Source organism: Schistocerca gregaria, chromosome X (genome assembly GCF_023897955.1).
Source record: "Schistocerca gregaria isolate iqSchGreg1 chromosome X, iqSchGreg1.2, whole genome shotgun sequence".
NCBI classification, from domain to species: domain Eukaryota; kingdom Metazoa; phylum Arthropoda; class Insecta; order Orthoptera; family Acrididae; genus Schistocerca; species Schistocerca gregaria.
The window spans coordinates 206,825,293-206,897,381 of NC_064931.1; the positions used below are offsets into that span (position 1 = coordinate 206,825,293).

The 72,089-nt window shown below is 44.6% G+C and overlaps 1 long non-coding RNA gene across 1 annotated transcript; it reads right to left on the reverse strand.

The window, feature by feature from the left end:
• Positions 1-11,882: 11,882 nt before the first annotated feature.
• LOC126298808 (uncharacterized) lies at positions 11,883-55,240 on the reverse strand. The gene is made up of 3 exons (XR_007552684.1): positions 55,159-55,240; positions 33,400-33,961; positions 11,883-12,336 (listed from the first exon to the last, which is right to left on the reverse strand). It is a non-coding gene; the product is annotated as an uncharacterized LOC126298808 (long non-coding RNA).
• Between the last annotated feature and the right edge of the window lie 16,849 nt (positions 55,241-72,089).

The window sequence follows — 72,089 nt, forward strand, 5'->3', positions numbered from 1 at the left end:
GAACGTACATCCCTTTCTCTCCAGAACAAAACGGCAGCTTCTTTATTTTCACCCACAGGTTTGTTAATATATTGTGATTTAAACCAGAGTTTGTGTGTGTGATTATGAGGGAGAGGATTATCTTCCAATAAGCAGTCATGTGGTGACTTCTGTAAAGCACGCGCCAATTATAACGTTTATTAGCAGTGGTGTGTTGGATATCAACACTTCAATACTTAAGAATTTACGACCACGATGTCGCAGCACCAATATGTTGGTCTTAAAACATGCGGTCATTATAAGCGGAACTACAAGGAACAAAGATATTGGATTAGACCACTATTTGATCCTTTGGTCTACTAGAGTGATGAGCTCCTCAGTATCGGCGGTTGTCGAAGACATCACCCGGCTGCATTCCTGTAATTTATTTAAATAATAACACCCATCTACAAAAGAAAAATTCTAATCTGAAGATTGAAGAAAATCAATAATTACGTTTTTGTATGTTACGCTTTATCTGCCATTGTACTGGTAGCAGCACAAGTCATAGATCTATGTAAATTTAAGCTACAAAACTTAGGTAGACAAAGATTGGAATTTAAAATTTCTTTACTTTCTGTTAATATGAGTGCATGAAAGTGTTGAATCTTAGCCACATTATTGAAGTAAATATTTTAAGCATTTATATTGGGTTTACGTTACCAAAGCTGCCCCACTGAGATATGTTGCTAACACACAAAAAAGTACTTTCTTGCGTGTGAATTCGTAATGGACCAAACTGCTGAGGACAACGCTCCTTAGACTTACATACTACTTGCGCTGATTTAAACTAATTTATGCTAAGAGCAACACACACACCCACGCAAAATACTGAAACAATCATTCACAAGACAGATTTTAACACTCCAAATGTCACACATACCAGATGTCACAAAGAAAAAGAAACCCTTGGAAAGAGTAACATGGGGCATTTGACGGACTTAACAATCCTCCATCAAAACATGTAATCGATAAAAAATTAAATACAACTACTAGAAGTTGAGCGCCAGTCTTTGAACTGCACAGTAGTTTGTGTTACTGAGTACTGGTGCAGAGACTCAGAAACCCTTCATGTAGTATTATCATTGTATGAAATTGCAAACTCTTACTGCAGAGCTGCTTCAAGGGGTGGACGATCATGCATTTCTGACAGAAAAGGAACAAATTTCAAATCAAGACATGACCTCAATACAGTGTAGACAAACACTTTTAAACATCAGCTAGTGAATTAACAAGGCTTGATATCGCCATATAATTCATCATTTTATGTGTGTATAGATATCCCAGTGGCAATGTTTGTTGTCTTTTTCAATAAATTAACAGAAGTTCTAGATAAAGTCAAGTACAAAGGTCAACATAATGCTTTGTGGGGACATTAACAGCAACACTAATATCATAAATGAATCCAGCAGCACCCTCCAAAGTTTTGGCACGTCCCTATTGGTTATTAGTGCAACGAGGGTGACTACAATGACTGCATCAGTAATTGACCATGAGGCCACAAAATGGGCAGGGAAAAATGTGATGTAGCTGTAGAAGATCTCGGACTATCAGATCATCTCTGTCAAATAACAGTAAAATCAGGCATCGAATGATTCCCTAAACTACAGCCCTACAAACGACGTCCATCAAAAAACAAAATAAAAGATTTTTCAAAAAGGACTAGCAAAACAAAGCTAGGATGAAGCATTAAGGAAACCAATGTGAATATTAAATTTTCTAAATTCACCGCATTATTTAAATTGAACTTTGAAAAGACGTTTCGAAAATTATTCATGTCTGTATCATCATCTCGCAAAAACAGATGGATAACAGCAAGCATTAAGAAGTCCTCCCAACACTTAAATACCTCAGTTCCGTGACAAACAACAGTCGCATTTATCTAGAATTCTTAAATTTCTATTATAGATAGAGAAATATCTATGGGAAGGTGCTGATTGCTGCAAAAATGTGATTTGATAACAATATATAATGCAGAGAACGAAAGTAAAGCAGTCTCAGACGTTATATAAAAGGAAACTGGGACAGGCAAACAAACGCGGAATAAAATACTCCTAAGGGGGGATAAGGTAATAAAGGATCCGCAACACTTATCGAACTATGTAGACAAGCATTTTTTTCAAGTATTTCACAGAAGTTACAGAAAAAAAACCGAAAACAAATATATCACCTGTAAATAATGTTGCTCTAAATTCAATGATGTTACCTCTAGCCACAGAGAATGAATCAGTAATACTGTTCAAAAACTAAAAAAATTAAAAGTCAGTAGGCTTAGATGAACTACCAATGTGTGTACTGAAACAATGCATATAAATTATACGAAGCCCCTTAACAAATATAATCAATGGATCCTTCACATCAGGGACATTTCCAGAGCAGTTAAAACCGACAAGAGTTGTACCTTTGCTTAACAAAAGTAATACAGAAGACAGAAAATTACAAATCGGTATAAAGAGTAGTAAAACACTTATCGGAACCAAATATATCAATACAGAGGTTCCGCAAGGTAGAATATTAGGAACTATTCAAGATATAAATCAATGACTTTCACAATAGTGTTACTCATGGTGCAAAAATTATCTTCGCCACTGACAGCAGTCTTACAGTCACTAAGAAAACAAGAGGACTCCTTGCAGAGAATGGAAATGAAACTCTGGATGAAGTTTCAATTGGTCAATAAGCAATCAAGTGACATCGAACACAAAGAAAACTAATGCCTTGAATTTCAGTATGAAGATGGAAAATGGCAATGTTAAATTGAATGTAGCATGCATCTCTGCACTCTGTAACAAAAGCCAAATTTCTAGGAATGAATATTGACTCTCAGTTGGAGTGGTGTGAACACACGAAGGTACCTGCAAACAAAATGTCATCAGCACGTTATGCCCTAAAAATCCTATCATCAGTGTGTAACATGCAGTGTCTTTAAGTTACATGCTATTCATATGTACACTAAATTCTTAGCTATTGCATTGGGGATGCGGGGGATAAATACACAAAACATGAACACAGTTTTCAAACACCAGGAAGGAGCCAAACCATAATAACCAAAAATAGTTGTCAAGGCCACTGTAAAGATCTGTTCAAAACACTGGGGATTTTAACTACTCTGTGTGGATACATTACCAGTCAGTTGTACACATCAATAACAACATTGGTAATTATTGTACAAACAGCTCTGTCCATGTCCATGGAACAAGAGCTAGACTCAACTTACATATACCAAGAAGAAAATAAATATAAATCTAAAAAACAGCATTTTCTGCCAAAGAATAAAACTGTACAATAAGTTACCGAAAGAGATTAAAGAAGCTGCAGAAATACACTTATTTAAAACGGCAGCTAAAAAGTACCTGTTATGCAATACATTTTACACACTGAAGGATTACGTAGATAAAACAGTAGGGGTTTGTAAAAATGTTATACAAGTAATTAACAATAATAATAATAATAATAATAATAATAATAATAATAATAATAATAATATTTTCTAAATATTGAGAAAATATTTAATCAATCTAAACTATTAACTTCTATAGTTTTAAACACATTAAAAATATTGTTGTGTCATTGGATGTGCCTGACTTTTCTGTATCACAGATGTATTCAGATTTGCTATTTGCTTTACTAGGTAAAAGTGGTTTATTCTCGAAGTTTTAAGAGCTGTAACGTAGCTTTTTTTCAGATTGGCTCCGTGCTTTCCGCATTCTGCAAAGCGAGCAGCTACTGTCCAGTCCCCCTTCTGAGATTTTTCTCTTTTTGCTGGCCACGTTGTATGTCTTCATACCCTGCTGGCTGGTTACAGTCTTCTAACTGGACCGGCTGCGGAATACCCCCGGGATTGGTGCTGTATAGCTTCACAAAGAAATTCACCTCATCTTACAATGATTCTAGTTGGCCAATTATCTCGCGTATGTACGTGTAACACAGGCAGGTATTAAAATGTCGGAATAATGGTTTTTTGATATCTGTAGTGTATTCCGTAGTACAAATTGCAACATTCGATTACAAAAACGAACGCGGTGGCTTTCAAGGTACACTGAGTAAGCGGGACACTTCATATTTAGCAGAGACCGTACTGCTATGTTGGATGTCCGAAGTTACTTTAAGAACATCTTTTGAGTGGTGACCAGTTGCTCGAAGTGTGTTAACGTTTAATAATCAGAATGATCTGATTGCTAATATATAATCACCTGCCTCACAATGAAACCAGAAACAGTCCTTTCTGCTAATCCACCCACTACAATCAACTCTGATAAATATATTAAATTTCCATAAAAATCACGAAATCAAATGCAACTTAGAAAAACCTGTTGATTCTCTTCTGAGGAAGGCAGGATACATAGTTAACAACGATGATGCTCGAAGTAAAGGAAAAATGTACAGAAATATTCGAAATTCTTTAGTAGACGTACTAATCACTGCTGACTGAAAATCAAATATTTGACATCATTTGCTGTATGTTGAATTCTGAGTTAAAGCATTAGGAATTTGGCTCTGATTTAATACATTAACTGTCTCACCATACAGTTACTTTTTGTTGTGAATAAGAAGTCACACTGGCAACAGTGTTAACAAATTTAATGCTATGGAACACAATAACTGCCACCCTACGACACAGAAAACGAAATTATGATGTGTTATTTTGTATCACGATGTAAAGTTCTGTAAGGTGTCAGGCAAATCCAACACCTTCCATGAAAACCCTGACATAATAAGCAAATCCAGTAGTATGTCACATAGCTCCGAATAAATCGTGACATTATAATAACCAAAGTAATGCGAGTAACGAGTGAGCAAAATGGAATACCACAGACTAACACAAGAATGCCTAAATGCATGTCGTACCTTCCCACCGTGAGGCAGACTCAGTTCCGAGGGGAGAAACGAGGACAGAAGCCGAGAGCAGAACCGTGTTAAGCTAGAAGGCCCTACGATATGGGAGGGGCTGGGCACCCACGCCGCGAGCCTACCTGTACGACTATACAACCCGCACGTTTTAGTGTGAGACTGTTTCGCGTCTCAGGTACGTCAAGGACAACCCCCAGCCCATGTTAAAAGCTAGAGCCCTCCAGAAAAGCAGTATAGATCTTACGATAACACAAAAAGGGCCACTACCACCCGCAAGTTTTAGTGTGAGACTTTTTCGCGTGTCTGTTACATTAGGACAATCCTCCAGCCCATGTTAAAAGATGGAGACCTCCAGAAGAACAGTATAGATCTCACGATAACGCTAAAAGGACCACACCAGCTGCAGGTTTTAGCGTGAGACTTTTTAGCGTCTCTGTTACGTTGCAAACTTTAAAAACATTGCCCCACCACGAAAAGTATAACGTTTCTCATTGGATAGACAGAATTTGTGTAGGCGGAGCTTAAGGTTAACATTGAGACCCTGATTGGTCAGATGAAAACATAGCCAGATAGTTTTTTTAAACTATCTTCGGTAAATTGTAGTAAGGAGAAGTTAGAGGAGAATGAGTTCCGAGACGGCGGGCTGGATGGCTGCTGCGCCGGCCGCTGCCGCCCTGACGCTGCTTAAACACCGACAAGGTAATGAACGCACGCGATGCCGCATTTTTGAGCGCATAAGGCTTCACTCAGAACTGCAGAAGTCTCATCTGTTACACCCCCTTTTTTGCGTAATACTAGTGTCGATCGTTAATTAAAACTCATGGTGTTCACATTTGCCACTTGAAGTAAAGATCTGAAACACGATGATTTTTCTATTTTATAGTTATTGAGAAGCCACATCAGCCACTGTAATTTACGACAAGTTAGATAAGTAATTAAAGATAACTGAGGGTCACTGTAGACCATTTTGATAGTTTTTTCTTTTGTGAAACTTAAATTTAACCTAGATTATAGATGTGATATGGCATAGGTCATCCTTCGATCGATTATAGAACTTGGAAACCCATTCAGGGAATATTCGTTCACATTTTTGTTGAACACAGTTGGTTTTTACCATCCTGTATTAAAACATTTCCTTTTATCAATAGTGCAATTTATAAACGATGTTTTGTGAGTAGAATAAAATTTCCAATGGTAAACTTAACTACTTTTTCGACGTTATTTTACCAGCTAACTAAAAATAGGAAAGCCTTGAACCCTTTCCACTAAATTTAGTTAGTATTAAGATTCTTTTACAGGGAGTGCAGTGGAGCTGACGCTGAGATCATTTAGTATATGGTTATATCATCGCTAGTCTCACTGATCTCTTCTGAATTCTACATGTCATGTGTGGTCTGGCGTCTCCTTACCAGCAACAGGTCCCAGGTTCAAACTAGTCAATTCCCTAAAAAACACGCTCAGAGCGTCGTTGCGCGAAAGTGGTAGGGAGACACGATATAGTACAATCAGACACCACCATGAATGTTTAGAGTTCCTTTGGACATGCGTGCATATTTGTAATTTCAAACTGTAGACAATATTTACGACACTGCTGCTCCGACTTTATGATTTAAGAGTTAAGTAAGAGACTGAGGACATCAGGAATGGCTAAGCACAATTTGAAAACTTCCAGGAAACTTTCCAGTATATCTGCAGGGCTGCTTGTGGTTCTTCGTTTTAAAGAAAAATGCTTACCCATCTAGGAGGAAGATTACAGTTTATTCCCGTCAGCGAAGAGGTTATTGGACGGTGTACAAGCCTGGGCAGGATAGGAAACAAGGGATTCACCTCCATCGATTTAGGGGAACCATGAAAATTACTAATATGTGTGGTAGGACACAAGAATTCATAAAAATTGCTAGGTAAAACCGCCTTTTACGACTACCTTATCAAGATGAAATTAAACACTTATTTTTCGTTAGGTGAGACAGTGATTGAACTGATGTACGTTTACAGAGCCAACGAAGGTGCGGCACAAAGATGCGGCTACATATTCAAGAGAAAAACCTAAGAATTTCCACTCGCTCCCTAAGCTGTATCCAAGATATGCAATGGAGGTAGCTTAATTCTTGCATAGCTCATCTCAGTTATCTGTTCTCCAAATTCAGACATGATCTGGGAGACCAGTCTCTTCTACCAAATACACTGATGTCCACCGTGATTCTGCGTTGCACAATCGTATGGTCTGTACAGACCTTCAGGATCGTAATTGCATATATGTGAACTCTTTCTACGTCTTTTGAAAGACTCCAAACAATGGAACGAAGATTTCCGGTCGGATTCTCTTGCTGATTCCATGTGCTCTTTCCGTTTCCAAAGCGTAATACTTATCAGCGCAGTAAGATGTACCAACATTTAGAGACAGAATGGTAGAAATATATTTGGACATTTCCATGACCACGCCGCACAGTAAGTTGCCCGGCTTATTGTTTTTCTCACTCCACTTGCGAGTAGAATAGGAAAGAAAATAACTAGTAGTGTTACCGGAGTCCGCTGTTACACCTCGTCAGTAACCATTTTTTCAAATCAGACAGGAAATTCTAATGTCAGTCGATGCAGGCCCATCGCAACCAGTAATCAAGCAAATGTTCCTGGTTGAAGTGCATTCCATGAGCATAACCTCTCTAGTTTCTCGGCGTGTTTCAGTGATGGTGTGTCCATGGGCCAAAAAATGACAAATATCTCTAAGGAGTCCCGCCGGCCGCTGCGGTAGAGCTGTTCTATTCGCTTCAGTGACCGAGCGGTGCTAGGCGCTCCAGTATGGAACTGCGGTGCTGTTACGGTCGCAGGTTCGAATCCTGCCTCGGGGATGGATATGTGTGACGTCCTTAGGTTAGTTAGGTTTCAGTAGTTTTAAGTCTAGGGGACTGATGACCTCAGATGTTAAATCCCATAGTGCTTGGAGCCATTTGAATTTTTTCATCAGTCCCTACACTTATAACTAATTAAACCTAACTAACCTAAGAGCCTCACACACATCCATACCCGAGGCAGGATTCGAACCTGCGACCGTAGCAGCAGCGCGGTTCTGGACTGAAGCGCCTAGAATCGCTCGGCCACACCTGTCCAGGTGTCCAGCCGAGTTATTTCCATTTTAATCGTTTGTAGTATCGACAGAGCCTTTTTCAGGTGCTGCGAGTTGTGCTGTTAGGGTTACTAGCCACCTGGACTTCAACCGAACTAAACTATTGTTGGTCTCTGGACGCAAGAAGAAATCGGGCTTTCTTGTGGTGGAGCTGAGTCATCTCGGCTGAACAACCAGCACATTGTAAATCAGTCGAACTGAGTAAAATGAACTTTGTACTACAAATTAAGTGCGTTATAACGCAAGTACTTTTGCACTACTATGTACGATACCAGCTTTCGAGAAATTGTTTTGCATAGAGACCTCACACGCAGCACTAGCCTCAAAATGGGGAATGTAGAGCCTGAGAGGCCTTGGCATGTTCCTAGGCATTCCCTTTCGTTTCTACGTGAATGTGAAATGCAGCAACCCATTTTCTGTATGACCTATCGACCAAGTTACCGAAATTCCATTTCGCAGACATGTCCAGTTGACATTTTAGGTGTTCATGCAGCCCTTGGAAGCTATGGCAGACGTCCATTTTTTGGAAAAGCTTTCCACAACAAGCGAAACATGTGGCCAGACACTGTGCCAAATATGGTAACAAATTGCCGAAGGGTATATGGCCTCAGTTGGGGGGACGAAAAAAATACAAATATTTTAAATTCTCTTCGAAAACTTTGAGAAACGGGAGTTGCTCCCAGGCTTGTGAAACGCTTAGGAGTCGTCCAGTAGTCAGCATCGGTAGGGAATTATTTAGCACTGAAGGTTTACTCTTGAATTTGGCTACACTGCAAGACATTTATCAACCAATTTTTCACCAATTGAATTTTTTTCTTTGAGAGTAGATGTAGGTTTTTAATACTGAAGTACGGATTTAAGTCACTGGTAGTGTTTGAGTAAAAGTTCACCGTAAACTGAAATGTGCGTTTCATTGTAGAAATAATAGACCACATGATGTATTTGCCAGCGCCCCCGAGTGCGTAGGTAATTAGGTTTAGGGCGGGTTTGTTTTGGGGCGCAAAAAGAACTAGGGTCAAAACCTTAGAACACAGACAAAAACGAGTTAAAATCGACTACACGTAAAGCTCAATTGGCAGAAGGGAAGAGCTAGAAACAGGGACTTCACGAAGTCCATAAAGTACACCATATAGAAACAGAGGTCCTGAACTAGAGATTGAACGTTCTTCACCATGGACACAAGAAACGCGATCGACAGCCCGCCCATCATTCTTTGAAACAGCCAATAATTCAGACGGCAAACAAATGAGAACGTAAGTGGTTAAAAAAAAAGGGCATTCCGTCAGGAAATAGCGAACCGTCAAAGGTTGAGGCCAATGAGCACGAAGTAGCGGGGAGCACCACATAAATGGCGGTAGCTAAAAAGACAGTCCCTAATAAGCAACGTAGGTAAAATTATCTGCTCACGGCGAGAGCGCCGAGGAGGAGGTCGTTCAAGCCACAGGGACAGGCATAATTCATCGCAGCTCGTTCCCATGAATATTGGACCAGTGGTAATGTCGAAGTGATACCACTTGCTGACAGATGGCAACAAATATCAGAGGGAATTCAGTATCTACTGGGCCGAGGAACGAGGACTGCAGCCTTGGCAGCAGCATCAGCGGCCTCATTTCGTGTCAGACCGAGGTGACCAGAAACCCACAAACACTGAGTACTTTGAGCATCTAGATGTCTGAAATTTCCATTGGTCTCCGGTTTCTGTATGTATGTCGCATTTTACATGAATGTCATGGATTCGTTTCAGCTTATCAGACATGCTTGGTCCATTCCTATTCGAGGCTCATTAAGCTGGTGTGCAGTAGAAATGTAGTTGTTGGGACCTTGCCTGTGCCTGTATATGACTAAGCTTTTCTACACTCTTAATTCTACATTGCTTCGCCATTCTTAAACATCGGACTGTTCAAATGGCTCTGAGCACTATGGGACTTAACATCTATGGTCATCAGTCCCCTAGAACCACTTAAACCTAACACCACCCAGTCATCACGAAACATCGGACTGTTATATTACTCTGTGTTCCTGCAGTTTCATGAAGTGCTCATTAAGTGATGAGCATTTGTCCCATTGTGTCCACATATAGTGGGACCATACCCCATATTTTATGTGTTTTGGTAAATAACTTGAATAAAACTCTCGTGCTTAGTGAATATGCCAGTAGTTTATCGTATCTTAGTAACACAACCTGTCTCCCACATCCATACGACGTGAGTGAAGTACCAGCAGTAAGATAGCTTATTGATGTGTCTTGATGAAAGTTTTTTTAAAGGTGACTCGAAAGCTCGCACCTGCTCTTAACGTCAGCTTCCTGCCCCTCCTCACCTACTGCATATCTAGTATTTGGGGAATGCTCATCCTAGATGTCCATTACGAGTATCTTACTGGACCAGTTCCATTGATTTAACAGCCGATCGGCATGCAGCGCTGTGAATATGATGGATATGAGCGAAATCTTCCAGCAAGCAGCTCTGGACGGCGATATACAATTTCCATTGAGCAAGGAAATTATACACCGCCTCTCCACACTGCAGTCTCCCGTTGAATTATTTTTATTGACGTCTGAGTGCATTGCACCAGAAGTTATGTTTTAGATGAAGTGTGTTTGCTCAAGCAATTTCTGAAAGCTTTAAAAATATGGGCACTGGGTATGTAGTAACAAATCCTTTCGAGAAGTGCTTATCTGGAAATGGGTGATTTGTTTGACTAAAAGCAATGTGTCCATGAAGTTCTATGTATTTTTTTGTTAATTCTGAATTTTCAGCCTGCCGGAGTGGCCGAGCGGTTCTAGGCGCTTTAGTCTGGAATCGCGCAACCGCTACAGTCGCAGGTTCGTATCCTGCCTCGGGCATGGATGTGTGGATGTCCTTAGGTTAGTTCTAAGTTCTAGGGGATTGACCTCAGATAAGTCCCAAAGTGCTCAGAGCTATTTGAACCAAGCCTGAATTTTCAGTCTACTGTAGGAACAGTCGCAGTCTCCATATTATGTGAATTTTACTGCACTGTCGAGGGAGTATAAAGTGATTTGTAACCTAAAAAGTTCCAGATACCTAGGTATATGCTGACCTACATTTAGCGCACGTGGTATCTTAGAGGTAAGAAAATAATTACATTAGGCTACTAAAAATAAAGCTAGTTCAATGCAAACCACTATGACAAAATTTGGTTCCGACGTAGATACAAAATATCGTTACTCACTTGCAGGGGAAAGTCATTTGTTTTTCCTCAAGTAGAAAGTGATGAATTACTGCTGCTACTTGGTGCTTTGAATTCCTCGCCCGTCTTCGAATGGCTGATGCCATTGCATTTCAGGTTTCTTAAGTGTTTCACGGTGAACAAATCCAATATTGCATCTTATTTTACAGACCTCGGTGATATGTTCACGCGACTTTCTCCTGTTCGCCTTTTATTTATTGGAAGTTTTGTTCAGTACAACTCTTCGATTCATGCTAAATTAATTATACAAATAAATGATGGAAGTGTTTTGATGCATTTTAGACCTACCAGACTACACATGTGCATCCTATGAATATAATGGTATACGCATTTGCTGAACAGCCTACTGCCAAGCCGTAACAGTCCCAGCCTCCCACTGTCATCAGACTGTGGGAACATGTTTTACCTGTGGGCTAGGAAAGATTCTCGGTAGGCATGGCCTCCCATCTGAATTTGCTGACTCGTCGTTAGTCGACGAACTTCTGAGTTTAACAGGTGATGAATGTATGGTTGGTCTAATAGAAGTAGCACTAAGTAGTAAGGATATTTAACCCCCGCCCATAATGCCAGCACTGAAAACAGGACGCAGTCACAGCTACAGAGCAGTTATTGTTTCCCTGTTATAAGACTACGCTTCTTTTGCGGTAGGGAATATATTTGAAGAAATTAACATCGAAGAAAAAGTGTACAAAGAAGCTTTATTAGACTAAAAATTCATGTTACAATAAAAACATTGCCTGCAATGAATTGTTTTAGGCTTAAATCACAATATGAAAGTAAGATATGAAAATAAATTACAGAATCAGTCTCATTTATTTTAAAAGTTACTTATTTCCTGGCAAATTATCGAAACTATAAATGAATCGCTGTTAAACGTTTTCCACTGACGTTTCCTGCATCTGTACTACTAATACGAGAAAATCATGAAACTATATGAAATCATTTAATATTTAATTTTGCTACTACTCTACATTGGGTAGATGTTCTAGGAAGCTGGTGGGAAATCCATCTAGTTCCTTGGCGTTGATTGATGTCCAAGTAGTGGCAGCTCGACTACCCCAAGAGGGTTACGAGCCCCATACTGCAGAGCGCTGTCCACACGTGGAGCTGCAGGGCCTGTGGTGTTGCCAATGCTGCGAACAAGATGTACGCCCAGTCAGTGTTCAACCAAACAGTCGTCTGCATATACACCACTATGACTAACAACGAACTTTCCGAAAGATTGTTAGATTAGATTTACTTTCATTTCATTTGATCCGTAGCGAGGAGGCCCTCCAAGATGTAGAACGTGTCAGAAAAACAAGAATACATGACAAATATGTCAACTAAAACAATTAAGCTAATGTACCATTCCACAGGCCCCAAGTGGAATGGTAGTCATTTTTTAATGAACAATATGAAAGTCATTTTACAAATACTAATGCGCTGAACTTATCATATAGAGTGTTTATTAGGTAATAAACATGTAATACAACTACTATAATACTTATTTACAATCAACTCATTACTGCACTGAAATTGTGCGAACGGAAGAACAGGGGCAACATCTAAAGACGGTGCAAGGAAGCACTTGCGTCGCCAGAAATTCAACGGTTTTGTCTGCGGAAAAACTGAAGCTTTTCTCAATGCTCCCTAAGTGAAGACGATCGAGACATCGCTAAATACACCGCGCAATGAGGCAAGTCCATGGATAACAACAGACGGCAAAAACGTAAGCGAAATTGGAACTGTAGATGCCTAGTGGGAGACAAGCCATTATAGGATTAATGGCAATAGCGAAGAGGAGGTTCAGGACGGAACCCTGAAGCACGCCTTTTCGTGGATAAAGGTGTCCAAGGCAGAACACGTACCTTGAAACCTGTCTTTCAAAAATCCATGGAGGAAACGGGGAATGAGGTCATAGAAGCCCCACATATGTAGTACAGAGGACACCAGTCCTCCAGCAGGTGTCTTACGCTTTCTACAAATCTAAATATAGGGCCACGAACTGCGATTTCCGCAGAAAACCATTCATGACTGTGGGTTGACCAAGTGACAAGAGGGTCAAATGCAGAACAGCGTGCTCTAAATCCACACTGAACTGGTTAATAAAGTGAGAGACTCTAGCTACTATACCAACCAGGCATGAATCATTTCAATTACCTTGCAAAAAAACTGCCATTAAGACAAATTGGGCAACAGCTAAAAGGCAGGGGTTTATACTTACCGGACTTAGGTATGGGTACTTCAGTGGCTTCATGCCAGCATGAAGGAAACTTACCTCTGTCCAGACGATGCGCATATGAAGCAAGAAGTGGGTTTGCACCAGATGAAGGTGATGCAACATCTGAATGTTATTATCTGGCCCTGGTGCAGAGGATCTGAATGAATTGACATTATCTAGCTCCCTCACAGTAATGGCAGAATTGTGGCACGATTATGATAAGCGAAAGGTATCGCCTGAGGCGCCTCTGGGCGTTGCCAATGGAGGAAGGCAGCATGACAGTGGGAGGCGCTCGAAATCGCCAAATAGCGACCCAAGATGGATATAGCAATAGGATCTACGATAACATCACCTGCTACTATTAGGCCAGAAACTGAAGAATGGATCTTTGTCCCAGAGAACTGTCAGGTTGGCCCATATGATGTGGACATGTCTGTAGAGTGCTAGACAGCAACGTTTTTAGCGCCCACTCGGAAACAGATTGAGACTAATGTCAGTAAAATACACCACAGGAAAATGAAAGAGCACTTAAAATATATAAAATTTGAGTAACTATGTGCATACGCGCACAGAACCACAGAACGAAGTATTGCGTCATAAGTGAAGTATCAATGACACAAGGTAGTGTAAAGGGCTGAAACAATATAGCAGATGGACGAGGCAGGTTGACCACAACAATGAAACAAAGGTGAAGCTAGCCACTCTGCAACACACTAAAACCACCATCTAAATTTAGGCCGGAGTCCACACATCACAAAACCTTAAAACCTTTGTCTTACTCGTCTCATCAGCTAAAATAGAGGGCAGAGCCCAACAATAGTTGCTTCTGCTCTTGCATCACGATCTAAAATGCACCCGTTCAAATTTGATGGATACAGAGATGCACGCCACAAGCATCACCGCGCAGGGGATCCTCTCCCACAGTAAAAAGCTATCTGTGGGAGCAGGGCCCCATTGAAGATGTGTGAGATGACACTTCATCCCACCTGAACACTGGCAGGAGAAACGCCTCAGCCAGGTTGCTGATTCACGTAGGGCAGCTTATTGGCGGTCACCGCCAGCCATTGCTTACCCCACAACCACACACACTTCCTGTGAAGTGTAGGAACATCCTGCAAGGGAATAGGACACTGCCACAGCCCGTCCTCTGCAGGCCACTTCGGCAACCTCATCAGCCTCTTCATTTCCTCGTATCCTCGCACCTAGCAGAGTGACACCACCTTACCCTGCTGTTGGATGAAGTACAGTAGGTCATACATCAGCCAGACAAACTCCTCAGCTGAGTACAGGTTCTATAACGATTTTAAGGCACTAAGGGAATCTGAGCGAATGAGAAACCGTTTGCCCTGAATACGACGCATCTGCTCTAGTGCCTTCAGGATCGCATATAGCTCCGCTGGGGAAACTATACTCATCAGGAATGGGCATTCTGGTGATATGGTCAGGAAACACGACAGAGCAGCCAAGGGATTCCCTTGTCTGGATCCATCAGTTTACACTATGAAACTGTGATGCATATGTCAATGTTAAACACGTTTAAATGTGAAATCTGACATGATCTCTCTCAAAATTCTTCAAGTCTAAAATAAGTCTGGGCCTGTGGAGAAGCCGAAGTGGAAATCTGCTCCCACCGCGTTGTGAAACATTACGACTGGCTACACCTGTGTCTAGATGGCAATCCTGTGCACGTATCCCATAGGGCCTTTCCAGTGAAGACTGAGCAACAGTATGGTAGGCAGTTGTGTATTGTGTGGACCGTCTTATACGCCTGGCGCATCCTAAGTAGCCATCGTCTGACAAGCAGTAGCGGTTCACCTGCCTCTGTGCAGAAGCCTGGTAAGGTGTTTTTCTGAATGCTCCAGTGGCCCGCCGAATCCCTTCATGGTGCACCACGTCCAAAATCTTTAAATACGACGGTCTCACAAACCAATAGACTGTGCACCCATAATTGAACCGGGATGGCACAAATGCCCTGTAAAACCGAAGCAGGCAAGTCGTGTCTGCTCCCATGTACTGTGGCTAAGACATTTTGAAGTACTTAAGCACTAAGTGACAGTTTTTTTCAGGTCACTAAGATGTGGTAACCAAGTCAGATAAGGCCCACGAACGCCACTGTCTTTTAAAGCAAGCATTGCGTCCTTGATACCAAACTCTGCAGTTTACAATGGAACGAGGAAAAAAGAACAATTCTCGGTGTAGAAGTAAAAACCACTCTTCTGCGCCCATTCATCCAAACGTCGAACAGTTATTTGCAACTAACGTTATCGATGCAAGGCCTTAAGAGTAAAAAACGGCTATTAATTGCTGTGGGAAAGAGACACTTAAGATGCTACCCTGAGCCACACCGTTGTTTTGCTCCAAGCGATCAGACAAGACGTCACCTACTCTGTATCTGAAATATCGTGGCGAGAGCAAAGACTGAATAAAATTGGGAAGACAACCACGAAAATCCTATTTGTAAAGCTGCTCTAGGATAAGACGCATCCAAGTAGAATCTTAGGCCACCTTGATGCCAAAAGAATATACATAGGTGTTGCCAGCATAGGCAAGCCTGTTGTATAGCCACCTCCAGGAGAGCAAGGTTATCAAATGTGGAGCGATACCTCCCAAACCCACACTGAAAGTGACTGAGTTGCCTGGATTCTTAGATCCAGACAAGGTGGCAGATGTTCATCCAATCTAAGGTCTTCCCCATGCAGCTACTGAGGCCACCACTACGATAATTACTTCAGCATGTACAGTTTTTCCCAGGTTTTAGAGGAGGAATTAAAATTGCCTCATAGCACAAGTTTTACCATTCTCACAATGCAGGCAGTGAATCCAGCATCTACATTCCATGCAACACACCATCGTTCCACTGCTGAGCCCTACCGTGATCTGTGAACCATGCTCAGAGCTTACAGTAACAGCAGACTGGTGGCACTTACCAGTCCCCAGCAAAGGAACCCTAGGGGTCACCAACCCTGTACTCAGCAAACTAATGCTGATCCCTGAGGGCAGCCCACACGATCAAAGAGGCAGTGGAAAAGTTTGGAACACTGGAGAATTAAATCCAGATAGTTTCTCTGCTGTCCCAAAGAATGTGACAATACTGGTAACTGTTTATAATGAATTAAGTCTGCCATCATATGACGACTTGAAAATGCAGAGAGCATGTCTCCATGCCAGAATTGCGTTGCGGCACGCGTCAGTCCAACAAGAGACTCTGATACGGCATGGTAATGAGGAAATGCTATAAATGGAACGTTCTGCGGCATTAAGTGGAACATTAAAAAGATTCTACCCTGGTCATCACAATTGGGGAAATAATATTCATCGTAGGTCGTCATGGATAAGTAAGGCCTCCAGCTGGTCTTAGAAAAGATGTCATTTGGGTGTGCACGTAAGTGGTGTAAGAGTCAGCAATCTGATCACACAGAAAATTGTCACGTGGGTGCATGTCAGAATGGACCACTCAAGATGATGGGCAATCTGGGCAGTGCAGAAGATGTCTAAATGGGAATAGGTGTGCGTCGAGTCTGGAAGGAACATGAGCGCTTATGTGTTAATTCAGCGGAGGTTTATTTGTTTTAGAAGGTCAGCCAAGGTAGCACCTCTCCGACAGGTTCTGGGAGAACCCTAAAGAGGATGGTGTGCATTAAAGTCACCAAGCACCAGGAAGGGGTGATGTTGCCCAATGAGGTCGAGGATGTCTGCCCTGGTCATACTGAATGACAGATGGATGTAAATAAGAGGGAAGTCAAGTGAGGAAGAAAAAGGCAAAGTGCAACAGCTTGAAAGCTAATAGTCAGGGAGATGGGCTGACTGAACGTCATCCTGTATCAACAGCGTGAGATGGAATGCCTTCCTCAGACGGAGGAGAAGTGTATGTCAAAACAGACTGGAAAGAAATTTAAGCTCAAAGCGGTCACAGGGACCATTTTGTTTCCTGGAAACAGAGAGACACTGTTTCTGGGACCAGCCATGAATCCTCTGATCGAAGGCCAACAATCTTCCATTGAGGGAGTCATGACAAGGAAAGGGCAGGAGGGAAAAAATGACAGTATCACCTCGACAGCTTCCTAGTATCAGCCTTCAAAGACTTATTGATAGTGTGCAGAGGCTGGAGGATCTACAGAGGCGCTGTCATCCTCTATCTGCAGAGTCCATGGCAGAAAAACGGTTGGCAGTGTGCACGAGACACGGAGGTTGGCTGGGCGAGGGTATCTCGTGGCAACAAAATCCACGAGTATCTACAAGTTGGTGAAGCAGAATACAATTTGCCTTTGTTTGACTTCTTTGAGCCTTTCAGGTGCTGGAGGAACATAGGAAGTGTTCAGCGAGTATTCATTCTGTCCTTTCTGGCCTGCCAGCTGTCTAGCAGGTGACTTCGCCCCAGGAGTACAATATTTGGTGGCTTGCACAGCTGGATGAGGAGACAGCGATGCTACATGACAATTGGCGATTTCACAACAACCACATTGCTGAATTTGAGGTCACCTGTCTGCATGGCCATGTCCTCCATTGAGCGAGATGTAAGAGGAACAGTGATTTAACTAGCAGAGGGTAGAATGCAGAGAGTGTGCAAGCCAATAACCAGGTAAAACACTTTCCTGACCCAGATGATCAGGACATCCCACTCATCAAGATAAATTGCACATTCTCGAGAGAGGGCGGCATGGTCGCTATTGCAGTGGATACAATGGGGAGAAGGAGGCGGCCTCATACACATGCCTACCAAAGGCTGCATATTTGGAACTACTATTGGGCTTTAGAGTAACAGACAATGATCTATTTTCTGCATTCGTTTTCGTTCCAGTTTGCACAGATAAACATGGGGTTAGAGGGCTCCCCACATGAAGATGGTGGCTGGTCACCACAGATAAAGGTGGCACCCATGGGGGAGAGCATGTGGCCCAACTTCAGGCAATAGAACCAACAAATGGGAGGTTAAATGGTTTGAAGTACCTGTATACCATCTTAACTTGGTCAAGTCAGGCACCCCTCCAAGGCCAGGATGAGATCCCCAGTGACTACACAATTTTCCTAGAATCTCTCTGGACACGTCACACAAAATGAACGTCATTTCGTCCAGATTAGCCTTCAGTTCATCCATGCACTGGAGGTTAAGGTCCCTCTTGCCTCTGGAAAATAACATCGTGTCTCTGGGCTGTCCCCTAAGAGGTCACAGGCATTGAGAGAGGCCAATTGGCTGCCAAGAGTTTATGTAGGGAAGCAATCAGATCTCATTTTGCAGAAGGCCTGAACTGTTCCACAATGAATTGCACAAACAGAAGTAACAGTTTTGGTGATCATCCCTGGTACCGACTAGAAAGTTTCACCCCAAGCCTGCAAGCTTCGCCCTCCTTCGCCAAAGACGCTAGGGTGGAGTTCTTCCCCACCTGGTTCACACTACCGGTATCAGAAAGGGAACCAGAAACAAAAATCTGAAGGAGGAAAACAAACCAAAACCTAAAAATGAAACAATGTCAGGAGGATACCAAGACAGAAATAAGAGGTGAAAAAGGAGCAAAGGCAAAGGAGTAAGGACATATAGGGAAAGGTACAAGGGTCCTGAAAAGAAAGATTTCAATAGCTCAGGGACTTGTGCATGGCGCACACGTACCCACTGAAGAGCTGTAGTGGCCCCCACGGAGCTACAAGCGTGTAGCACGTGAGAAAATAGTACAAGTAGTCACATTTCGAAAATCACGTTTTCTTATCAGATGGAACAGTTTTCAATGCAACTGAACGAAGAGTAGACACACTTAGCTTATTACTGTAAAATACGTCAGGGGCATATGTGGAACAATTATTCGGTATAAAATTTGTTCATGCATTTAAGAAGGAAAAAGGAGTGCAGGAACGACAATTAGACCGCCCAGCAAGGATTTCAGACATCACATTTCAAGTGGGCTTGACTGTACACCGCCCGCAATAACAGACTGCAAGGTGAGACCCTATTTATGATTTGATGCGTATGCATTTCAGAAAATCGCGCTGCGAAAGTGTCACATTCTGACAAACAGTCCGGTTCTCTGAACACACTGGCGTTACAGAAAACGTTAAGTTTTAATCATTCATTGGGGCCTAGAAAGAATTACAAGGCTAGTTTTCTTAAAAACCTGAGAACATTTAGAGTAATATGGAGACTAATTACTGTTTCAGATGAAAGGGCCCTTGGGTATGTGCAGACGTACCTCATTGGTTGGCTGGCTTAAAACCATTGACGGGAGGGGGGGACCAAACTGCGAGGTCATCGGTTCTTTGTTCCCAATAAAATGTTTACACAAGGAAAGAAGAAAAGGAGACTTACAGCACAATAACAGGAGAAACGAAGAAGCAGAAGAATGACAGGACAATCAACACTACAATGTACGAAACAAGAAAAGAAAACCACAGAAGCAATAAACACGTAGAAGGGATAAAAAGCTAGAGTAGATGACCATGGTGGCTGACCACGAGAATAAAATGGAAAGCCAGCCACTACGACACATTAAAATATCCATCCTAAAAGCATTATAGTGCGGAACACAAAGAGACAAAGGACATGCACGACACTTACGTAGATTGATAAAACCCATCATCACATAAAACGTAATAATAAATTAGCCCATGAAGCGTTGTCAGCTAAAATTAATGGCGACGAGTCTGGTAACTGAAGAGTCCGTCTCAGGGCAGCCAAAGGAGGACCGCTCACAAAGAAATGGGCCACTGTCAGCCAGGCACTGCAGCCAAGTGTGGCCTATGCGGAGCTGACAACCACAGAGCCCCAGCAAGAGGCCGACGTGGAGGTCTTCCACACATTCGTAGTCTCCTTAATGGCAGGCAGTTTGTTGTGCATACTGAGGTTATGCCATTCTGTCTCCCAAAGCCGCAAAACCTTGCGGCGTAGTACTGAACGCAGAGCAGCCTTTCTCCAAAAGCAGTTTCTGCGTAGCCTGTTTAGCCAGCCTGTCGGCAAGTTTGTTGCCTGGGATGCCAACATGACCTGAGGTCCAGACAAACACCACTGAAAGACTGGACCACTCCAGGGCGTAGATGGTGCCAGGATGGTCGCTACCGAAGGATGACGGATAGCACAGGTCGATAGTTTGAAGGCTGCTCAAGGAGTCAGTGCTCAGAAGAAGCGGCGCCGGAGGGCATGAACGGATTTGATCAAGAGCATAGGATATAGCCACCAGCTCCGCAGTGTGAACACTGCAGCAATCATGCAAGGAAGGCTGTTCAATATGTCCTCCATGGATAAATGTGAAGCCGACGTGATCAGCCCTCGAGCCGTCGGTGTAAACGACTTCATAGCCTCACTACATGTCAAGAATCGAGAAGATGTGGCAGCCGAGAGCTGCAAGGTTAACAGTCTTAGGGCCATGTGAAAGGTCTAGGTGAAGCCGCAGCTTAGGTATACACCATGCAGGTGTACATGAATGGACCTGAACCATAGATGGTAAAGGCAAGGACTCTAGTTAGGAAAGAAGGGATTGGACACAAACTAATTTGAAGCCCTGACCTGGGCCGCCGATGTGGGAGATGCACCGCCGTGGGTGGGAAAAGGAGACGTTAATTCAAATGCGCAATATTACTACGAACGAGTGCAACGTAACTGGCCAGCAGTTGTGCACACCTAACCTTCAATGGTGGGACTGGCCTCCACCAGGACGCAGTTCAGACTTCTTGAGAGCTCCTGTCGCAAGGCAAACGCTGCAGTGGTGGACTGCGTCGAGTAAACGCAACGCTGAGGGCGCCGCCGAACCATAAACCAGACTCCCATAGTCAAGGCTTGATTGAACAAGGGCTCTTGAGCTGTAGCAGCGTACAGCTATCTGCACCCCAGTTGGTGTTTCTAAGGCAGCAGAGGGCATTGAGGTGCTGCCAGCACTTCCACTTAAGCTGACGAAAGTGAGGTAGCGAAGTCAATCGGGCGTCGAAAACCAGTCCTAAAAATCAATAGGTCTCCACTACAGTGAAGGGCCTCGTCAGTAAGGTGAAGTTACGGTTCCGGGTTAGCGGTACGACGCCGACAGGAGTACATAAAACACGACTTTGCGGCCGAAACCTAGAGACCGTTGGCTCGAGCCTGTGACTGCGACTGCGCCTTGTGGGTGACTCCCTGTAGGCGGAGCTCAGCAGCACTAGTACTGGTGGAGCAGTCCGAGACGAAGTTGTCTGCATACAGAGAAGGTGAGACAGCCCTAAAGCTGCAGCTAGACCATTAACGGCCATTATAAAATAGAGACAATACAGGGCCCTGCTGGACCACATTCTCCTGGATGGGGGGGGGGTGGGGGGGGGGAGAACTTTGGGAGGCACAAACTTTGACACTGAAAGTATGAAGCGACAGGAAATTGTGGATAAAAATCGGGAGCAGGCCTCCGAGACCCCACTCGTATAATATGGCAAGAATATTATGTCGCCAGGTCCTGTCATATGCTTTTCGTAAATAACCAAGTGTTATCTGGGAAAGGCTGCTTGGATGGAAGACTTGAGGGACAATATCAGTGGTAGAGCGACCCTGGAAGACACCCTGACATGGAGACAGTAGGCCATGTGACTCCAGAACCCAACCCAACTGCCGACACGCCATACACTCTAGCAGCTTGTAAAGAAAGTTGGTGAGGCTCATGGGCCACTAGCTATCCATAGGAAGCTGGTTTTTACCGGATTTCAGCACCAGAATGATGGTGCTCTCCCGCAATTGCGATGGAAAGACGCCATCGCACCAGATCTGGTTGAAGACGAGATATCGCTTTCAGTCAGACGAGAGATTTTTTATTCATCTGACTGGACCCACCTGGCCCAGGAGGCCAGGAGAGCCGATGTGTTAGGGTACCGAGGAGCTCCCACTCTGTAAATGGGGCGTTATATAATTCACTGTGGTGTGTAGTGAACGAGAGGACCTTCCCTTCCATCCACCATTTGGGAGTGCAAAAGGCCAGGGAGGTCGTTCTCCAATGCATATGCTCTAGCACACTGCTCAGCTTAATGCTCGGCAATTGCATTTGTGTCAGTGGATAGCACTCCATTTATGTTAACACCTGTTGGCGCCTGGTACCTGGAAACTCGTTTTATCTTTGCCCGAACTTGGGAAGGTAACATGGCACCCAATGGTCTAGACTATCTCTCCGAATGCCCCTGCTTCCATCATTTGTTATGTTGGCGAACGCCGGCAAGTAGCTGTTTAAAGGCTATGAGGTGCTCCAGGAAAAGGTGCTGCTTATGCCGCTGTAGAGCTCGCCAACGCTCCTTTATTACTTCAGTGACTTCCGGCAACCACGAAGGAACTGCCTTTTGCCAGGGCACCCTAAACAGCGAGGAATCGCGTTTTTTTCCGCATAAACGATTGTTGTAGTCACCCACTCAACCCTCGCATCCTTGTTACTGTGTGGGGGAGAGTCAGCGCCAACAGCATAGGTGAAAGTTTCCCAGTCCACCTTCTATAAAGCCTACCTGGGCACCCATCTGTGGGGCAATGGCAGGAAGATGTTTAAGTGGTCAGTGCAACACGTCAAGGATGGAAGTCCTGGGCTCCAAGTTGACAGATCAATGGCCCACTACCTACCATGAGCCACACTGAAATGTGTGCCAGCCCCAGTGTTAGAGGCAGACGAAGTGAGAACAGACAGTAAAGTTTCGACAATTCTGCCTCTGCTATTAAGCAAGGTGCCACCCCACAAGGGGCTATGGGCGTTAATGTCTCCCAAAAGTCGGTAAGGTATAGGGCGTTGCGCAATCAGTGCCACTAATACATTCAGGGGTACTGGAGGAAGATATACATTGCAGACAGCTATATCCTGTGTCATCCCTACTCTGACAGGCACAGCTTCTGGAGGAGTTTCGAGGGGCAGAGTTTCACTAAAGACTGCGTTTAGGACATAAACGCAAACTCCACCAGATACTATTGTAGTCGCTAAGGTGCCTGTAATATCCCTTATAGTTGGGGAGGGCAGGAATCCACGCTGCTGAGAACCACTTTTCCTGGAGGGCAATGCAGATAGCACATGTAAAGCTTTACAGTTGCTGTAGCTCAACCAGATGGTGGAAAAAACCGCCCCAATTCCATTGGAGGACGTCATTGGGGGACTGGGAAGGCAAGGAGCATTCAATGAGGCAGTTTACAACTCAGGGTCACCTGCTGTCATTGACTTATTGCCTGGGCAGTCTATATCCATTGTGTCTGAGGGCCCAGTGAGATCTAGGTCCCCAGCAGACGCCATAATCTCCACTTCATCCACAGATGCAGAGCTTGAAGGTAGCAGTGGTGTGGGTGCCACCGGAAGTCCCTTGGTCATGGGGATCTTCGTTTTGCATCTCTCCTGTTCCTTGGGTTTCTCTGGCTCTGAGGACTTCACTGATCCAGTCTCCAGGACTGAGGAGTGTGAAGCCCTACAACCAGCTGCGTTTGGGATCTTCAGAAACTGGTGGCCATTACCTTTCCCACTTGCAGAAACCTGGGAAGGGAGTGACTCAAGTGACCCCTTCCTGCTGAGAGAAGCTGAAGAAGACTCACTTTAGAATTGGGGACAGATGTCCCCAATGGTTTGAGAGGTGTTGCTCCCAAAATATGTGGTGCAGGAGCAACAGGGAGGAAAACAACAACCACCACCACCACCACCACCACCACCACCACCACCACAGATGTCTTCTGGCTCCGAGAGCTGACTGGGTCTGGCAGAGCTCATGGGGCTAGAACTGCTGTAGTGTCGGCTTAAGGTTATGTCAGACATACAGGACATAGGCATTTTTCTCAGCCTCAGTGTAGGTCAGTTGAACCAGGGTCACTTCATGATTTTCCTTCATTTCTTGAAAATCCCTCTGTCTGGTGAGCAAGGCGAATTGTGCTCTCTGCAGTCGACACAGATGGGAGGCAGGGCAAATCGAGTATTGGAATACGATGGGCATTCACAATCTCGCTATGTGACACTAGGTGTACAGTGGGAAGACATATGGCGAGACTTCCAGCATTTAAAGCGCCATATTGGTGGAGGGATATAGGGCTTTACATCAAAGTGGTAGATCACCACCTTGACCTTCTCGGGTAATGCATCAGAATCACCCTCATTCCAAGATGAAGTCACTGGTGGCAACCTGATTATCCTTCAGATCTTGGTGGACATGCCAAAAGACATGTCCACCTCGCCACTATAAATTGGCATGCAGCTCATCAGACTGCAAAATAAGGCCTCTAAAATATGATACCCTGAGCCATATTTAAGCTCTTATGGGGTGTGATGGTTACAGTACTATCCCCCATTTCGTCACTGGGCTGAGGATGCTATTTTGATCAATACTGACCATCTAATTTTGGACAAGCCCTCCACCTCCAGAAACTTATCCTCTAAATGCTCGAAAAAAAAAACAGGCTTCATCATGAAAGATTTCCCACGAGCTCTAACATACAAGGTACTGGGAGGAATAAAATCTGCTGCCATCCTTAGCCTGACTTTCTTCCCATGGTGTGGCCAGGGAGGGAAAATATTTGGGGTCTTACTTCTGTGCATTGGATTGAGCCCAGAACACTTCGAGACTCATTTGACCACCAGCAAGAGACTATTTACTATGCTTCATCGCGTGTCATCCAACCTCATGCCACCCACTCCAACCAGGGGCCCTCTCCATAGTCGCCACCTAGCAGCAGCGAAGGTCACCTGGCAGGATGGCCATTGCCGGAGTCTCGAATACTCAGGAGGATGGGCATCTACCCCTTGTAAGTGAGGAGTTAACAGTGCAGCTATCAGCAAAGTGATCCATGTGTGGTCAGGGGGCTACAATGAACAGGTACATTGGGGCTCCACCGCAACAGACTGGCCACCATGCTGGGTGTCAGGTCTAAGACCATTACCATCGCCAAAAAGAAAGTAAACAGTGGAACAAGTCTAACTGGGCATCGAGTTAGAACTACGATCGGGTTGGACAGCTGTACAGTGACAAATGCACCGCCTGCAGTTCAAGGGTGAGAACTGAATACCATGCGAGGATGTCCAGAGAAGTGCAACAGATGGCACCTAGAAGCTGCCACTTTGCAGATGCTGCAAAGTGTGCACTAGCCCAGATACAGGAATCTGGGGTTGTGAAAGTGCTACAATATTTCAACAGACATTTGTCGATTTTTTTATATTATGGAAATGAAGTAGCGATAAGTTAGAAGCCAAGTGCGAAAACGCAGTATTTCTTCGAACACGTCCTAGACAGGGGCCATCGTAGAACAGGGGAGGCAGGTAGCACTTGCCGTCTCACAGAAGACTTTTCAATAGTCCCTTACCTGTACAGTTTTGAGAAACAACTGAGAAGACCTATGTTTCTCTGTATTCCCGAGGTGCCAGACTCCAGGCTAACATCAGATCCTTTTTTCTTAGATACGGTAAGGCCTTTCAGCGCCACACTCAAGTGCTCTCTAATTTGGCAGAGTCGTTCAGCTGTGCGTATACCAGACACCCGTACAGAGCCAAGCACAGCTCTTCTGAACACCTGCCATTCTTCTGTGGCTTTAGAGGAAGTGTCAGACCAACAACGAGCAAACTGAAGTGGGACATTTTCTTCCTCATAGTCTAGCTGTGAGATTTTTGTACAGTATGCTGATATGGATTTAGTTTGCAAGCGATCTGTTGAGTAAAGCGAAGTAGCATGTTGTGACAATATGGCAGAATAAATCTTCCGTGAAGTATCTTAAATTTGAATCATTGACAGTATCCATGCGTTCATCCAAATGTCTACTGTGACATCCTCCGATTCCTGACAGTATCCATGCGTTCATCCCAATGTCTACTGTCCGACATCCTCAGATTCCTTTCTGTGTTGGATGGTCTCAGTCCTATGCTTCAATACAGCATCGTTCCACTATGATCCTGACCTCTGATCCCCACCTCATAAATCCACTGCTACCTCTGAACTCTAGTATCTGCAAGCAATACACACCGCATGTGGATTTCGAATCTACGAGTGGCCGCTCCCGCCAGCACAGTATAGCATCGTGTACCACTTGGTAGCTGATTTACAGCCGAGACATTAGGCAGGGAACTAGGAATAGGATACAGCTTAAGCTGATCTGAGCATCACCCATCAAGCTGGAAACATTGATAACAGGGCTGCTAGTTGCAAACGGCCACTTGACAAGTTTTCATGGAGATGGATGTATCGCGCTAACGTCCCACCCACCACACTCGTACCGCCGATTCTGTTAAGTTTAAAAAAGTGTTCTTCTGTACACGATTTATGACGAAGTGATGTCTACATCCAGACCAATCTCCGCTGAGTGTTTTGGCAATGTTTCTGACTGACACTACTGTCGCCGCCAAGATGGAAGCAATTTCAATGGGAATGGATTTGCAGTTTCCCAGAACAGCGTTCTCTGGCAGCGAGCGGTATAGTGACCGAAGATGTGGCTCCGAAGTTCTTGTACTTGTTTGATGTCTGTGGGCACTTCAGCCAAGACAATCCTGGCACCATTTTGTTATATATGATTGACTGCCCACAACGTCGTTTTATATGTCCTCCTGACCGGCGTCTTTTCTTATTCTTCGTCTACATTGACGTCTGCGTCTATCTACATCGGTACTCTTCAAATCAACTTCAGTGCCTGACAGAGCGTTCATCGAACCACCTTCCCAATAATCCTCTAGTCCACTACCAGCGAGCGGAAAAAACTTGTTTCTTCCCTTGCGAGCTCTAATCTCACTTTATTATGCCGATTGTTTCTCCCTATTTAGGCCGACGTCAAAATATTTTCGCACTGAGGAAAAGATGGTGATCTACGTCCAGGAGAAAATCCAGCCGCAACAAGAAACGGCTTTGTGTTAATTATGCTGATCCCAAATCTTGCCATGCACGTGACATTTCTCGATAATACAAAACTTGCTCCTCTTGATTTTCTCAAGGTACTCCGTTAATCCTATCCGGTAAGAATCCCATCCCGCGCAGCAGTACGCCAAAAGAGGACTAACAAGCGTATTGTTGGTAGTCTAGTAGACCTGTTGCATCTTTTGTGTGTTTTGCCAATAAATCTCCGTCTTTGGTTTGCGTTCTCCGCAACATTTTCTATGTTTTCTTTCCAGTTTACGTTACTCTTAACATATTGCTAGTGGTTAGCTGACTTTGCGGCCCTGGTGCTAAGGCGATAAATGCGTCCATCCATACCGACTGATGCTCCCTTAACTAATAGCGATTCTCTTTAAGTAAAAGTAAGATTGTCGTTGCCATTTATGCACCAGACACCATAGCAACTACTTCATGGAGGGCTTTAAAGCACTAATATAGCCACCCAATGAACTGCAGTTCATAAAGTTTTAATTTCACTGCGAAGTGAAGTTGAAATTAGTACCTAACTAATTAAGGGAGGGAAATTAAGGGTTGTGTTAGTGCAGACAGCTTTTGAACCTAGTTTTTGCTGCAGAACGGAAGCCACAATGATCACAGATTCCATTGCGATTCAGATTTTGGCACGCTTCAAAATTTTGTGAAGAAAAAGTAAAGGAAGCAATGGAATATTAACACCGATATACGAACTTATCGTTTGTAGCCATGCACTCATCACACCTTTGCTAACAATACGATTTCTCTAGGATAGTTTCGTGGCAGGTTTCATTATTTTCCTGTAGAGGAACGAAGTTTTTAGAGATGAAGTGTGATTCCAACATAGCTTTGCGTTCATCTCCCATATTCTGAACGCCGGATTAGTACTACACTCAATTCCGTTAGCGAGAATTTCCTCCAGAAATATATCTATAATACAGCTACACTCTTGTGCCTATGTTTACTGGCACTTTTTGGGGGGGGGGGGCAAAACTATGGTCGTTAGCGCCCGGTCTGTGACAAACGGTAAAAAAACTGAAATGGAAACTAGCAGGAATGGGAATGAAACTCAAAATTGAAGAAACTAAAAGCAGAAGGAAAGCTTAAAAATACACTACAGAAAGGGGTTGGTTGTCCCCAAAGAGAGCTTCAAATGACTGACATCTCACTGGCACAAACGAGAACACGATCGGCCGAGCGCGTGTAATCTGCCAAAACTGACGACATATCAGGCGCGTAACGGAGTAAAATAGGGGCACTCAAAAGGTGTCTTACCGTCCACAGCTGAGAGCGGTGGGGACAGAGTGCGGGAGGATGGCCGCTTAAAAGATGTCGATGGTTTGAAAGAGTGCCCTATACGGAGTCTAAAAGTACCTCCTGCCGACGACGCGTTCGGGAGGAAGAGGTCCTAGCACAGGGAAGAGCTTTCACGTCCCGCAATTTATTAGGGGGAAGTGTCGACCAATATCCGTGCCATCAAAGAACACGACGACATAAAACATTCCGTAGATCAGCGAAGGGAATCGATCGAATAGCTGGCCGACGGAGAGACTGCAGCCTTGGTCGCTATATCGGCCGCCTCATTTCCACAGATACAAACGTGTCCTGGGAGCCACAGGAACGCCACCGAGACGCCCCCAAGTGGAGCAAGCGCAGGCAGTCCTTAATCCGGTGGACCAGAATGTGGACTGGGTAGAACGCTTGGAGACTGAGGAGAGAGCTGAGAGAATCTGAACAGATAACATACTGTATCCGCTGATGGCGGCAGATGTATTGGACAGCCTGGAGAACAGCGTAAAGCTCCGCAGTATAAACCGAACACTAGTCGGGAAGCCGAAATCGATTTGGGGTGTCGCCAACAATATAGGCACGGAAAACGCGAAGAGCACATCGCCGCTCACGTATTGCGTCACGGCATGCCTCGTTCCACCAAGGAACTGGGGGGCGCCGCGGCAATTCGGAGGTGCGTGGTATTGAACGTTCCGCAGCTGTAAGAATAACGTCTGTAATATGAGTGACCTCATCGTCGACACTAGGAAAGTGACTGTCATCGAATGTCGCTAGAGACGAAAAAAGTGTACAATCGGCTTGGGCAAACTTCCAGCGTCTCGGGCGCATATATGGCAGTTGTGGCTGCAATCTAAGGACACATGGAAAGTGGTCACTCGAGTGTGTGTCAGCAAGGGCGAACCATTCGAAGCGCCGAGCTAGCTGAACAGTACCGACCGAAATGTCCAAATGAGAAATTTGTCGTGGAGGCAGACAAAAATGTAGGGTCCCCAGTGTTGAGGCAAACAAGATCCGCTTGGTGGAAGACGTCTAGCAATAGTGATCCACACGGACATGGATGTGGAGATCCCAAAGCAGGTGGTGGGCATTGAAGTCCCCAAGTAGCAAATGGGGGGGGGGGGGGGGTTGGAAGCTGACCAAGAAGATGGAGATCAGCTCATGCCATTGATGTGGATGATGGAATGTATACAGTACATAGAGCGAAGGTGTATCCAGAAAGGGAAGGACTGACACTGACTGCTTTGTAGGAAGTGTTTAAGGCGATTGGGTGATAATGGAGAGTATTATGGAGAAGAATCATGAGTCCATGTGCTAGAGTGCCTTCAACAGAGGGGAGATTAAATCGGACTGACTGAAAATGGGGGAAGACAAAGCAGTCGTGGGGACGCAGCTCTGTTTCCTGCAGACAGAAGATGACAGCGAGTACGAACGTAGGAGGATCGTCAATTCATCCAGATTGGTTCGAATGCCGCGGATATTCCAATGGATAATGGACATAGGGTGGACAGAAAATTGATGTTAGCAAGGTTGCCGTCAACTTAAAGACTGCTCAGAGCTTGCGACCGACAGCGTGGAACAGCACTCAGCCGAAGGCCAAAGATCCTGATCAATAGGTTGTTCAGGAGCAGCTCCTGCCACCAGCGATCGGCCGGGTGATCGGCCGCCAGCAGTGCGCCTCGGCGACACGGAATACGGCCGAGGGCGGTTACCGCCGCGAGGTGCTGTAGATGAGACACGCCGTGGCGGAAAAGGAGAGGAACTGGGTTTCTTGTTAGCTTTCTTGGAAACGATGTTTAGATGGAGGAACCGATGGTTGTGAAGTTGGGGTACGTAAAAAAATCTTCACGAGTATCTTTTTTGGAAGTCTGGGTGTGACTTGGGATCGAGATTTATCAGAACCCGATGAAGGGTGAGATCTTTGCGCTGGCCGATCTGACGACCGTGTCACTACAGGTGAGATCACAAGTCTGCGTGGCCGCCTCCTTTGTTGGCCAAGGAGAGGCCAGGACATTGCTGTATTTTCCTGTCTGAGGCACAGTGGGCGTTAGACTTACGAATAATTTTCGAGCAGCAAAGGTCTACACCTTTTCCTTCACTGATTTCCTGAATGAGCTTTTTGTCTTTAAAAATGGGTCAATCTCGAGAGGAAGCAACGTGTTCACCCATACAGTTGATGCAATGAGGGTATGGAGGTGGACAAGCAGTCTCATGGGCATCCTTGCCACACTTAACACATTTGGCCAGGTTGGAACAGGACTCACTGGTGTGATTGAACTGCTGGCACTGATAGCAACGCGTAGGGTTTGGGACGTAGGGGCGAACGGAAATTAGTTCATAGCCCACTTTTATTTTCGATAGGAGCTGAACTGTCAAATGTCAAGAAGACAGTATGGGTTGGAACGATGTTCGTGTCAACTCTTTTCATAACTATGAACAGCCATTACGCCCTCGTCAGACAGGTAGTGTTGAATTTCCTCTTCAGACAATCCGTCGAGGGAGCGTGTATAAACGACTCCACGTGAGGAATTTAAAGTGCGGTGCGCTTCCACCCGGACAGGGAAGGTGTGTAGCAGTGAAGTACACAGCAATTTTTGTCCTGGAGGGCCCTGACTGTTTCTAGCAACAAGGTGCCATTCCGTAATCTGGAACAGGACTTTACAGGACGTGCAATTGCGTCGACACCTTTCTGAATAATGACAAGGTTGACTGGAGAAGTCGTGACCTCCATCAGATCCAGAAACAAGGAACTGTGGCAACGATGGAAGAACTGTCTGTAGAAACCATTGCGGAAGAATCCTCCATGATTACCGGGTCTCCGATGGCGCGCTCGTCCCTTGTGGGGGGCCCTCTCGGAGGGCACTCCAGCCTTAGGTAATTGTTCACACCTCAGGTCACACCTCCCGACAAACGGACGGAGGGACCAATCGGCACTTTCGGAAGGTATCAGCTCGGGTCATCACCCCTCCCTGGGCCTGGCCATTACCAGGGGGCACGTACATGTACTACCTGTCTACCCGGGACAGGTAATTACGCGTTACCCTGTCACCAGCTACTCACGAAAATGCGTGGGTCGGCCTTCAGACACGCGCAGGGAGGAAGAAAGAGAAAGGGACAGGGAAAACAAAGAAAGGGAAAGGAAAGAAGAGGTCTCAAACGCCGCAGCGGAGATAAGGGTAAAGAGAAGATCCAAGTAAAAAAGAAGGACAAAGGAAGGATGAAGACATACAAGCAGAGAAGGCGAAGAATGCATTACATTTACAAGTGTCTGCCTCCAGACGTGGGCACAAACCATACTCCCAGAGGGGGATAAGGGGAAGGAAAGAGCCAGAGGTCAGGGGAGGGTGGGCGAAGATGGGGGATAGGGAAGGATGCAGAAAAGGAAGGTATTCAGCCCGGAAAGGAAGGAGGGCCACATTAGCTCGGGGTCCCGTGCTCACTACGCACGTATCCACAAAAGGAGTTGACCCCTGGGGGGGGAGGGGGGGGGTTGTACTGGCACTTTATGCCTATGGCATTCCGTATGTACTAATGTTCCAACTATTCCGCTTAGTACGAAACGGCTAGTGTGTCGTAGCTTATTACTTTACTGTCGAAAGCTTAAGGGTGCTGTGCTAAGCTGGTTCATATGGATTATCCTGCAGTGGCCACGCTGGTATGCTTGAACTCATCGTAATTGGCGACTATCCGTGAGGTATTTCCATTCGCTTTCTTCAGTCATTTCCCTAAATCGCCCAAGGTAAATACAGGAATGGTTCCTGTGAAAGGGCATAACCAACTTCCTTTTCCCTTTCATTAATCCAGCTTGTGCTCCTGCTAATGACCTATCTCGACAGGACGTTTAACAGTCTCATTCCCATCTGGTTTCCTGATGAGTAAGTTTACACAAAGGACTGGTTACATGTACGTCAGTTGCGTAACAAGCAGTATCATGAAAAACTACCGACTTTTTCTCATGGATTCTCATCCACTTCCTCTGGCCTTCAGTTCTAATTTTATGGGCTATTGCAAAGTCACTGGATACAATTATTAGCTTGTTTCCTTTGATGACACTGACTCCTTGTTAAAACCGAGCTTTTACTCTAATACCTCGTTCATGTAGCTAACTTTAATTTTTGACATCTACAAATCCCTTTACGCCAAATATGAGTAGGTCACGCTGGAATTGTTCTGTATTTGTGGCTGTGCGAGGCGGAATGTTTCCAGGTTGATGACTGCTTTATGTGATTGTCGACCTACTGCACTGCAGTATATGGAGTGCTCTAATCTCGGTGCAACAATACATCCTTAAGGATTAAATACGAGCTGATCAGTCTCCACACATTACGGATGTTACATTGGCAGTCTGCAGAGCAGTGTGAGGAAGCTGACTATCCTGGGCGAAGAACCTGAATTTTCGAGAAGTCACCTGAAATTCCTGCTTTAAGGTGAAACAGAATGACTTATTTTTGGCGCCCCTCCTTCCTACCCCCAACCCCGTAAGTTTCCATAGCTTAGGTGCATGCATATCACTGGATGAGGTTTCGCAGTGTCTAGACCCATTATCTGCCTTTCTCATGGTTCAAAGACTTGAAATGTCTAATATTTCGCATACTAAGGCATTGAAGCAATAATTGAGCCTATAGTAACGTCCCATGAAGTAATTGTCATCGACAGACATGCTTCTATTCTCCCACTGAGTTATCAGTTCAACGATGGCCACACTAAAGAATTAACTACAGTGTCGTTACGTTTTTAGCCTTGGCATTCAATGGAGGATATTCTAATGTTTATCAAAGGTGAAAGTAACAGACCGTACACAAAGCTCAAGATGACAATCTAAAACTGTACAGGTTCTTAGCAAGGACTAATTAGCCTCTAAGTGGGATGGTGAGGAGACCACCACCACCACCACCACCACCACCACCACCACCACCACCACCACCACCACCACCACAATTACCTGTAGAAATTTTTAACTGCTGCAGAAGTCACATCCACTGATGTGGACATATCTGTGATGACTGGACCCCAGAGATCATCCGGAACTCTGTCGTTGTAGTCGTCGTCGTAACTGTGTGCTGTGTCATCTGGTACTGAAAGCTCTGAGGAGCGTAGCATCCCACTGCCCGGGATTGGTTGCAAGGATTCTGCATCTGTAGTAGCGAGGAATGTGGTGCCGCCTGTACTGTGATCGGTAGCCGTCTGGGAACGCACTGTGCGTGCTGCCCCCACGTCGAATCGTTGAACGAGGGCGATCTCCACGTCGAATCACAGGTTGAAGTCCGTGGTAAGACCTTGATGGGTAACCTCCTGGGAACGCAATGTGAGTGCGGTCTGCACGTCGAATTACCGAATGGGGGCGTACTCAACGTCGATTCGTTAAAAGATTGTGACCTCAACGTCGATTCATTAAACGAGGGGCTGCACAGAAGTGAATTCCGCATCGTTGATGACAATGGGCTGGAGGTCGCTAAAGGCTGCATTTTAGACGTCTCGTTGTGTAGATCCGATGTCTCTTGGGGCTGTGAATTTGAAGAATCGCGCTTTGTGAAAATATTACTCTACAGTCACTTATCAGTAATTTAGTAAACAGTTACTTTATGTACAATGATTAAGAGTATTGTTTGTTTGCCTAAACATGAACCATGAAGATGGCTTGGTGAGAGAATTTATTTTTCTTTGACCCAAACTTATTTGGGTATTTGCACACCATCTCATTCCGCCTAAGACTTAAAATGAGCGCACGTTTAAAGTAACAGGATAGTGAGTAGTGGTCCGTATGCAGACTTAGCAATAAATCGTAACATAGCTTCCTGGAAACGCAGTTAAAGTAATTCGTGCAGCTTTTTGGATATAGTCACAAAACCGAAGCGTTATGAAGCATAAATGGCTCTCTAGGAATGAACGTATTAACAATAGTAAAACACCGACATTCATTCGAATTTCTGACAATTTCTGTAACTCTTACGTGTTTTCAACATACACGTTAAAATTTAAGTGAACAGTAACTGAAATTTCAAGCATTCCTTGGCCAACAGCCAAATACTGATCCCATTAACCGAATCTACGATAAAGTTTCCATCAGCATCAAGATAATTTATAACGTACGGAAATATCCGTGAACGTTCAGTTTAATTTTTGACTGACGTTTTAACGTCTACATCCACGTCTACAGCTGAACTCTTCAAGCCGCATTGTGTGGTAGAGTTGGTTTGGTTTGGTTTTCAGGGGTTAAAGGGACCAGATTGCTACGGTCATCGGTCCCTTTTTCCAAATACTAAAAACACCCACAGAGAATAAAAACGATCAACAGACGACACAGAATAAGAGAAACGTTGACAAAGACCAAACAAGACGAACTAAACTCAGTGTGGCGGTGGTTGGCCGACCATACAAACAAAAAAGGGAAAAGCCATCCACCGAGAAACATGAAAAAATAAGACAAATGGTAGGCCATAGGACAGAATCAACACAAAAACTCACACTTACATTAAGCGATAAAATCCCTCTGCCCGAATAAAACGCAGAACTATGTCCCCTATGGAAGAGTCTTCAGATAAAAGCGCAGAGAGCTTATCAGGCAGCGCAAAAGTCTGCCTGAGCACAGTTAAAAGGGCGCACTCCAACAGAATATGGACCACCGTCAAGGACGCCCGCAACGACAAAGGGGGATCCTCACGACACAGTAAATAACTGTGCGTGAGTCGGGTGTGGCCAACGCGGAGCCGACAAAAGACAACTGATTCCCTGCGGTTGGCTCGCATGGATGACCGCCACACAGTAGTCTTCTCCTTGATACGGCGGAGTTAGTTTGGCACGGGCAGGTTGCGCCAATCAGTGTCCCAGAAATCGAAAACTTTGCGGCGTAATAGTGCCCGCAAATCAGTCGCTGGGAGGCCAATCTCCAGAGATGGTGCACTAGTGGCCTCTTTCGCCAGGTGGTCAACAGTCATTTCTGGGTATCCCAACATGGCCCGGGTCCAAACAAAGACCACAGATCTGCTGCAACGGGCGAGAGTATGCAGGGACTCCTGGATAGCCATCACCAGACGAGAACGAGGGAAACACTGGTCGAGAGCTCGTAAACCGCTCAGGGAATCGCTACAGATACCTAAGGACTCACCTGAGCAGGAGCGGATATACTCTAGGGCTCGAAAGATGGCAACCAGCTCAGCAGTGTAAACACTGCCGCCAGCCGGCAACGAACGTTGTTCAGAATGATCCCCTAGAGGTAGTGCATAACCGACACGACCAGCAACCATCGAACCGTCGGTATAGACAACGCCAGAGCCCTGATACGTGGCCAGGATGGAATAAAAGCGGCGTCGGAAGGCCGCCGGAGGGACTGAGTCCTTCGGGCCCTGTGCCAAGGAGAGCTGAAGGCAAGGGCGAGGCACACACCATGGGGGTGTACGCAGAGGGGCCCGGAAAGGAGGTGGTACAGGGAAACACCCAAGCCCATAGAGAAGCTGTTTGACGCGTACGGCGATCGGACAACCCGACCGGGGCCGACGTTCTGGTAGACGGACGACTGACTGTGGCAACAGGACACAATTTGGATGCCCAGGCAAGCTAAAAACATGGGCAGCATAAGCAGCCAGTAATTGTTGGCGTCGTAACCGCAGTGGAGGGACACCTGCCTCTCTAAGTATGCTGTCCACAGGGCTGGTCCCGAAGGCACCAGTGGCAAGGCGTATCCCGCTGTGGAGGATTGAGTCCAGCAGCCGCAACGCAGATGGGGATGCTGAGCCATAAGCCAGACTCCCCTAGTCCAGACGGGACTGGATTAACGCCTGGTAAAGCCGTACGAGAGTAGATCGGTCGGCGCCCCACCTGGTGTGGCTCAGGCATCGCATAGCATTTAGATGCCGCCAACACGCCTGTTTAAGCTGCCGAATGTGAGGCAGCCAAGTCAACCGGGTATCAAAAACCATCCCCAAAAACCTATGTAACTCCTCCACTGTAAGAAGCTCGCCGTCAAGATAAAGCCGCGGCTCCGGGTGAACAGTGCGTACCCGGCAGAAAAGCATAACGCAGGTCTTGGCTGCCGAAAACTGAAAACGATGCGCTACAGCCCATGACTGCGCCTTGCGGATTGCGCCCTGTAGCTGACGTTCAGCACCTGCAATGCCAATAGAGCTGTAGTAAAGGCAGAAGTCGTCAGCATACAGGGAAGCAGAGAATTTCCCACGGCCGCATCGAGCCCGTTAATGGCTATTAAAAACAGACACTTAGAACCCTGTGGCACACCGTTCTCCTGGACTTGGGAGGAACTATATGAGGCCGCGACGTGCACGCAGAAGGTACAGTAAGACAGAAAATTGCGGATATAGATCGGCAGAGGGCCCCGAAGGCCCCATTCATGAACCGTAGAAAGGATGTGATGACGCCATGTCGTATCATACGCCTTCCGCATGTCGAGAAAGACAGCGACCAGATGCTGACGGCGGGCAAAGGCAGTACGGATGGCCGACTCCAGGCTCACCAGATTGTCGGCGGCGGAGCGGTCTTTACGGAACCCACACAGACGGAGCCAGAAGGCCCCACGTCTCCAGTACCCAATTCAAGCGCCGGCTCACCATCCGTTCAAGCAACTTGCTAAGAACGTTGGTGAAACAAATGAGCCGGTAGCTGTCTACCTCCTAAGGGTTCTTCCCCCGTTTCAGAATGGGGACAACAAGACTCCTGCCTTTGCAACGGAAACTCACCCTCGACCCAAATGCGGTTGTAAAGGTCGAGGAGGCGTCACTGGCAGTCCACTGAAAGGTGTTTCAGCATCAGAGTGGATGCTATCTGGGCCAGGAGCGGTATCAGGACAAGCGGCGAGGGCACTGCGGAATTCCCACTCATTGAATGGAACATTGTACAATTCAAGATGGTGGGTGCGAAAGGAAAGACTCCGACGTTCTATCCGCTCTTTAATGGAGCGGAAGCCGAAGAGGTAGTTGGCAGAAGCGGAATTCAGAGCAAACTGCTCTGCCAAGCAGTTTGCAATGACGTCGGAATCAGTACAAACTGCTACATTCATTGGGAGCGCAGGGACGCTGACAGGAGTCCAATAGCCATAGAGGCGGCGAATCTTGGCCCAGACCTGCGACGGAGTGACGTGGAGGCCAATGGTGGACACACACCGCTCCCAGCACTCCTGCTTGCGTTGGCAGATAATGCAGCGGGCTCGCGCACACAGCCGTTTGAAGGCGATAAGGTGTTCGATTGAGTGATATCGCTTGTAACGCTGGAACGCTCGCCGGCGAGCTTTAATCGCTTCAGCGATCTCAGGCGACCACCAAGGCACAGTCCGCCGCCGAGGGGACCCAGAAGAACGGGGAATGGCAGATTCGGCGGCAGTAACGATGCCGGTGGTGACCGACTGAACCACTGCATCAATGTCATCGTTGGAGAGGCCCAATAGCGGCAGTGGAGGAGAACAAGTCCCAGTCAGCCTCATTCAGAGCCCATCTGCTAGGGCGCCCAGAAGAATGACGCTGTGGTAGTGACAAAGATCGGAAAGTGGTCACTACCACAAAGGTAGTCATGAACTCTCCATTGGACAGACAGTAAGAGGCTAGGGCTACAGATCGAAAGGTCAATGGAGGAGTATGTGCCATGCACCACACTGAAGTGTGTGAAGGCACCATCATTTACTATCGAGAGATCGAGCTGCGCCAATAAATGCTCAAAGACGGCGCCTTGACCTGTTGCCACCGACCCACCCCACAGTGGTTATGGGAAAGTCGCCCAGTAACAAGAAAGGTGGCGGCAATTGGGCTATCAGATGAGCAAGGACATGCTGCGCGACATCACCATCCGGTGGAAGATAAAGACTGCAGACAGTAACAGCCTGTGGCGTCCACACCCCAAGAGCGACAGCCTCTAAAGGTATTTGGAGAGGTACAGACTCGCCGTGAAGAGAGTTCAGGACATATACGCAGACGCCACCAGACACCCTTTCATAAGCTGCCCAGTTCTTGTAATAACCCCAGTAGCCACGTAGGGCGAGGGTTCGCATTGCCAGAAACCAAGTTTCCTACAGAGCAATGCAGAGGAAAGGGTGAAGGCTGATAAGTTGGCGGAGCTCAGCTAGTTGGTGGAAGAAACCGCTGCAGTTCCACTGGAGGATGGTGGTGTCCATGGCTGAGAAAGGCGTGACGGGACTTGGAAGGGAGATTACGCCGCTGGGTCACCTGCTGCCTCCGATTTAGCACCTGTGATAGTGCTTTCCATGGCGTCTGATGGACCGGCGAGATCGAGGTCCTCAGCGATCGCCAGAATCTCCACCGCATCCTCCGACGCAGAGCTGGAAGGTTGCTGAGGGATGGCTGCCACCCCGAGTTCCTTGGGCTGAGAGCTCTTCTTGGGTTTCTCACGCCGTTCCTTCGGTCGCACCAGCTGGGAGGGCTTCACCGATTCAGTCTCCAGGACAGAGGAGGATCGTGAAGCCCTACGACCAGCTGATTGCGGGCACTTACGCCACTGTCGGTCGTCAGCCTTCTCGCTGGAGGAAATCTGGGAAGAGAGGGACCCAAGGGACCCCTTGCGAGCGTGAGAAGCTGAAGAAGTTGGACACTTCTCCGGCTTAGAAGTGGGGACGGACGTCACAGATGGGTGGGATGGTGTTGCTCCTGAGGTAGGTGGCGCAGGAGCAACCCGGTGGGTAGAGCCCCCCACTGGCAAGGGGGCAGGAGGAGTTGTACTAATCGTCCATCCGGTCACAATTGGAGGAACAGACAGGGCTAGCACAGGTGTTGTAGCAGCAGCGTAGGAAGCTGTCATTCTCACAGGATGGAGTCGGTCGTATTTCCTTTTGGCCTCAGTATAGGTTAGTCGGTCCAAGGTCTTCTATTCCATGATTTTACGCTCTTTCTGGAAAATTCGGCAGTCTGGCGAGCAAGGTGAATGGTGCTCCCCACAGTTGACAGATGGGAGGTGGGGCACATTGAGTATTGGGATGTGATGGGCGTCTGCAATCTCGACATGTGAGGCTGGAAGTGCAGCGAGAAGACGTATGGCCGAATTTCCAGCACTTAAAGCACCGCATCGGGGGAGGGATGTAGGGCTCAATGTCACATCGGTAGACCATTACCTTGACCTTTTCCGGTAATGTATCCTCTTCGAAGGCCAAGATGAAGGCACCGGTAGCAAGCTGATTTTCCTTCGGACCTCGATGAACGCACCGGACGAAATTTACACCTCGGCGCTCTAAATTGGCGCGCAGCTCTTTATCAGGCTGCAAAAGAAGATCCCTATGGTAAATAACTCCCTGGACCATATTTAAACTCTTATGGGGTGTGATCGTAACGGCAACATCCCCTAACTTGTCACAAGCGAGTAACCGTCGTGACTGGGCAGAGGATGCCATTTGTATCAGGACTGGCCCAGAGCGCATTTTTGACAAGCCCTCAACCTCCCCAAACTTGTCCTCTAAATGCTCGACGAAGAACTAAGGCTTTGTGGAGAGAAAAGACCCCTTCAGCCCTCGTACAAACTAAGAAGCGGGGCGAATAACTGCTACTGCCATCCTGAGACTTACGTTCCTCTCAGTGTGGCCAGGGAGGGGAACGTTTTCGGATCGTACTTCTGAGCCTTTAACTGAGCCCGAGAACGCTTAGAGACTGCTGGCGGCTGGCCACCAGCCAGAGACGACGTACCACGCTTCATTGCGGGTCATCCGCCCTGATGCCACCTACTCCGACCAAGGGCCCTCCCCACGGGCGCCACCCAGCCACGGCAAGAGCCACCTGGCAGGATGGCCGTTGCTGGTAGTCCCTACACCCCAGGAGGATAGGCATCTACTCCTTGGCATACGTGGGGAGTTAACGGCGCAGCCATCAGTAGAGCGATCCCTGTGTTGTCAGGGGGCTACAACCAACAGGGTACATGGCGGCCCCACTACAACGGACTGGCTACCGTGCTGGATATTAGGTAACATGTGGTCCATGTTCGCCGTCGGTGCAGAAAGAGGCACTGCACAGTGCAAGATGCAATCTGCAAGCAGAAACAGAATCATGCCCAAGAGATGGAGAGTGGACAGGACTGCAATTCAACGGTGGGGGGGGAGGGGGGAGGGGGGGGAGGGTGGGAGGGGGGGAGGGAGGGAGGGAGGCAGGGAGGGACGCATTACGTCATTAGAAACAAGTACAGGGCATTTCACGCAGCTATACCGACCCTTCCGCAGTTCGCCGTATGAACCACTGGCGACAATGTGCGGACAGGCCTTTGTGATTTCTTTTCCCAGCGAATTAACACTGCATGGAATAGAGATGTATTACCAATACTAACCCAAAAAACGCTTATGGTCAGAATTAATGGAAATCTTCGCATTGTTGTACATCCTGTCGATTTCTCTTATGTGTGTGAACAGAATCTCATTGAGCTCCTGTTCATGTAGTGGAGTTGTTTTCTAATATTAAGCGAGTACTTATATGCTGTTAAGTGGGAGATTTGAGAAAGCTCAACAGCTACAGCTGTTAACCGTCTACCACACTGTTTAGCCTGCCACAAATATGTCAATTTATGTCCCAACAATGTTGATTTCTCTACTATACTTTGCTACCATGTTTTTCACAGCTTTAAGGTATTTAATGCATCACCTCAACCTCTGCACTTAAGATCTGAAGACGTTGAGAGGCTGAAATTGGCTGTCTGTGAAAGGTCACTTTGATGTTATGATGCCTGAACAAAAATTAAGCAATGCAATACAGCAAATTACTAACAGGCTCAGCCTTATTCCTTTAGACATTGATACCCATCTTACACGGCATACTGCGGAAGTCATTTAAGCAGCTCCATTAATGTCAGGTCACTGTAGCAGTAATGTTACTTAAAAACCGTCTTGATTGCAAATTTTTTGTTCATATGACCGGTTTCGGTTCATTCAGAACTATCTTCAGATCTGTAAAAATAATGATACTAATTTACTATTTCACGGAAGCAAATAGTCATCCTATCAACATCAAATGTACCAGAGCGTACCTCATATTTCAGTTACAGGAGTAACCCATCCAAATCCAGCAATTTTCACATGCTATGTCACATAAAATTGGTTGGCAGAGTGCACGTCATTTACATTAATTATAACACTATTACAGACAGGTGGCGTCTGGTACATTTGTTACATTCCATTTGCACATACTATATTCAGTAGATCTTTTCTATTATTAATTAAAAATACTTAAAATATGTAGATGTCAAGGTTAAAATCTGTACTTGTCAGGATTAATAAAAAAACAGTAAAATTATTTTTATGTGATGTAAAAAAACATAGGGCGATTTATATATCTATGGTGATGGTGTGAACTTTTTCCCTCTACGGTCTGCTTCCGTATTTCCCGCCATTTCGGTGTTGTGCCGCGGTCCGCTCAGTCGTCTGATGTCCACCGCCGCGGGCAAGAGGCCGCACAGGAGCAGGTGATGAATATTTATAGGAAGATAAAGAAGAGGCAAATAGAACAAATAAAGTCAAGTAGCAGTTAAGAGGAACAACAAGAAAAAATATGTAGCTCTCACAATGGAAGAATTACAGATAAAATTGAAAGATGCTTTCGTAAATCCGACGTTAAAATTGAAGCTCCGGCATAGAATATGTAATAGTAGGAATAAATTTCAGGATTCAGGTGCATATAAGATTAAATGTAATGACTGCTGTAAACAATATATAGGGCAGACTGGTAAGGAACTTTGAAACCAGATTCAGGGAGCACACCTACTCTCAAAACAAAACAGCTTTTGGGGCGCATATGGCTGCGACAAAGCACTCAGTCAAGAACATTGAACACAATTTAGACATAAGGGACGTTTTCTTAACACTTTGGAAGAAATTGAAATATACACCCACAAAAATAAAGATCCGAATTTAATCCTCAAGGAGCAAAGCGAATTCAATCATAACGCCTATTTTAGCATTTATGACGACCTACTAAGGTGACAACTGTTGCGTGTAGAGATCCAGGCCGAGGGATGAGAGATGGTGCGCGGTGGAGAAGCCGGAAGACGCGTGCAGTGCCTGGCGTCGTTGACGGGGCCTCCTGTGCGGCCCTCTTGCCCGCGGCGGTGGACATCAGACGACTGAGCGGACCGCGGCACAACACCGAAATGGCGGGAAATACGGAAGCAGACCGTAGAGGAAAACAAGTTCACACCATCACCATAGATATATAAATCTCCCTATATTTTTTAGAACATATAAAAATGATAATTTTACTGTTTTTTTATTAATGCTGACAAGTACAGATTTTAACCTTGACATCTACATATTTTAATTAAGTATTTTTAATTAATAATAAAAAAAGATCTACTGAATATAGTATGTGCAAATGGAATGTAACAAATGTACCAGACGCCACCTGTCGGTAAGTGTTATAATTAATGTAAATGACGTGCACTCTGCCAACCAATTTTATGTGACATAGCATGTGAAAATTGCTGGATTTGGATGGGTTACTCCTGTAACTGAAATATGAGGTACGCTCTGGTACATTTGATGATTAGATAGGATGAAAAAGATTTGCTTCCGTGAAATAGTAAATTAGTATCATTTTTACAGATCTGAAGATGGTTCTGAATGAACCGAAACCGGTCATATGAATAAAAAATTTGCAATCAAGACTTTAAGTAACATTATAAAATCACTTATTGCTGTTATCCCATAAGACATGTCTGTTTTTGCAAAGCACTGTAGCAGTGCCACGAATTCCTGAATGCAAGCCATTTATGCATCCAATCCGTAAAAATTATGCGAACTACGATAATTTCCTAGTTATTCATTAATTCCCACCAGCTAATTACACTATGGTCTAAAAGTTTTTTTCAGTATTCTGTAAATGACTTACCCGCTGCTGCAGCAAGATGCCTCATTTACCAATCCAACCTCTTTCAAATTTACTCTTCGAAGGTTACTGAGATACAAATTAAGCGCTTCTACGCCTGTGTTTATAGGACCGTATTTTCCATAAACTCTCGCCAGAAACTGGCATTAATTAGACAGAAAATACTTTGAATATCTGAACACGAGCTGAGCGAAGTTCTGTCTACATACTCAACTATCCGGTGCGGGGAAAGGGACCAAACTACAAGGTCATCGATCCCTTGGTCCTAATAAAAAGGCCAGAAGTGTGGGAATAAAACAGACAACCCAAAACAGGAAGGAAGGGAAGACCACAAGAACGAAGGAAATGCAACGAACAGTAAAAGGAACTAAATGGCAAGAAAACAGATACAAGAAACAGGAGAGAGTGAAACAAGGAAGCAGATTACAGTGGCTGTCACATCACGAAAATAAAAGGGAAAAGCCAGCCACCCCACAACACAGTCTCCACCTTAAAAGCGCTAGGGTGGAGTACACAGATGGACAACGGGCACGTGTCAAAACTCCGATAGAATGATAAAACCACCCTCATGGATGAAAAGTTAAACCAAATCAGCCGAAGAGGCTGATGGTAACGAGTCCAGCAACCGAAAATGTCACAGGACAGCCAAAGAAGGACATAGAAGAATATGTGCCACTGTCAACCGGACGCCGAACCGACACTGGCTGATCTTCACAGCTCAAGAGGTAGCCGTGGGTCGCCCAGGCATGGCCAATGCAGAGCCAGCAGAGAACCACGTAGTCCCTGCGAGAGGCCCTCACGAATACTTACACATTCGTGGTCCCCTTAATGGCTAGCAGCGTCTTGTGCATACTGAGATTTTGCCATTCCGTCTCCCGAAGCTGAAAAACCTTGCGGCGTAGTAACTAACGCATGTCAGTTGCGGAGATGCTCGTCTCCAGAAGTGGTTTCCATGTGGCCTGTTTGGCCAGCCTGTCAGCAAGTTCATTTCCTGGGATTAATACGTGACCAGGGGTCCAGACGAACACCACTGAACGACTGGACCGTTACAGGGCATAGACGGACTCCTGGATGGACGCTACCGAAGGATGACGAGGGTAGCACTGGTCGATAGTTTTCCGGCTGCTCAAGGAGTCAGCACATAAAAGACTCCCCAGAGCGTGAACGGAGATACTGAAGTGCACGAGAAATGGTCACCAGCTCTGCCGTCAATACACTGTAGCCATCGTGCAAGGAATGCTGTTCAATATGGCTGCCGTAAACGTAGGCAAAGCCAAGGTGACCATCAGCCATCGAGCCGTTGGTGTACACAACTTCAGAGCCTCGGAACACTTCACATATTGACAAGAAATGACAGTGGAGAGCCGCAGGTTTGAGTCCTTAGGGACACGTGAAGAGTCCAGACAAAGCTGCAGCCGAGCCGCACACCATGGAGGTGTGCGTGAACGGACTCCAAGTAGAGGTGGTAAACGGAAGGACTCCAGTTCGGAGAGACGGGACGGCACGCGAATCTGCAATCGTTAGCCCCGACCTGGGCCGCCGGTGCGGGAGAAATACGAATGTGTGCAACGTAACTGGCGAGCAGTTGTGCTCGTCTGATTTGCAATGAAGGGACCCCAGCCTCCACCAGTACGCTCGTCACCGGACTCTTCCTAAAAGCTCCTCTTGCTAGTCGCACCCCGCAGTGCTGCACAGTAGCGTAAATGCAACGCTGAGGGCTCGGCCGAATCATAAACCACACTCTCATGGTCAGTTCGCGACTGGACAAGAGTTCTGTAGAGCTGAGCAGCTTAGAGATATCTGCACCTCAATTGGTGTTACTCAGGCAACGGAGGGCATTGAGGTGCCGTCGGCACTTCTGCTTAAGCTGACGAAGATTAAGCCAAGTCAATCGAGCGTCCAAAACCAGTCCTAAGTCGTCTGCATACAGAGAAAGTGAGAGAGGGCCCGACAGCTGCTGCTAGACCGTAACAGACCTGGAGAGGAAATGCTGGAGAGGTATCTCACCTGAAAAAGTGGGTATTGCTGGCGGTAGAAGAAGTTTAGTTTCCTGCAAGAACGCCACAATTTAGCAGGATGTCAAAATCAATTTCCCGTAATAGTAAAAAAGTGCAGCGAATTACATCTAATCTGTCCACACATTTCTTCAGTTAATGTTGTTAGCAATTCGTATCTGTATCCCATGTAGCGTTAATGCACTTTATAAAGGTCTTTGTTGGATTCCTTTCATGTTAATTTCTTAAATCTTATTTACGGCATAAATTCCTCTTCTAAATTTACTGTGGCGTTTCTGACTATCTGGGAGGGGACAGTAGTGGAACATGTTACTTTTACACAAACAAGAACGATCTGTCACACTACTACACTTTAAAACAGTTTATACGTAATTCAGATCACAATCTCATACGGAACCTACACCCACTTTTATTTACCGTATATGATAAGATACTGTCATCCCCTCCTCTTCTGTGTGAAAGAATGAATGAGCAAATTTATTTCTAGTTGCATGTTTGATGATGGCAGACAAGCCTCTCTGCTAGAGAATAGTAGGACCAACGTCAGAACAGGTAGCTACGCTTTCTAGAAGCAAAGAGGTTTCTATTCTTAGTATGGTCCTGTTCGTCCCTTGTCATGTTGGTATAGGAAGCTGCCTCTGGTCACTTCCGTTTGTATTTGGGAGGCACCCCTCAGGAGGGACCCAGGTCAGTCTGTCCGCGGCGAGCGTCTCAAGTGGTAAGATCTCCGGCTAAGCGCGTGTCTACTAAGTCCGTAGGACAATGGCTTTCTGAAGTTGAGCCTAACTGAAAATTTAGTCACCTTTATTTCAGGTTTAGTTCTAAAATATCTAATGTTATCTTAAATTGCACCGCAGTGTGATTCGAGTGTACAGTTCAGAATATCTTCCAGTAGTTGCTTTGTCACTACTTTGTGAGTAAAGTGGAACCACATAATCAGTAACTAAGATCACCAATCTTGAATGCGAATGTGCGTGAGATAATGTCTCGTCTTGACCATACTTTTCAATATAGCAACTTTCCTTTATGTTCAACCCACGTGGGGTGCACTTTGTGAGATCAGTACCACGTGCTTATACAATTGTTTGACCCATCAGGTTAATAGAGGTTAGTAACCGGTTCGAGGTTTTTCTTTTGTAAATTGCTTTTCGATCTAATTTATTTTAATTATCAAATTATTGTGGAGTTACACTCTTTGTGTAAACCAAGTTGACCACGTGAAGCATGTGGTGTAATCATCAAAGTAGCCCTCACCTTTTCTTTTCGGGAAGATTTCAAAGAGAGTGAGTATGAATTTAGTATACCAGTGTGTGGTGATTACATGACTGACAGGATTGCGTTACGAACTTCTTTGGGTAAAAATTGAATCGGTTGGTAGTGGTTCATTTCCTCTTGAATATGTTTCAACGTTCTTCGTGTGTTATTTTATGAATGCAGTCTCCCAATCTTGGCTCCATATTTGACGTGTTCTGTAAGAACACATTTTCACAATCCTAAATAAGGCACCAGTCTGGTTATGAATCAGTGTTAACATAAATTTCCAAATATAAACTGATTTCTTTCTTTTTATTTAAATTCTCCCCTCCCCCCTCTCCCCCTCCCCTCCCCCCCCTCTCCCCCTAGTGCAACAGTTGCTCAGTAATGCAAGGTTAACGTCCCCCGACAGCTCACAACTTTTAACCCGCTTTTATTGTCTATCAACACCGCTTTCAGAATAAATTATTGCAACAACATTACACACTTAGTACAAATTAATTATCCGACTGGCCCGTCTGCGCACCCTGTCAACAGTGACTCGCAGGGCAAGCTGCAGAATGATTAGTTAATCTTTGTGAAAAACCCACATTTTTCTGACGTGCGGTAGAAGGAATGGGTAGTTGCCTGCTCATTCTTCCTTTTGCAGACCTATGAAAGAAGCAAGTCGTGACCGCAATCCGGCACCCTACCTACTCTCAATCTCATCACCTCCCTTTCCATGTCACTCCCCGAGAACACACTTCACCCGTTATTGCCGTAGTCCTGCGTTTATATATGGTACAAACTCTTAATATTCCTCCTTAACCCACTTTATTCAACAATAAACAAATTTTATAACATTAGAACCATCTTTAGTAAGCAATTTTTTCGTGGACGCGGTTTACTAGTTAATAAAAACATCAATGAGCAAACATCCATAACACTCAAACTCATTGTAATAGGGGGGGGGGGATTTTTAGTATGTTGCCCATGACACCCCTACCACTACAAGAACTTGTGATTAAATTCAGTCTTTCCCCATTCGTCCTTTTTTTCGTCTTCGTTCTTAATACGATATGAAATCCGTAACATATAAATAAGCTACCTCAGTTTATTTCGATATAGCTCCTTGCACAATGCACTATCCTGCCGAAGTTTCACTTGTCTGTAACGCCCACGACAGGCCTTCTTTCTGAGATACTTACGACAGCCGGAGAGAAAGCTGCATTGGGGCTGAAGCTGATACGAGGTAGGATCCTAATCGTCTCATTAGGTCTCCCTCCGCCACACACCGTCAGGTTGCTTGCGGAGTATGGATGTAGATGTAGACTTCCGGAGGGACGTGACTGATGTAAGCATGACCTCTAACACTAAAGTAGTTACGGATACAAGAGAATGTTAAGCATTCCATTCGATGTTACCGTATCTTTAAGGCAATTAGGAAAGTTGTTCCGAAGTTACTTCTAAAGTTATTAAACAGATTAATAAACGTGAGCCGCTTAATATTTAACACGAAAGTGCTACGATTGATGGATTATGCTATTTTTAAGATCCATCTTTGGAGTGTTCACCAGTTGCTACTGATATGCCACTGTTTACACCGCTCTCGTTGCTTCCACGTAGCATGTTTATCTCCCATCGCACAAACGAAGGAGGAATCGTTGTCTGCAGAAGATTACTGTGAAGCCTACAATGAGCAGAAGTATTCATAAAACCACTGTGATCTAACCGACACTTTCTCAGGGCAAGTAGCAGTGTAACTACTTAGGATGGGGTAACTTAAAATGTCCGTTAATGGTCAACATCACAGTAATTTTGCTTTCTTTGAATTTGAATTCATTGTGATACAAAATATCTAGGATAATTCTACAATTGGGCATTACTCCAAATGAGAATGGTGCAACGATAGTTTTGTAAAGCTGATCGTTTCGGCACCTTTTTTGTAACTAATTCACAGGCTCAATGCATCCACTTCTATTTTGTTCAAGAAAAAGTAACTTTGACAAAACTGTTCCCTGATTCAACGTATGTGTCAATACTAACCTCCATTGCACGACGAGAGAACCAAATGATAAATCTAACAACTGCCTCTTCCTTGTGAACTGATGTTGCCAGACATTTAAGAAAAATTTTATTTCTGTTTGACATTTCCATAAACAGTCTTGCATATGGTTTACAATACATACAACGTGGATGATGCACGTGCCTAGCAAGGAACGTTATACTGCTCAGTGTTACTGCAAAAACTCATTTATGGAACATGCGCACCGACTAGAGTGCTCAACAATATTAATATCTGCGCCCTTCCTGAACATGAACCATGTGCATTTAGTGGACTGAACGGATAAGCACATGCGACTCTACATACTGCTGCAAACGGCTTAGTATAGCAATGGACAATAGCAAACTTTCTGAACTTTCTATGATATTTAAGACATACGACTAAACTTAGTTCGTAAGTCATTCCCTCCCGCCTCTCCCCAATCAAATGCAACCCCTCTAATCTTTCAGTGGCGTTACGGTCCCGAACCCGTCCACGCCGGCCGATCTGTCAGCCGTGAATCGTAATTACCTAAACGCAAATGCCTAGAGAAATGCACTATTCAAACTTTGTCTAGCTCACTTTTACATTACTAATGCACTTAGATACTAAGATCTGTCTACACCGTTTTAGCAATTCGATTTCAATTTGCGTTGTGAAAAAAGGAATTTTGCATTCCAACAACTGATTCAACGAAGTATTATAGGGAGCAGATTCGATGTACCTTGAAGAAGACATGCCTCACTAATGTATATCGACCAAAAGACAAAGCAAAGACTCATTTCAGCGTAGCGATCTTGCGGCACAATTAGAATATTTCGGCATCTGTTCTCGATAACGTGAGTGGGTCTTTTGTAATCTGCGAACTGATTCTTTAAGTCTTTTCCGACACTGCGAAGATTATTTTCCATTGGTTTTTTAAAAATGATAGCTAGCTCTATACATTTAGAATCTTTGAAACGACTAAAATCCATTGCCGACCTCACCAATGATGGAATTAAATCTCGAAAATTTTATTTCCATGTATTGATTTCAATGTATTGATTTCAATGTGCAAGCCGTTTGCAAGTGTAATTTCCCCTACTTGGTTACAATTTAAACAGTTTTAGTTCACACCACAATCAACTAACATCCGTAAACCTATCACTTAGTGCGTTCTTTCCTTGACAGTGAAAACTGGGATCATTTAAATTTTAAAAACCAAAATATTCTAATTGCATGAAAGCGAGTTAAACGTTTACCTGTACTCAACGAATTTCGCGATGTGACATTACTCCGTATTAGCCATTAATCTCTTCCAAAAAACTACTCGAGGAGACATTGATGGATTTCCTCAGCGCATTATACCCGTAATTTTCGTTGTAGCTCACTGGACAGCAGTGACTTCCCACGTGGTGGTTGCTGATGGGTAATGATTATTTTAAGTGTTACGTCTTAATTGAGCAAAGAAACCATTTTCGCTACCGACCACAGCTTCTGCACAATCTATACCAATTGCAGAGCAGTTTTAGAAGTCAGCTTGCTCAACATTTTTTAACTGTACTCCGATTATCCAAACCAGTTCTGAGCATCTCAACTAACACGAGTAACTGTTCATGAACAGAAACGTCGCCCTTTATTATCCCAAAAAATAAAAGTAAGCACCTTTCTAGAAGTACTCTTCCCCACAAAATACCAACAGATCGAAACTTACGTTATTTAAGTACCATGAATTCAGTGTTAAGTGGCATATCAATTCTTCACAAATGTACAGCGGCATTATCTAAGCCGAATGTTTTTATCGTTTCTATTTCAGATTATTTCACGTCTGCCGTCGAAGTGTTTCTATGCGTTTGAAGTGGTTTCCTAAAGATCAGATGCTTTCACCAACTTTCCATACTTTTTTCAGTTATCTACTAAAGGGCATCGTTCGACACGAGAGTAACGCCTATGTATTGGTTCAAGGCGGTGAGAAATTTCAAGCAATGTTAGTACCTTTGTTTTGACCTTATCAATTTCTACACATTACGCATTCCAGTTTTTCCAGCGGAATTGTGTACGAAGAGGGCTTAATGTTCCACTCATGAAAACCGCCTTTATTTCTTTCCTAGATTCTTACAGGAAAATAGCCACAAAAATAACAAGAACCAGACTAGAATGATCGGTACAGTACGAAACAGACGACTTTTACGATATCCCAATAATAACTTAAGTCGAACGAAACGCCTAGAGGAAGCGCAGTAACCTAACACCAATGCCTCTTCGAAGCGCAATAGACGCTCGTCCAACTCTACTGCTAAACGAACCGAAGGCTGCGGCCAGCCCGTGACAGCACCTGACAATGGAACCTCCCATCGCATCCCCCTCAGATTTAGTTATAAGTTGGCACAGTGGATGGGCCTTAAACTGAACAGATCAATCGAAAAAACAGGAAGAAATTGTTTGGAACTATGAGAAAATAAGCAAAATATACAAACTGAGTAGTCAATGCGCAAGATAGGCAACAACAAGGAAAGTGTGAGCTCAGTTGCGCTGTGGTCCCGTGGTTAGCGTGAGCAGCTACGGAATGAGAGGTCCTGGGTTCAAGTCTTCACTCGAGTGAAAAATTTATTTCCGCAAAGTCATGATTGTTCATTGACGTCTCTGTTGACTGTAACAAGTTTAGTGTTTTGCGATCGCGCCGCACAACCGTGCGATTAGTAGACTAAAGGACGTGCCTCTCCAATGGCAACCGAAAACATTTCATCGCAAGGTCATAGGTCAACCGATTCCTCCAAAGGAAAACACGTCTGATATATTGTATACGACACTGATGACGGCATGTGCGTCACATGACATGACTATGTTGTCGACCCACCTAACTTATACACTTGGCGAATGGGTAAAAAGATTCTACCTTGTCCGATTTAGGTTTTCTTGTAGATGTGATCATCTCCCAAAAAAGTGATGAAAACGTAAGAGTGTCACAAACTGCAACAAATGAATGCAACAGTTTCACTGTCGCACAGTTTTCCCTGTGCTCTGTCAAAACATTAACGTTTTCAAATTTCTCAGTGTGCTTCGATGTTTAGGTGCAGCGTCCCCAATCTACGGTGCAGTTACCTCGCACCGGACGGAAGGACAGATAATTGTCTGAAAATAAAAAATTGAACTTTTTCACTCGAGAGAAGACTAACCAAGGACCTCTCCTTCCGCAGCTGCTCACGCTAACTACGGGACCACGGCGCTCCTGAGCTCACACTCTCCTTGATGTTGCTGATCTTTATCATGGACTACTCAGCTTGTATATTTGCTTATTTTTCGTAGTTCCACACAACTGTTTTCTCGATTGATCTGTGTTCAGTTTTTCAAGGCCTATCCACTGTGCCAACTTATAACTAAATCTGAGGGGGGTGCGATGGGGAGGTTCCCTTGTGAGTAGAGTTGAGGGATAAGCGCTGACTGGAAGGGAGCATGTCGCAAACCACGCTTTGCCAGTCCTGATTTAGGGAAAGGAATCCTGAATCTGGTGTCTGGACAAACGTCTTAAGTCTGCCACCAAATCTTATCTTGACCGATGCGCTGACAGTATTCCACAAATATTATGCAAATATAGTTTCTCGAAGTTTTAAGCCTTGTACAATCCGTACAGACCGCAGAAAGTTTATGAATATTGTTATCCTCTACGATCGTTGCTGTGCCTTGACCGTCTACATAATTTCTTTTCCTACAAGTCCATGGATCTTTTTCATTCTGGGGAACTGACGGGACAACATTTGACACAGACAATGCGGAAACTCATTGTGGCACGTGCCCGTGAAGTGATACGTATACATTAGGTGTGTGTTAAAATTTAAGAACTGGAATACCACCTCGTTAAATTGTTCTATACGATTTCACGTCTATTAAAATAGTTTTTATAAAGCATACGTTTATAATTTAACAGCTTCATTTTGAACACCACGTGCACGGTTTCACTTAATCACGTGAAGTGATTACCTGAAATAGCAGCTACACTAAATTTCTGAGAAAATAAGTGATAGGCTATCGGTATTTAACGTTGAATGAAATAGATATGGTGTGACCAGGGAGAAATTTATGATACCATGAATGAAGTATTAAGCTCTGTACAGGATGGCGCATTCGTTTACTGATTACCAAAAGGAAATGAACACAGTTAATATCTGAGCAGCTCTAAAAACCAAGTTTGCCTATTTTTACTGTTTACTCGAGGATCGCGCCAAAAATTACACAGCAAAGCCAACGATTAAAGCCGATGCTACAAAACAGCAAAATCTGTTCTGTAGCTATCCTTTGGTTTATAATGCCTGAAGTACACCCAGTTTTCTGGAACGTTTAAGGGGCTATATACCTCGCAGTAACACGTCTCCAATCTGTCAACTTGAGCCCAGGATGAGAATTTAAGATAAATTCACATTGAAGTGAGAATGAAATCTTACAGTGAAGATTTTAGCAAAAATAAGCCTATTACAAGAGTAGGGCAAACCCGTTAATCTCAATGACATTATGGTATATTGACAATTTTTACTTTGGGACCGTCGAAAGTGCGCGCGCGTGCCAATTTATTTTACTATCATTTGATTAAATTTCTACTTATAGGAAGCACTAAGGTTGTTCTACATGTTTATAACCTGCAGTATAGTATGGACAATATGTAACCATTCCAGGCCATTAAAGGTATCTTGCAAAGAATAAAGGCGACACGCCTACGGTACAAAAATTCTTTCCGTCCTAATTTGGCAGCCACGAAGTGTAAATTACAAGATACTTTAATATACGCAACTGAGGACGATAGGACTACGAAAAGGATGTCATCTGAATGAAATGTGGTAGCACTAAGAACATTATTACTTGAGGAAGTATAAGTAATTATCTGACAAACATTAGTACGTAAAACAAAGCTCCGCGTTCTAGGCCGCGTAAAACAAAGCTCCGCGTTCTGGGCCGTATGGACCGACAGACACTGAGCGCCGTATCATCTTAGCCCCAGATCATTGGATGGTGTGTGCAGCCAGCACATCGCTTTCTCAGCATTGGCCTTAACCTTTGAGCCACATCTCAATTACCTTGCTCCGCAAATTTAGCAACAAGGCTTAGTACACATCGTTCCAATCCTCCCACCAAGTAATCCTTTGCAGTACCACGAATCTAACCCAAATACTCCGTATAACAGCCAGACGCTGACCACTGTGCTATGAGGCAGTTGAAAGGTTGTGTGAAGTCACAATTCTATAATAGATGAGCAAAAGGTAGAATAAATGGGAATGTGAAACAAATAAGCTCATCACTTCTCAGATTTAATAACGATCCGACCTGCTTCGTGAAATTTGTGGGTTTTGCCAACTGAGAAACACCACCTTTCAACCTGACCTAGATGTCGAGTTACGCTATAGCAGCCACCACAGCCTACATCCGAAGACGTACGTATAATGAAGTTTGTTACTACCCAACGATTTCGCTTTCAGATGCCTACTCGCGAAGATGCATGTCTGAGGTATACTATTTTTACCAGTTATTTGATTATCAGGACAAGGCGTTATCACTGTCCCCTATATCTCATTCCTTCGTCTCTTTAACGCAGCATATGAGCAGACGAGGAGAAAGCAATACGCTCACTGTGCATGTGTATCGGACATGCAAGCTCTTATTTTAGCAGCGTCTTTTACACTATCTTTTCGTAATTAGTGAAGAATTTCGGTTGACAGTACTGCACCACCAATTTAGTAAGCTGTCTCCCACTGCCACAAACATCCTTTGGGCTTTTGGACAGCAGAGTACATCGCCGAACATATGCCTGCGAGCGTAGCGTCGGTTCCACCCACGTTGGGCATTAGGGCCATTTACATTTCCACATTATGAGGATTAATCTAATTTGCGCATTGTCATCCGTCTAACGATATGTTTAACATTTATAAAAACATGAAACAGATAGGAGCGAGATGAGATAGTTTGACCGCCAATAATCTCAATACCTGTGAATCCAACTTGCCCATAGATGTCCGTAATTAATGCTGCTTTACTGAAATCTTAACAGTTACTCAGACCTGCTTATATTAGTAAATTACAACACTTCCATATGTCCCGAAACGGCTAAGAGTGCTGTTCAAATACACACAAGTTGAAGATACACAACAAGCAACTGGAAACATGTAACAGTAATTTACACTAACCCGCAACATAACCACAACTGAACACTTCAGTTAACGTCCCAGCCGCAACAAATATAAACTATTTGTTTTTATTCATGTGTAATCTTTGGGAAGTATAAGATTTCCGTTCTCTATGAGGTACACAGCTTTCGGCGGAAGATGTAACTGCGTGAATTGGGCAGTCTTCCCTAAACAAAGAGGGTCAGGCTGTCACCCTACTAAAAATTTACGCCACTTTAGGATATTTCGCAACAAGATAATTATAGAAGGTTAGAACTTTTTCGAAAATAGCTACCAATTCTTAAATCACCAGGCTGAGAAGGGAAAGCAGCCCACATCACACTTTATTCGCTACTACCATTTCCTAACATTACACAAAACTTTAAAACAACATTCTATTAATTTTCCTGCGCTAATTATATATTCAACTAAAAGAATGTAACAGAATTCCCGTGCCAAACCTACAGCACTTACCGCAAAGAAACAAATTTTTCGTGACTGCTGATGCGTCCTCGTCTCTCCTTTAACACCTACTGCCAACGTTTTACTTGTTGACTGGGGGAAAGTTTTGCCAAAGATTACTATTACTATGCATTCATGTGGCAAAGATTATGTTTGGTCTCCATTCATTTAACAGTTTGGCTCATCTTTGTAAGGAAGATGCTATTCGTAACTGGAAACAACGTGACCACTAACATACTCACGTAAATAAGTCTGTTTATTTAGTTTGGAAGCAGATAATATTTACAAGAGGAAACGTTTGTACCGACTTGCCATTACAACTATTTTGAAGGTTACTAGCAGTGTCAGACACGGCTATAAAGCTTTCAAAATCATTCAGTGACCAGTATCAGGGCATTCACCCTAACTGATTGACAGAAAATGTTGAAAACCATAAGGGGTGTGGCCGCATGAAGATCTGAACACCACTGATCACGAATGCGAGTGTAGCACCTTAATGTAATGTCTCGTTGGAGGAAGATAATAAGATAGAAGGAATATCCTGTTTTTAGAGTCGAGGAATGTGCAGCCGAAAGATGGACCTGCATTTACATTACACACACAACAGGCCACTGTTCAGTGCATGGCGGGGGGCACATTACAGCAATATTAGACTCGCCCTGTCATTTCTGTTCTGTTTGATTTTAGTGAGAGAGAACAATAACTGCAGACTATAATCTGCACTAATCTCTACTGCCGTATCGTTGCCTGTACCAGCGATTTAAGATGGAGGTAGCGGATTACCTGCACAGTGTTGTTAGATTACTGGTTTTCTGATGATCCAACAGGTTTAGTATGAACAATGCCGCGTTTCTAACAAATACTATGAATTAAGATTTCAGAGAATCTCAGTTAGAACTTGGTTGGAGTCTGTACGGATCTGTTGCCATACTAGCAGCGAGGCTCTGAATTCCTTCACGCCTTCATAAGGCTTCGAAACACCGGCACATCTCTAAGGTTTCGTTCGGTTTTTCCACATTTATTTCGTGTGTTTGTTTCATTTGACATCGCTTCGTAGGATAAACATTTGATTCTTGATGCGAGCATCTGAGGTGTACTAATAACTTTATCATTGGGTACTATTGGTCATGTTATATTTTTTATCGACATTCTCTTGTATTTATCTTCATTTAAGGAGTGCTGTCATTTAGCGCACGATATGTAAACACTATCAGTCTTTTTGCATATTCCTACAATAACGCAGTGACGATACGTTCATGTGTGGACAAAAACATACCAGAGAATAATCTTAGAGTACTACTGACCCTTCTCTAAGAAATCTTTTATATTGGGTGTGAAAACTTACTTACTCAAAATTCTAGAGTTTTTAGAATAGATTTAAAAAAATGCTTTCTAAATGAGAAACAAGTCATAGACGCACCGGTTCCCCACTAATAATGTTCAGAGACGTTGTTCTAACTGCTGTGTGATGACTATGGTTCTAATAAGTTTCCGACCTTCTACGGATTTCTCTTTGTAGGCGGAGATGAAGTGTTTGCAGTAGGAGACACCGACAGACACTCAAGCAGAGCTGGTTCCCAGTTTGGCTGAAGCTGCAGCCACTATTCGTGAAACTCATCGTTGTTTTGAGAGTGTTAGACAACCACTAGCACACAGATGATAATTGTGTATTTGGGTCACAGGAGGACATTTTCATTAACATCTCTAAAACATTATTAACCACATGGCAGTTTCTGCACCATCCCTTAACATCACTAGCATCAAAACCTTTATGGACCCCTAACAGGGAAAATGTTATTAGTGGATGAAAGCCGACACTGATTCACTTGGGAGACCATCTACGTTACTACATTACGGATTTCAAGATATCTTTCCCTCTACTCCCACCCACTATGACATCGTTACCTTCACCCCTCCCCTTTTCCACACTCCCATTCCAATATGACAAATCTATGTCACTTATCTTAGGCAGTGCAAGCGGAAGGTTCTGAAGGTTCTGGGTTCGAATCCCGTCATGTGTAACTTTCTTAAATTTTATCTGTTTTCCACGAATTTCACCACACTTAATGTGCAGTGCACCTTAAACACTTGCGAGCACTAACCGTAAGAGCACAATTGAGCCGCCAATGTTGGAGCTGTTGCTGCCACCAGATGGTACCCACCACGATCCTTTAAACTATTTAGAGGGCACCGCTATGTCATGTTTAATAGCGGAACTGGGCAGTAGCAGTTTGCACCATCACCACCCTTCCCAGGGCGGCGGGGGTGGGGGATGGACTGCGTGTGTTTATATAAGACACAGCAGCTAGCCCGTGCTGTGTAGCACTACATATAAAGTGACTTCTAATGGATTGGAGTGTGTTAATGTAGGTATAGTACCTGGGAGGGCTTGAGAAGTAATAATAGAAGTAGAAAATGCTGAACAGAGTGATGTCTACTGAGAAGAAGTGCGGTCGTCTGTCACTCAACAACCTGTCCCATATGGCAACAGAAGACAAGTGAAACGTGACGTTTTAAATTACGTCTAAAAAAGTCATTTACGTGGGAGGATCACAAACTGAAAGGGGCCCTATTCTTTGTTATATTTTTATCCCTACTCTTGACCCTTACTCATATTGTGAGACTATTTTCTGGGACACTACTTGCGCGATATATTAAGAAATTCTTTAGAGTTTTGCAACTCCTGTAAAGGTGGGAAACAGCATTTATGTACTCCAGCCGCGCTGTGTGCAATATCATGTGAAGTTCCAATGACCCTGTAAAATAACTGAACGAGCAGTGGAAATTAATATGGAGACTTCGACGTGATCATATAGGGAACAGGTTTTATTATACTTTTATCACAAATTTAACAAGTCGAATCCTTTAATTACCAGAGATTTCACAGGGAAGATAGGAATTCGACGGAATAAGTCTGGAGCAAAAAACAAAAATTAACCATGTTCTATGAAACAGACTTTTATTAGCAGGCAAGTGTTTGTCTCTCAGAGCAAACAGGAGAGAAATCTTATCACTATGGTTCTTTCAGATGAAATGGAGATTTTCCCTAAGCAGTCTTTATATTTGACGTCAGTACAGGTTCTTTGAGGGACATGAATAATTTAGTAAAAGTAATAAGCTCCCGGTCTCACACACACAATCATTTGCGCAGCTGAAAACTGCAGGAGGATATTACATAGTATTTACATACCAGCATGCACTTCGATTGGAAGAGGGTTTCAGAAGGACAAATATCTAAGTGCACCATATTTACTGAAGGCTAAATAACTTCAAGACATCCCAACCTATTATAACAATTTCCAGTCTGCAGGCCTCTATTTATACATTCCACTCACAACAGAATATTTGTAAGCATAAATAAACATTGGAATCTTGGCGGGTGTGTATCGTAGGAACATAAATACAATGCAACACCATGATACATATAAACTGTGTTTCATATAAAAGCTGAAATGTAATTAACGCTCCTGAAAACACAATTAATTCTGAAAGTTGAGAACTTTTGTTATAGCATAAATTAAAGTAGTTTTCATGCCACAGTCATCCATATGTCATGGAGTTGGTTTCAGAAGTACCATTTTTGTAAAATAAGCTGTTCACGGTGTGTTGTTGGAATATTACCTACTGAAAACATCTAAACTTTCATTGTTATTCTAATTATGTATTTTGTTTTATGTTTTGTGTATTTCATGATTTAAAAGTAATAAGTAGTTCATTACAGCGACACAAAATCATTACAATAACGATAATTTGTATATAAATTTTTAAAAGATTACTTTTTTACCTTGTACATAAAAAGAACTAAATTTCTTCATGTAATACATACGACTGACAACACATTGTAGTGGGCGATCCTCTAAATTTCCTGATTTGGATCAGGCATATATCAGTACATTGGCAAAGCGTAGCGAAAAGAATTGATTACATAATAGAGACTGGAGCTTGATTACATTGTTTCGCACGTAGAGATTGACATAACTCAGACTTTCTGAGCTTCCACATTGACAACAGAAAACTTGTATCAATATCTTTTGACGTGGTGAGACGTTAGTTTCCCACATTTCATTACTGTGTCAAGAACATTTTGGGTTTCAAAAAGAGATCCTGCAACTCTCGGTCCAAACTCCCCATTACTTTCTTTTACAACTATGGAACAATTTCGAATCCTACTGAATTTTGTTTGATGTTGTGTTATCTGTTGTGCGTTGTAAGTGAAGACATTTCGTTAATTTTATGTGCATGGTGTGTAAAAAAAAAAAATTACTTTTTAAGTACTTCTCTATAGATTATTATTTTTTCGATGATTTTGTATCATAATAATAAGTTACTCTTTATTTTAAGTTAACAAAATGCACATAAATTACGTGAAATTGTAAAATGAAAAAAAAACTGGAGTGCAAAACGTAATATCACAGTTTAAAACATAAAAGGAAAATAAGTATTACAGATTATTAGAATAATAATGAAACCTTAGACATTTTAATTAGGGACGTTGAAAATACTCCAACAGCACACTGCACAAAGCTTATTTTCCAAAATCGTTATTTCTGAAACTATCTTTATTACACGTGAATGGATGTGAAGGGAGAGACTCTTTAATTCATGTTCTAACAAATGTTTTTATTTTCCAGTATAAACTGCTGTCGATGGTTTATTTTCCTAAATTTGAAATCATTACAACAGTTGATTATACAGTTTTCAAGAACATTAAATTCATTTCAGCTTTTATATGAAACAAATTTGTTTCATATGATGGTTTCCAATATATTCCCTGTAAACCAAATATGCGTGTGTTTTAACCCTTAAAAGGGAAAATTGGGCAAAACCGAAATAATATATATTGCATTATTTTGACCCATCATACTCACCAAGTTTAATCAAGAGCAGTTGTTTGCATCTGGAACTCTTCCCTTGTCAATGAGATGGGAATGTATCGAGCAGTCAGTCTTCTAGGGGGAAACAGAATCCACTCAAGGCCCATGTGGTGGTTGGTACTACACAGATGTGCACATCCAACCTGAATCATCAAACACGAAACATATGTAGGATTAAAATAATCAAAATTGAAAACAGAATTCATCGAAAGTTTGCCGGCCGGGGTGGCCGAGCGGTTCTAGGCGCTACAGTCTGGAACCGCACGACCGCTACGGTCGCAGGTTCGAATCCTGCCTCGGGCATGGATGTGTGTGATGTCCTGAGGCTAGTTAGGTTTGCGTAGTTCTAAGTTCTAGGGGACTTATGACCTTAGAAGTTAAGTCCCAAAGCGCTCAGAGCCATTTGAACCATTTATCGAAAGTTTGCTGGAAACCATTAATAGATAAAAAGGCCTGAGGACTTGATATGGTGATAACTTGGTACAAGTCTAACATGTGTGAGACTGGTTCTTCTCTGCCTTCCTACCGCAGTTGCGCAATGACGCTCTGTGAGTGTTTTGGGGAATTATAGTTGATCCTGCGCCTGCAAGGTAGGAAGATACCATCTCACGCATGCAGAGCTCAGAAGAGTGCAGCAGTATGGACAGTGATGTAACCAGACCATGATCTGAATGCCAGTTCCACTACACTCCCTTTAAAGGAAACTTTATCGCTAACAGAAATTAGTGTACGGGTTCAGTTTTTTACTCTAAGCCTGACTTTAGGACATAGTAATCACGATGATGATAGTACAGGATGGTAAAATATTGATATTGGATGTTCATAACGGTGAAGCGAAATTCCTAACTATTTTAATGTTCTTTAATAGTAAGATGGTTGATGGCCACGTCTGGGGTCGATAAAATACAAACAAATTAAATACGATTGGGGCCAGAGATGTCAATTAAGCTAAAAAGCACAATTAAAAAAAAATGGATGGAGTGTCCGTGAACAGCAATCAGAAAGAAGTCCAGAATTAAAACAATTCAATAATTTCAGATTATGAAGCACTCTACAGCGGCTGATCAATTCCTTTCCTTAAATCGGATATCTCGCGTTTCTGCTTCAACTAAGCCCGACAGTCGTGAGTAACTACAGGCCATGGTTGAATGTACCAAAAAATAGGAGAGATGGATACGACCGCAGTTCTAAGTGTCAACTGCATATCATTTGCTGGCGTAGCGTGAGCACGCATGTTTACCTTTCGTCAAAGGCGGCAGTGGCTGCTGTTGGCGTGAGCTTTGAACCTGAAAATCTATTCCAAATCACTCGCGACTATTAAACGCCAGTCTGATACATTTCCTGCGTCTTTGATGAATCCGAGACTCCTAGTTGTCCCCTAGCTAAGTTAACTGGCATGCTACACGCTATTTGGCTTGAATAGCGTGTACGTCGTTGCCCTAAAGCGTTAACTGTCAGCGTTCAGTGCAATTCTCTGTACTAGGAGACTTTGCAACAAAATGGTTCAAATGGCTCAGAGCACTATGGGACTCAACTGCTGTGGTCATCAGTCCCCTAGAACTTAGAACTACTTAAACCTAACTAACCTAAGGACATCACACACATCAATGCCCGAGGCAGGATTCGAACCTGTGACCGTAGCGGTCGCGCGGTTCCAGACTGTAGCGCCTAGAACCGCCCGGCCACTCCGGCCGTCAGGAGGCTTTCAGTTTAACCCCTTACGAGATAAGATAAGCCTGTGAACAGGTGTTCCTATAATTACTCTCGCAATCGTCCCAGCGCTGAGCGAGTCGCCTTGCTCAAACACTCGACGCTTTGCTGCAGAACATAGAGCGAGTTTCCCTGTCTTCCCTGTCTGCAGCTTGTCTCTATCAAAGGTGGTAGCCACGCTTTTTCTTTCTGGTCAATCAGAGCAATCGTACTTGTTATAATTCCATCCACTTGATTTTCTGTAGCCTATCATAGGCTTTCTTTCGTAGGGCAGAGTTTAACTTCTAGTACGTAATACTGAGATGAAAAGCATCTTTCTACACGGGTTTTTATTCAGGTGGCCACAGTGGATCATCAATGGTCTGAGTTGGTTTTCTCTGGACGTTTATCAGCCATCTCCAGCCGTGTTCCTGTAGAAAGGCTTTCTGAAGGGTCGTCGTTAAAAGCAGAGAGAAGGGTGGCTTTTGCTGGCGGTCTGTGGAGTGCCTCCGGTGTCTCATTGTATCCACTGAATGTTCCACTGTGAAGGTTTTGGCCTAACATTGGGATGGTTATTGCCGTTATAAAATTTTCTTTCACTCAGAACTGCGTCTTGTAGTCAGGTCTGAGAAATTACTTGCGTCCAATTTCTAGTGTTAGTATTAGTGGTTAATACTCATGAAATGCTGGATTGCTTATTCGATCCGAAAAGAAATTTAATTCATCCACCACAGAAGCGGCGTATAAAAACACTCGTTCTACCGATTCTTGAGAATCGGTCATCAGTCTGGATTAACAGATTAATAGGAGAGATAGAGAAGATCCAAAGGAGAAATGCGCTGCAGATTACTGAGTACGATGGCATAACGGAGATGCCCAAAAAACTCCAGCGGCGAGCGCCAAAAGAGAGGCATTTTGAATCACTGAGAGGTTTGCTGTTGAAATTTCTTGAGCGTAAGTTCCGGGAAGAGCCAGGAACGATGTTACTTCCTACCACATACGTCTCACGATATGACGATGACGAAAAAATCAGAGAAATTATAGCTTAACGGAGGCTTACCAACAAACGTTCTTCTCACGCATAATTTACGAATGGAAGCCACATGTTGGCTTGCGGAATATAGATGTAAATTTAGTGAAATTACTCGGATAGTTACAGCATATAGCTTTTCCTAACCGTATCATGTAAACGAAAAGAGATGACCTTACACCGACGAGCAGTTGAATTTGAGATTGCGGCTGTATTGCAGAGAGAGTGCTGCTACTGCCAAGTATATTGGAATAGTTGGACGTGTCACATGACAGTGATGTCATCAGACCCTGCACTGTCTGTCGGCGCCAATTTCAAACGCAGCCTGGTCAAGATGTGTGACATCAGCTTCTTCAGATCGTATGTGACAGCCGCAGCAAGACAATGCCACCGGGAATCTGATACCAGCATATCGAGGGTGCACCATAACTGTTTCGATTCATGCAAAACTGCAGCTGGAAGAGTCAAATGCTACGAGTAGTAGCGTCCTGGATTCGCAGTCGTCAATGTGTGTGTGAATTCCTAAGGGAGCAAACTGCTGAAGTCATCGGTCACTAGACTTACACACTACTTAAACTAACTTATTCTAAGAACAACACACACATCCATGCCCGAAGGAGGACTTGAACCTTCGGCGGGAGGGGCCGCGCAATCCGTGCATGGCGCCTCAAACAGCTCCGCCACTCCTCTCGGCTCGCCGTCGTCAATCGCGGATTGTAACAACGGATAGACGGACACAGTGTGTTACGCCATGTATGTAGACGTACCGGGTGATCAAAAAGTCAGTATAAATTTGAAAACTGAAGAAATCACGGAATAATGTAGATAGAGAGGTACAAATTGACAGACATGGTTGGAATGACATGGGGTTTTATTAGAACCAAGAAAATACAAAAGTTCAAAAAATATCCGACAGATGGCGCTTCATCTGATCAGAATAGCAATAATTAGCGTAACAAAGTAAGACAAAGCAAAGATGATGTTCTTTACAGGAAATGCTCAATATGTCCACCATCATTCCTCAACAACAGCTGTAGTCGAGGAATAATGTTGTGAACAGCACTGTAAAGAATGTCCGAAATTATGGTGAGGCATTGGCTTCGGATGTTGTCTTTCAGCATCCCTAGAGATGTCGGTCGATCACGATACACTTGCGACTTCAGGTACCCCAAATCAAATAATCACACGGACTGAGGTCTGGGGACCTGGGAGGCCAAGCGTGACGAAAGTGGCGGCTGAGCACACGATCATCACCAAATGACGCGCGCAAGAAATCTTTCACGCATCTAGCAATATGGGCTGGAGCGCCATCCTGCATAAACATCCTACGTTCCAACAGGTGTTTATCAGCCAAGCTGGGGATGATGCGTTTCTGTAACGTATCGGCGTACCTCTCACCTGTCACAGTAGCAGTTACAAAACCAGAATCCCGCATTTCCTCGAAGAATAAAAGGCCCGATAACGGTAGATGTGGTAAATCCAACCCTTACCTACACTTTTTCGTCGTGCAATGGAGTTTCCACGACAGTTCTAGGATTTTCGGTAGCCCAAATTCTGCAGTTGTGGACGTTGACAGGCCATTGGAGCGTGAAATGTGTTTCGTCGGTCCACAACACGTTACTCAACCAATCGTCATCTTCCGCCGTCTTTTGAAACGCCCACACCGCAAATGCCCTCCGCTTCACTAAATCGTCAGGTAACAGTTCATAATGCCGATGGATTTTGTACGGATAGCATCGGAGGGTACGCCTCAGTGCCAACCAAACAGTAGTGTATGGAATGTTGGTGCGACGTGCGTCTGCACGAGCGCTGACTTCCCCGTGCATAGACGAACCTGCTACAGTCTCCATTTCTTCCTGAACTGTCTCAGCAGCATTACGCCTTGTGCTCGGTCGGCCACTACGGGGTCTATCGTCTAAACAACCCATGGTTTAGTACTTCGAAATTATTCTCGCCACAGCTCCATTTGTCAATGAACCTTTACCGGTTCGAACCCCTTTCCTATGGCGACAGGACCATAACGCGGAACTAGCACATTCCCCATTCTGATAATACAGCTTCACTAAAAGCGCCTTTTCAAGTAACGTCAACATGCTACGACTGCTGGCGCACCTGGTTCTCTCTCTTTTTTTTTCTTAATTGTTATTTAAGGCCTTACATAAGGTGGGCTGGCAGCAGCACACTACGCTGCTCTTCAGAGAAAAGTTTTATAAAGGAAAAACAATGGACACACAGAATATACAGAACAAAGTGGGAGGGGGGGGCAAAAAACAGTAGACACAGAAACAAATAACACGTAGCCGTTCACACGCGAATACACCTAAATAAACTGTTGGCACTGCACATGGACACTGATGATGAAGACCACACGTGAACGATGGAGCGTGGGCGGCGAAAAACACTATGGCACAAACATGACAGCATACATACTAAAACGTAGGCGACGATCTCCGGCACACAAATGTCCACATTAATGCGTGCGAGTCTGAGGACCTGCCAAGAGGGGTAGAAGGTGGTGGGGGAGGGAGAGGGGAGAGCAAAGATGCCAATGGCAGAGGAGATGGTGGGAGGAATGAAGGTATGGGGGTAGGGGAACCATGGGGGAGGAGGGGGGAGAAAGGGAGGAGGGAAGGAAGGGGGAGAGAAGGGAGAGAGGGTGCCCATAGGCACAAACACAGGAAGAGGGAGGGGAGTATCAAAGCTGGTAGGAAGGGTAGATGGAGGGGAGGAGGGCATCATCAGGGAGGGGGAGCTGGCAGAAGCCACCTTGGGAGAGGGTAAGGAGAGTGGAGAGATGGAGAGCAGGTGGGACGTGGAAATACAGGCACGGCAGCGTATGGCAGCGAGAGAGGATGGGAGAGACAAGTGGGTGAGGAGGATCGAGTTTATGGGAGGTGTAGAGGATCCGTATCCGTTCGAGGAAAAGGAGGAGGTGGGGGAGCGGAATAAGGTCGTACAGGATTCGCATGGGGGAGGGGAGACGGATGAGATAGGCAAGGCGAAGAGGATGGCGTTCACGGATCGGAAGGGATATGTAAAAGGTAGGAGAGGCGAAGATCCAGGCAGGGTGGGCGTAGCAGAGGATAGGGATTTATAGGTGTGGAGGATGGTAGAGGGGCCCAGAACCCATGTACGCCCAGAAAGGAGCTTGAGGAGATGGAGTCGGGAGCGTGCCTTCACTTGGAATGTCCGGAGGTGGGGGGTCCAGCAGAGGTGGCAGTCAAGGTTGACGCCAAGGTACTTAAGGGTGGGGGTGAGGGCGATAGGACGGCCATAGATGGTGACATAGAAGTGGGGTGGTTTTGCCTACAATGATCGCCTGGGTTTTGGAAGGATTGACCTTAAGCAACCACTGGTTGCACCAAGTGGTGAACCAGTCAAGATGGGATTGGAGAAGGTGTTGGGAGTGCTGTAGGGTGGGGGCGAGGGTAAGGAAGGCGGTGTCATCGGCGTACTGGAGAAGGTGGATGGGGGGTGAAGGCGGCGGCATGTCCGCCGTCTAAAAAAGGTACAGAAGAGGGGAGAGGATGGAACCTTGGGGCACACCGGCATAGAGGAAAAAGGTGTAGGAATCCGTGTTATGGATGGTGACGTAGGAAGAACGTTGGGAAAGAAAGGATCCGTTCAGACGTAAGTAGTTAATAGGAAGGGCGAAGGTTTGGAGCTTGAAGAGGAGACCGGAATGGCACACACGGTCATAGGCGCGTTCGAGGTCAAGGCAGAGGAAGATAGTGGAGTGACGGGAATATAGCTGTTCAGAGAGGAGAGGAGTGAGGTGAAGGAGAAGGTCATCGGTAGAGAAGGACGGCCGAAAGCGATTCTCTCTCTCATTACAGCTCCTTTTATACACGATTGTCATGCGCAGTCACTGACGTTTTGTTGTCCAGCGCAATCTGTCGGACATTTTGTGAACTTTGTTTTTTTGTTCTAATAAAACCCCATGTCATTCCAAGCATGTGTGTCAATTTTTACCTCTCTATCCACATTATTCTGTGGTTTATTCAGTTTTCAAATTTATACTGACTGACTAAACCATTGGGCACTACAACGATGGTGAAGAACACATCTTGCTTTGGGGTAAAACATCCCTTATAACATCGTCACTGAACGCACGAAGTATGAGAAAGGTCAGCTCGACTAAGACGTTGTGGTACATACCGATGAAAGGCTTCGAGTATGTCGGTAAACCCAAGATCTGACTCAACATGTTTGCCAACAGGGTACCGTTGCGACAAGAGATGGAGGTATTCTCGTGTGTTGGATGCTTACAAAAAATGTAATGTGGCTCTTAACAAGTCTTTATAGTGTCTCACTGGCAGATAATACAGGAACTAATGTCTGATCATATCCATATTTTTGTTTGCCTACAGCTCCCCTCAGGCAGTCTGTACCTGCAGCAAGGCTATGCATCATCCCATTACTCACGAACTGTGTCAGATTGATAGAGTAGAGATCATTTATCTAGAGTTATGGATAGTCGTTAAGCAATCATCTATCAGCAAGCCCCTGCCAACGCTTTTGTTATTTTGTGGAGTGTGCAACAAGGTACGTGACCGACGAAATCGGAGTGGAACGGATTATCGCACGGAACTTGTCTGGTGACTAATTCTGTGGCTTATCAGCGTATACCAGCTCTGTTGGAACACATTTCTGACAGATTTTATTTTTCTCCAAACTGGATCTTCGTTTCCGGTCTGGATCGTCATGTAATTTGCCTTCTTTTACTTGTTCGTGTCTGTCTTTTCGGACCAAACCGGATTTAAGCCTCGTAACCTGAAGTTATCAAGCGAGATGGCACAGTAATTCAGGAAATGAATCCTCATACCTGAGGTGCAGGCTTCTTATCGAGAAATCAAGATTCCGGTTTCCCGTATGCAACTTAAAGCGAATTTCCTTATGTTTCCAGAAAAAATCCTTCATTCTGATGTGGAGGGTGTCCTGTTATGAAACTTCCTGGCTGACTGAAAGTGAGTGCCAGAGTGGGCCACGAACTCGGAACATACCCTTTCACGAGCAACGCTGTACTCTACTTTTTTTTTTAAAAAAAAATCAGTTTCACGCCTCAGGTTATAAACCATTCATTCGGACCTGCTACTGCGTCAGGTCACTGAAAAAGCGCCGAAGTGCTGGCCCCACAGCAGTGCATAGCGCTGCCGCACGGATCTGGACCGATCTCTTTATGATGATCACTTGGCTATGACACCGGCATCGAGCTGCATGACACCCTTGCATGATCCGGCGCACATACCAAGAAAGCAGACAGCTCTTACTAGCCGTCCAGACTATCGCGGAGGCTTTTCCTTTTCCTTGGAGCTTAAATCCGCTACTCTTCAATAGCTTTAATCCACTTTCTGTCTCCTGGTAGGACCGCATTAGTGGATGACCGTGACCAGGCATGCAAAGAACACCACAGCCCCACATCCTGTGACACTTAAATTTAAAAAACTAACAAACGCAGAGGTGACAGAATTTTTTTTTTTCAGAATTTTTGAAACATACGTAACCCACTTTCTGACACTTTAGAGTGGGTGTATTAAGACTAACTATCTCTGCTATTAATGCTACAGAAGTGGTTTATAGATGCATGCACACAATATGTTTATTCCGCTACTTTGTACACTATATGAAAAGTCGGCCTCTTAGCCTCTCTGGTATTTTGCCAGAGAGTTGCCCGTCCCTAGCCGCGTGGAGGCGGGCCGCTACTACTAGAAGAAACCACTCCATTGTACTACTCTTTTACTCCCCCCACCACCATAGTGAGCTAACTACAACTACTAGCTACTACAACTCAAGACTTAAACAACGTAGTATTTACATATTTACAATTGCGCATTAGATCTGAAGCGCATTTACCCTCTCCCAAGGTAGGCTCGCTGGGCCTCCCTTGACATTTTATTCACTAATTTTGCGAAATTGCTAAATAATTCGCCATTTGTTAGTATAACATTTATGTCCCTTGTCTGGAGAAGCTGTCTCTCAACTGAGACAGCCTGTTCATATATTGGACACTCAAACACTGTGTGTTCTGGCGATCCTACGTGGGCACCACAGTCACACTCCAGTGTTGGCCTTTTACCTATTTTATGCAGGACCGTGGCCTGTAAGGAAGAGGACTAGGCCCTGTAAGGGCTTCATTATCTTGTTCCTTATTCTTTCCCTTACTGTGGGTAGAAACCCATGGACTCTACGGCCTCTACTGGACCCATCCCATTCGTCCTGCCAAATGTCGAGCATTTTTTCTCGGATGGATTTGATGCTAGCCAGAGGAGTGCCCATTATATTTTCCACTATGTCAATGTTTTGTTTGCGCAGCCAGTAGGAGGCTGCGTGCTGCCTTATTATCAGGTCTAGTGGACATAGACCCATAATTACCAACAGTGCATCTGTTGGACTTGTGTTGAATGCACCAATGCATCTCAACAGAACGTTCCTCTGTATTCGCCTGACAGCAGCCGCAGGCTTCACCAGAGCTAGCCTGTGGGCCCACACACTGGATGCGTGCCCTACTATAGGTGCCAGTATACTGTTATGATAGATGTTTATTGCCTTTGACGGCACATGAAACCTTTTTTGTCCTATTGATATTATCTTGTTGACCAGAGCTAAGGACTTTGTCGCTATTTGTTCAATATGCGGAATGAAACTCCAATTCTCATCTAGATATACCCCTAGGTAACGGGCATATCTCTGTCGCGACACCGCCTGGCCATTAATTCTGACTGTTGGGTCCCTATTTAACTTGCCTTTTAAGAGCATATATAGCGATTTTTGTGGTGCAATAGACATTTTAGTCTTCTCACACATGTCGGCTAACAGTCCAATAGCCAATCGTGATCTGTCTTCGATCACATTGCGAGTGTCACCTTCCACTAGAATTGCGAGATCGTCCGCATAAGCAACAACACCCAGAACTGCAGTCTCTCCCTGCAGAACGTTCAACAATGTTTCCATGGTGATATCCCAGAAAATGGGACCACACACCGATCCCTGGGGACAACCACGGGATACTCTTTTTGATACGACGGCTCCGGGAGCCGTTATTTTAGCAGTTCTTGCATCACAGTAGGCCTCCAGACAGCCATACAGTATCCGCGGGCACCCAATTTCTCCTAGTCGAGAGAAGAGTGCCGGCCACAACAGGTTGTCGAAGGCCCCTGAGATGTCTATCATTATGCCAAGGACATACTTCGATGTCGCAGAGTGAACAATCCCGCAGAGGTGACAGCAGAACTTTTGTGATGGTCCCCATGCCGATGAGGATGTGGAGGGGATCCACATTGTTTTTCTTTTAAAAAGCAGCTCTTCTTCGTCTAACTTCAGTAGGTATATTACTTGAAAGACTTACTGAGATGTGCAGAAGAGAGTCGTGATCCGCTACGACAGCCCTCACAAAAAAATAGTTCAAATGACTCTGAGCACTATGGGACTTAACATCTGAGGTAATCAGTCCCCTAGACTTAGAAATACTTAAACCTAACTAACCTAAGGACAGCACACACATCCATTCCCGAGGCAGGATTCAAACCTGAGACCGAAGCGGTCGCGCGGTTCCAGGCTGAAGCTCCTAGAAGCCGCTGTATTGGCCCTAATTTCTCAAATATTCTCCTCGTGGTCATTACGTGAGACGGATGTGGGGGGGGGGGGGGGGGGGGGAGTAATATGTTGTGCGACTCTTCCCAAAAAGTGCCTTCTCGAAATTTCAGAAGTAAATCTTTCTGTGACGCTCTACGCTTCTCTTGTAACGCCTGCCAATGGTGTTTGTTGAGCATCTCCGTAACGTTCTCGAGCCGCTTAAACGATCCTGTGACGAAACACGCCGGTCGTCGTTGGAGCTTCTCTATGTCTTCTATCTGTTCTATCTGGTAGGAATCCCAGTCGATACTCATGAATCGGCCGAACAAAGGCCTTACAGGCACTTCGTTCGCAGATGAGTAACATTTCCTTAAGATTCTTCCTATGAATCTGAGTGTGACATCTGCTCCTCCCATTATTTGTTTATGTGGTGATTGCACTTAAGGTTTTCGTGGATAGTTACTCCCAGATATTTTACGGTAGATGCTGTTTCCAGCAGTTCATCATCAATAGTGTAGCTATAGAGTAGTGGATTTATTTTCTTATGTATACTATATATGTTACATTTGTTTACGTTCAGTCAGCTGCCAGAAGGCACACAATTCATCAATTCTCTGTAGGTCATTCTGCAAATCTTTACTATCTTATGGCATTGCTACCTTGTTATAGACAACAGCATCATCTGCTAACAGCCTTGAAGAGCTTCCTACGCTTTCTACTAGATCATTTGTATATACTGTAAGCAGTAACGGTCCTATCACACTTCCTTGGGGTACTCTGGAAATTACCTTCACATCTGAAACTTCCTGTCAGATTAAAACTGTATGCCGGACCGAGACTCGAACCCGGGACCTTTGTCTTTCGCGGGCAAGTGCTCCACCATCAGGGCTACCCAAGTACGACACACGCCCCGTCCTCACAGCTTTACTTCTGCCAGTATTTCGTCTCCTAGCCTCCAAACTTTACAGAAGCTCTCCTGCGAACCTTGCAGAACTAACACTCCTGAAATAAAGGATGTTTCGAGTCTCGGTCCGGCACACAGTTTCAATCTGGCAGGAAGTTTCATATCAGCGTACATTCCGCTGCAGAGTGAAAATCTCACTCTGGAAACATTCCCCAGGCTGTGGCTAAGCCATGTCTCCGCAATATCCTTTCTTTGAGGAGAGATAGTTCTGCAAGGTTCGCAGGAGAGCTTCTGTAAAGTTTGGAAGGTAGGAGAGGAGGTACTGGCAGAAGTAAAGCTGTGAGGACGGGGCGTGAGTCGTCCTTGAGTGGCTCAGTTGGCATGCCGGCACGGTAGCTCAGCGTGTTCGGTCAGAAGGGTTAGTTACCCTCTGTAACAGAAAACTGAGTAAATGGATCAAAGTAGAACCCAAACGAGTGTCATCGGACGTCCGCCCCGAACAAATTCAACGAACAATCACGAACAAAATGAGACGCCGCCATCACGGTACCTCAGCGTGTTCTGTCAGAAGGCCGTTTGCTCTCTGTAATAAAAAAACTAAGTGAAGCAATCAACGATCAACTTGCACGGAGGTCTTGTGACGTTCGCCCAGACCAAACGCAACGAACAAAAACGCAAACAAGAAGAAAAAGGGTAAGGCGATAGCTCGCGATACACGAGAAATCCGGGTTCAAGTCCCAGTTGGGCACAGCCAACACAGTAACTCAGCGTGTTCGGTCAGAGTGTTAGCTGCCCTCTGGAATTAAAAAAACTGAGTTAATGGATCGACGACGAACTGAAACGAGTGTCTTGCGACGTCCGCCCCGAGCAGATA